The sequence below is a fragment of the Delphinus delphis genome, chromosome 4 (assembly GCF_949987515.2).
Source record: "Delphinus delphis chromosome 4, mDelDel1.2, whole genome shotgun sequence".
Classification (NCBI taxonomy): domain Eukaryota; kingdom Metazoa; phylum Chordata; class Mammalia; order Artiodactyla; family Delphinidae; genus Delphinus; species Delphinus delphis.
In genome coordinates this window covers 115,901,856-115,973,944 of record NC_082686.1, presented here as the reverse complement: position 1 = coordinate 115,973,944, position 72,089 = coordinate 115,901,856, and the positions used below count along the sequence as shown (strand labels likewise).

At 42.7% G+C, this 72,089-nt stretch overlaps 1 protein-coding gene and 1 pseudogene across 1 annotated transcript; both read left to right on the top strand.

The window, feature by feature from the left end:
- Positions 1–34,433: 34,433 nt before the first annotated feature.
- LOC132424450 (proline-rich protein 23C-like) lies at positions 34,434–35,192 on the top strand. The gene has a single exon (XM_060010166.1). The coding sequence runs from the start codon at positions 34,434–34,436 to the stop codon at positions 35,190–35,192; it is 759 nt and encodes a 252-aa protein (XP_059866149.1).
- Positions 35,193–43,595: 8,403 nt separating this feature from the next.
- Positions 43,596–44,216, top strand: LOC132424449 (proline-rich protein 13 pseudogene; annotated as a pseudogene).
- Positions 44,217–72,089: the final 27,873 nt, after the last annotated feature.

Here is a 72,089-nt window from a genome sequence, read left to right as displayed (position 1 = left end):
GATGCACATTAACAGAATGAAAGATAAAAACCACATGACCATCTCAATAGATGCAGAAAAGCAATTGAAAAAGATTCAACGTCCATTCATGATAAAATCTCTCAACTATATGTGTGTGTGTGTGTGTATATAACACTTTCTGATTTCAAAGTATATTATAAATCTACAGCTTGTAAACAATGTAGTACCAGCATAAAAACAGGCTAATGCAATAGAGTAGAGAGCCCAGAATAAATCCACACGTTTTCAGTCAACTGATGTTCAACAAGGGTGGCAAGAACATAAAATAGGCAAATGATAGTCTCTTCAACAAATGGTGTTGGAAAACTGCATATCCACAAGTAGAACAATGAAGTTGGACTCTTATCTGACACCATATACAAAAATCAACTCAAATGGATTGATTTAAACATAAGAACTGAAACATTAAAACTACTACAGGGAAGCATAGAGAAAAAGCTTCTTGACATTGGTCTGGGCATTGATTTGCTGGATATGACATCAAAAGCACAGGCATTAAAGCAAAAATTGTCAAGTGAGTTTCCATCAAACTAAAAAGCTTTTGCACAGAAAATGAAACAACAGAAAGAAAAGGTAGCACACGGAATTAGAGAAGATATTTGCAAACCATACGTCTGACATGCGATTAATATTCAAAATATATAAGGGACTCAAACGATAGTAAAAAAAAAAAATTTAAGCCCATTTAAAAATGAGCAAAAGTTCTGAGTAGGCATTTTTTTTTACAATGGTGTGTTAGTTTCTGCTTTATAACAAAGCGAATCAGTTATACATATACATATGTTCCCATATCTCTTCCCTCTTGCGTCTCCCTCCCTCCCACCCTCCCTATCCCACCCCTCCAGGCGGTCACAAAGCACCGAGCTGATCTCCCTGTGCTATGCGGCTGCTTCCCACTAGCTATCTACCTTACATTTGGTAGTGTATATATGTCCATGCCTCTCTCTCGCTTTGTCACAGCTTACCCTTCCCGCTCCCCATATCCTCAAGTCCATTCTCTAGTAGGTCTGTGTCTTTATTCCTGTCTTACCCCTGTGGAGAAAAGGCATTTTTTAAAAGAAGACATACAAAAGGCCAACAGATACATGAAAAACTACTCAACAACATTAATATCAAGGAAATGCAAATCAAAACCACAATGAGGGACTTCCTTGGTGGTCCAGTGGGTAAGACTCCACGCTCCCAGTGCAGGGGGCCTGGGTTTGATCCCCTGATTGGGGAACTAGATCGCGCACGCATGCAGTAACTAAGAGTTCACACGCCGCAACTAAGAAGTCTGCATGCCACAACTAAAAAGATCCCACATGCCGCAACTAAGACCCGGCGCAGTCTAAATATTTAAATATTTTTAAAAAGAAAATACATATTTAACCCAGGCTAATGTAAAGCCTTTGTTCTGACCTTGTGCTGTGAACAATTCCTTTTTTCTTAGCTTACCATGTGACCCCACTGGATATTACTCCTGTGTGACCAGGATGCCTGATCCTGTTTGTCTCAAGTTAATCATCACATGCTTTAGGAACACATTCCGACACTTGTCTGTACACTGAGCCCCCAATTCTATAAACCACTATGGCTGGAAATTGTGACTCAGATGTAAGCTCCAAAATGAGGCCACTCTTGATTATGAGACATTCAACTTGGAAGAATTACTGACTCATAGTTTATGCAAACAATTCGAGCAGTGTTCTCACCGGTGAGAAACAGACAAATAGAAAATCTTACGAGAAACTTATCACTAATGCTGGCAAAATTATTAATGATATCTCCTCTATTGTAGATGGAATACAGATCAATTTCAACTTATTGGCACAGCTAGTGATGAAAATTCATTACTGTAGATTTCTTATTAGTTGGTCATTAAGGCATTTGTACCATTGCTAATATTTTTGCTGGACTTGGATCAATGCAAGAGACAAGTCGGAACAGACTATACGTCACCCCAAAGAAAAAGCTAGTTGGCTCTATAAGGCTGATCCTTATGGCCTATGGGGTTTGTTTTCTTGGATTGAGTAGGGCAATTGGGGTCCCTGGTTCTAAAACAACTAAAAAAAGGACTGTTAGTTGTTCTAGTTTTTTTCACAGTGGTCATAACGCTGGTCTGTTGAGTTCTATCCAGTCTTCAATGCTTCTGCACAGCCATTCCCTCATCAGATGATAGCCAGGATGGTATAAAAAGATCAAGAAGATCTTGCAATACTATTGACCATGGAGATGAAGGAACAATCCCTAAGCAGTAAAGATCAAGATCTCTACCCTTTAAGCTGGGACAAAGTGAGAGAGTGACACGGACATATTATACACTACCAAACGTAAAACAGATAGCTAGTGGGAAGCAGCCGCATAGCACAGGGAGATCAGCTCCGTGCTTTGTGACCACCTAGAGGGGTGGGATAGGGAGGGTGGGAGGGAGGGAGACACAAGAGGGAAGAGATATAGGGACATATGTATATGTATAGCTGATTCACTTTGTTATAAATCAGAAACTAACACACCATTGTAAAGCAATTATACTCAAATAAAGATGTTAAAAACAAAACAACAACAACAAAAAGATCTCTACCCTTCCCTGAAGTGATCCACCTCTTGCAAACATGAGAATGATCAAAAGGAGGGGGGAGGCTGAGAAACTGAATACGCAAACAAACAATGACCAGATCATATATGACAATACAACACTGACCCACAGCTTCTGTAGCAACCTGGCCTGGAAGCCAAACCACAACCTCTACAGCAGCCAGCTCCAAAGGGTCGGTACTTGGTCAATGACGGACAGTCAGAGGGGCAGTATTTCAGCCCTCTCAAAGGAGCTGAAATCCCAGCTGCCACCACATGTTTTGAGATTCAGTTCCTCCAGTGAACTCCAGTGTCACCTGTGCACCTGCACTTCCACTGCATTTGGACCTTGTAAAGTTTTTTAGTTATTTTGAGAGCTGACATCTATGTTTAATATTATTCCTGTCAATATTAACCGTCTTCAGAAGAGAGAATACTCCCTCCCCATAATGATTAACAGCTTGACCAGAATTCACACTCAAACACACACACACACATACACACACACACTCTCACTATACCATGTTCCCTCCCATATGGCTCAGAATAAAGAATCAGCAATTGATTAGTCTCAAGTCCCAGCCTACGATAATGATTCTATTTCTGCAAACAGTGACTTTCATTTCTCCAGAGCATCACACTCTATGCCTAAATAAATAATTGAAGACTTGCATTTTGGACTAGAATTTCCAAAGAAAAGCCTCATGAACAAAACATGTAGACACATTTTTAAAATATTCTTTAAAATCACCAAATTTCTGGCAAATAAAGCAATACTGAGAGACCAAAATGACTAGAAGCCCACAGTGGCCTAGAACTTTGGTTTTATGAACCAAACACGGGGATCAGGAAGCAAACCTAAGTATATACACAGGATGGGAACACTCTTGCATTGGAGAACTTCTGAATAGATTTCAGACCCCCCAAATATGACTCTACCAGTAGGTGAAGTAAAAGAACTCAATCTTCAAAGGGAAATTCTAGGAAGTTTTGCCTATCCCAACCTCATCTCTGAAGGAAGGGGGAAATTAAGGTTCCTCTGAGAATTTCACAGTGAGGGCAGGGAAGTATACGTTTGGTACCCAAATAATCCATTGTTTACCAGGGCTCATTCCCCTCAAGAATGAGGGTCTTGGTCACTTGACCAGGTAAGCCACTTAGACCAACAGAGGTGCAAACCAAGGTTGGCCCTCATAGGACATTGGTCTAGAACTCAGTCTGTCTGTATGAAAAAAGAAACAAGGAAGTAAGAGAGGAAGGAGAAAGGGAAGAAGGAAAAGTGACAGGAAGGAAAGGAAGGCAATAGTTGGGAGGGACAAAAGAGAGAGACAGACTAAGAACTGAGTGCAAAGGCTTCCCTCCTTGATGCTTCTGGGAACTTCCCAAAGCAGCCCAAGTCCTCTCTGAGAGAATATACCTTATCCCTAGGCCTCAAAGTTCTCTCAAAAAAATAAAGTTCCAGTGAGCATAACCTCACGATCCAAAGCAGGGACTTAGGTAACAAGTCACCGTAAATGAGAGACAGCTTAAAGAAGAAATAGTAAAGTCAGCTCCTCACACAATGAAGATATTCGCCAGATCCATACTATTTTAAAGGTATATATAATTTTTTTCAGCAAAATAAAAGGACAAAATGAGGCTAAGAAACAAGAAACTATCAAAAATTACATAACTGGTTTTTTAATTTGTTAAAATGAACTTCCAGAGCTATGCTATACAAACATTTAAATAGGAATAAAATTTATGCATTTAAACACTTAGAAACAGTGGAAGAGTTATGGAAACTACCTATAATTTATCATAAAAGGGCACAGACACAAAAATAACAAAAAGAGAATAAGTGTTATCAGACGAAAGTAAGTTCTAACATATGACTGGTGAAGTTTCAGAGTAGAAATACAGAAAATGAAATAAAGGGCAATATTTGAAGAGATTCATGATGAATGAGAATGGTCGTAACTGATAAAAGAAAAAAAAAGCATTCATTTATTCAATATATGTTTTTGTGTGTCCAGCATATAGCTGAGAGTGTTCCAAAACTGGAAATACAGCAAAGAGAAAAACAGTTAAAAATCACTGCGATCGTGAGCTTATACTTGTTGAAGAGAATACACAGGATAAACAAGACATAATGAAAATGCACAGCATGTTAAACACTCGAAAGTGCTAAAAATTAAGAGGAGGTAGAGGGTCAGAGACTATCAGGGAAAGCCTTAGATGGGGCTTTTTGAGTAACAGCCTGAAAGGAGTGAGGAACCATGCAGATAGATGGATATAAGAGGAACAATTGCAAAATCTGTGAGTATGTCTGTCAATTTCTAGGAAAAGCACAGAGGCCAGGCAGCTGTAACAGAAGGAGCAAGGGGGGAGAGTGATAGGAGGTGCAGTCTGACGTAATGAAGGTGGGATGTCCAGATCATATAGAGCCCTGTAGGCCTATATAAAAACATGGGTTTGGGGCTTCCCTGGTGGCGCAGTGGTTAAAAACCTGCCTGCCAACACAGGGGACATGGGTTTGAGCCCTGATCCAGAAAGATCCCACGTGCTGCGGAGCAACTAAGCCCATGTGCCACAACTACTGAGCCTGCGCTCTACAGCCTGCAAGCCACAACTACTGAAGCCCACGTGCCTAGAGTTGTGCTCCACAACAAGAGAAGCCACTGCAAGAGAAGTCCATGTACTGCAACGAAGAGTAGCCCCCGCTCGCTGCAACTAGAGAAAGCCTGCACGCAGCAATGAAGACCCAATGCAGCCAAAAATAAATAAATTTATTTTAAAAATAAATAAATAAATAAAATACAAACATGGGCTTTGACCCTGAGTGAAACTGGATATGTTTGAGCAGAGGACTGACATGGTCTGACTTATGGTTTAACAGAACCACTAGCTATTGAGTGGAGACTAGCCTGAAAAGAGACAAAGAAGAGAGGGGAGGAGACCACTTCGGAGGTTTCTATGGTAATTCACTAAAGGGATGAAAATGGCAGCAGGGTGGAAGCAGGAGGGATGGTAAGAAGTGCTATGGTCCAGGATATCTAGATGGAATGTATGTGAAAGAAAGACTTTCAAGGACAATTCCAAGTTCCTGGCTTGAGCAAAAGGAAGAAAGTACCATTACTGTGATGGGAAACACTTTGAAAATATCAGGTTTGGGGAAATATGAGTTCAAATTTGGACCTGAAGTTTGGGTTGCCTATTATTAGATTTTTAAATTAATTGTATTGGAGCAAAATGATTCATCTATACATATACATATACCCCTCTTTTTTGGATCTCCTTCCCATTTAGGTCACCACAGGGTATTAAGTAGAGTTCCCTATGCTATACAGTATATTCTCATTAGTTATCTATTTTCTACATAGTGTCAATACTGTATATGTGCCAATCCCAGTCTCCCAATTCCTCCCACCCCCCTTTCCCCCTCGGTATCTATACATTTGTTCCCTATAGCTGTGTCTCTATTTCTGCTTTGCAAATAAAATCATCTATACCATTTTTCTAGATACCACATATATGCGTTAATATACAATATCTATTTTTCTATTTCTGACTTACTTCACCCTGTATGACAGTACATCCACATCCATCCACGTCTCTGCAAATGATACAATTTTGTTCCTTTTTATGGTTAAGTAATATTCCATTGTATATATGTACCACATCTTCTTTATCCACTCCTCTGTTGATGGACACTTAGGTTGCTTCCACGTGCTGGCTATTGTAAATATTGCTGCAGTGAACACTGGGGTGCATGTGTCTTTTTGAATTATTGTTTTCTCTGGGTATATGCCCAGTAGTGGGATTGCTAGGTCATATGGTAGTTCTATTTGTAGTTTTTTAAGGAACCTCCATACTGTTCTCCATAGTGGCTGTATCAATTTACATTCCCACCAACAGTGCAAGAGGGTTCCCTTTTCTCCACACCCACTCCAGCATTTGTTTGTAGATTTTTTGATGATGGCCATTCGGACTGGTGTGAGGTAATACCTAATTGAAGTTTTCATTTGCATTTCTCTAATAATTAGAGATGATGAGCATCTTTTCATGTGCTTTTTGGCCATATTTATTTCTTCTTTGGAGAAATGACTACTTAGGTCTTCTGCGCATTTTTTGATTGGGTTGTTTGTTTTTTTGATATTGAGCTGCATGAGCTGCTTGTATATTTTGGAGATTAATCCTTTGTCAGTTGCTTCATTTGCAAGTATTTTGTCCCATGTCTTTTTGTCTTATTTATGGTTTCCTTTGCTGTGCAAAAGCTTTTAAGTTTAACTGGGCCCCATTTGTTTATTTTTGGTTTTGTTTTCATTACACTAAGAGGTGGGCCAAAAAAGATCTTGCTGCGATTTATGTCAAAGAATGTTCTGCCTATGTTTTCTTCTAACATTTTTACAGTGTCTGGCCTTCCATTTAGGTATTTGATCCAATTTGAGTTTATTTTTGTGTACGGTGTTAGGGGGTGTTCTAATTTCATTCTTTTACATGTAGCTGTCCAGTTTTCACAGCACCACTTATTGAAGAGTCTGTTTTTCTCCATTGTATACTTTTGTCTCCTTTTTCATAGATTAGGTGACCAGAGCTGTGTGGGTTTATTTCTGTGCTTTCTATCCTGTTCCATAGATCTCTATTTCTGTTTTTGTACCAGTACCATACTGTCTTGATTACTGTAGCTTTGTAGTATAGTATGAAGCCAGGGAGACTGATTTCTCCAGCTCCGTTTTTCTTTCTCAAGATTGCTTTGGCTATTTGTGGTCTTTTGTGTTTCCATACAAACTGTAAAATTTTGTTCTATTTCTGTGAAAAAAGCCATTGGTAATTTGATAGGGATTGCACTGAATCTGTAGATTGCTTTGGGTAGTACAGTCATTTTCACAATATTGATTCTTCCAATCCAAGAACATGGTATATATCTCTCTGTGTTTGTGTCATCTTTGATTTCTTTAATCAGTGTCTTATAGTTTTCTGAGCACAGGTCTTTTGCCTCCTTAGGTAGGTTTATTCCTAGGTATTTTGTTGTTGTTGCTGCAATGGTAAATGGGATTGTTTCCTTAATTTCTCTTTCTGATCTTTCATTGTTAGTGTATAGGAATGCAAGAGATTTCTGTGTATTAAATTTGTATCCTGTGACTTTATTAAATTGATTTATTAGCTCTGGTAGTTTTCTGGTGGCATCTTTAGGATTTTCTATGAATAGTATCATGTCATCTGCAAACAGTGACAGTTTTACTTTTTCTTTTCCAATTTGGATTCCTTTTATTTCTTTTTCTTCTCTGATTGCCATGGCTAGGACTTCCAAAACTATGTTGAATAAAAGTGGTGAGAGTGGACACCCTTGTCTTGTTCCTGAACTTAGTGGAAATGCTTTCAGTTTTTCACCACTGAGAATAATGTTTGTTGTGGGTTTCTCATATATGGGCTGTATTATATTGAGGTAAGTTCCCTCTATGCCCACTTTCTGGAGAGTTTTTTTTATCATAAATGGGGCTGAATTTTGTCAAAAGCGTTTTCTGCATCTATGGATATGATCATATGGCTTTTATTCTTCAGTTTGTTAATATGGCGTATCACATTGATTGATTTGCATATATTGAAGAATCCTTGTATCCCTGGGATAAGTCCCACTTGATCATGGTGTATGATCCTTTTAATGCATTGTTGGATTTGGTTTGCTAGTATCTTGTTGAGGGTTTTTGCATCTATGTTCATCAGTGATATTGGCCTGTACTTTTCTTTTTTTGTGATACCTTTGTGTGATTTTGGTATCAGGGTGATGGTGGCCTCGTAGAATGTGTTTGGGAATGTTCCTCCCTCTGAAATTTTTGGAATAGTTTGAAAAGTATAGGTGTTAGCTCCTCTCTAAATGTTTGATAGAATACGCCTGTGAAGCCATTTGGTCCTGGATTTTTCTTTGTTGGAAGATTTTAAATCACAGTTTCAATTTCAGTGCTTGTGATTGGTCTGTTCATATCTTCTATTTCTTCCTAGTTCAGTCTTGGAAGGTTGTACTTTTCTAAGAATTTGTCCGTTTCTTCCAGGTTGTCCATTCTATTGGCATAAAGTTGCTTGAGTGGTCTTTTATGATCCTTTGTATTTTTTCAGCATCAGTTGTAATTGCTCCTTTTTCATTTCTAATTTTATTGATTTGTGTCCTCTCCCTTTTTTTCTTGATAAGTCTGGCTAACGGCTTAACAATTTGTTTATCTTCTCAAGGTACCAGCTTTTAGTTTTATTGTTCTTTACTATTGTTTTCTTTGTTTCTATTTCATTTATTTCTGATCTGATCTTTATGATTTCTTTCCTTTTACTAACTTTGGGTTTTGTTTGTTCTTCTTTCTCTACTTGCTTAGGTGTAAGGTTAAGTTGTTTGAGATTTTTCTTGTTTCTTGAGGTAGGATTGTATTGCTATAAACTTCCCTCTTAGAACTGCTTTTGTTGCATCCCATAGGTTTTGGATCGTCGTGTTTTCATTGTCATTTGTCTCTAGGTATTTTTTGATGTCCTCTTTGATTTCTTCAGTGATCTCTTGGTTATCTAGTAGTGTATTGTTTAGCCTATATGCGTTTGTATTTTTTACATTTTTTTCCTATAATTGATTTCTAATCTCACAGTGTTGTGGTCAGAAAACATGCTTGATAAAATTTCAATTTTCTAAAATTTACCAAGGCTTGATCTGTGACCCAAGATGTAATCTATCCTGTAGAATGTTCCATGTGCACTTGGGAAGAAAGTGTATTCTCCTGCTTTCGGATGGAATGTCCTATAAATATCAATTAAGTCAATTTGGTCTATTTTGTCATTTAAAGCTTGTTTCCTTATTTATTTTCTGTCTGGATGATCTGTCCATTGGGGTAAATGGGGTGTTAACGTCCTCCACTATTATTGTGTTACTGTCAATTTCCCCTTTCATGGCTGTTAGCATTTGGCTTATGTATTGAGGTGTTCCTATGTTGGGTGCATAAATATTTACAATTATTATATCTTCTTCCTGGATTGACCCCTTGATCATTATATAGTGTCCTTCCTTGTCTCTTGTAATAGTCTTTATTTTAAAATCTATCTTGTCTGATATGAGTACTGCTACTCCAGCTTTCTTTTGATTCACATTTGCATGGAATGCCTTTTTCCATACCCTTTCAGTCTGTATGTGTCCCTAGGTCTGTAGTGGGTCTCTTTAGACAGCATGTATACAGGTCTTGTTTTTTATCCATTCAGCTAGTCTGTGTCTTTTTGTTGGAGCATTTAATCTATTTACATTTAAGGTAATTATCGATATGTACGTTCTTATTACCATTTTCTTAACTGTTTTGGGTTTGTTCTTGTAGGTCTCTTTCTTCTCTTGTGCTTCCCGCCTAGAGAAGTTCCTCTAGCATTTGTTGTAAAGCTTGTTTGGTGGTGCTGAATTCGCTTAGCTCTTGCTTGTCTTTAAAGCTTTTGATTTCTCTGTCGAATCTGAATGAGATTCGTGCTGGGTAGAGTAATCTTGGTTGTAGGTTTTTCCCTTTTATCACTTTAAATATGTCCTGCCACTCCCTTCTGGCCTGCAGTTTCTTCTGAACAATCAGTTCATAACCTCATAGGTAATCCCTTGTAGGTTATTTGTTGATTTTCCCTTGCTGCTTTTAATATTTTTTCTTATATTTAATTTTTGTTAGTTTGATTAGTATGTTTCTCAGAACATTTCTCCTTGGGTTTATCCTGTATGGGACCCTCTGTGCTTCCTGGACTTGACTGACTATTTCCTTTCCCATATTAGGGAAGTTTTCAACTATAATCTCTTCAAATATTTTCTCTGGCCCTTTCCCTTTTCTTCTTCTGGGACCCCTATAATTCGAATGCTGGTGTGTTTAATGTTGACCCAGATGTCTCTGAGCCTGTCCTCATTTTTTTTCATTCTTTTGTCTTTATTCTGCTCTGTGGCAGTTATTTCCACCATTCTATCTTCTGGCTCACTTATCTGATTTTCTGCCTCAATTGTTCTGCTATTGATTCCTTCCAGTGTATTTTTCATGTAAGTTATTGTGTTGTTCATCACTGATTGTTTGTTCTTTAGTTCTTCTAGGTCCTTGTTAAACATTTCTTGTATTTTCTGGATCCATGCCTGCATTCTATTTCCGAGATCTTGGATCATCTATACTATCATTACTCTGAATTAGTTTTCATGTAGATTTCCTATTTCCTCTTCATTTATTTGGTCTTGTCGGATTTTACCTCGGTCCTTCATCTGCAACGTATTTCTCTGGCGTCTCATTTTGTCTAACCTACTGTGTTTATGGCCTCCTTTCCACAGGCTGCTGTTGTTGTTCCTCTTGCTTCTGTTGTCTGCCTCCTCGTGAGTGAGGTTGGTCCAGGGGTTTGTGTAGGCTCACTGGCGGGAGGGACTTGTGCCTGCACTCTGGAGGGTGGAGTTGAGCCTCTTCCCTCTGAAGGGAAGGGCTGCATTAGGTGGTGTGTTTTGGGGTGTCTGTGAGCTTAGTATGACTTTAGGCAGCCTGTCTGCTGATGCGTGGGGCCATGTTCCTGTCTTGCTGGGTTTTTGGCATGAGGTGTCCAGCACTGGAGTTCATGTCCTAGGATATGGTTGGGTCAATGCATCCAGGCTGGGTGGGGGTGATGCTGAGGAAAGGGAGGCCCCAGGATCTGGATCTAAGAAATTGGATGAGGTTTTCCCAAGATTGCAAGGGCTATGAGTCAGGAATCTTCATGGAGAGAAGCCAAGGACATCATTAGGGATCTTGTTAAAAGGCAGGTCATGATTCAGGAGGTTTGGAATGGGACCTGAGATTCTGCATTCCTGACAAGCCCCCAAATGCTGCTGATGCTGCTTAATTTGCTCTTCAGTTTCTAAAAATCCATGTTTTTTTCCTCCAATTTACTGAACATTTAAATATTTACATCTGAAGCAAGGTCCTGGGGTGACATCCTACCTACCATGTGCAGCCCACAGCAGGCAGGACATGGTGACCTATTAGATTGACTTATATAAAATCGATAATATTCAACCATTCTGACCTACAAAAATGAAAACTGTATATGGTTCAACTTAACAGATATCCAGGAGAAAATACTGACAATGTAGTTGGATGTTCTTGGGAAAGCTACAGGAGGGAGTAGCTTTCATATCTGGGAGTCACCAACATACAGATGGCACTTAAAAGAAGACAGAAGGTTGATGGGAAAAAATAAGGTCAACAACAAGGTCCTGGGATAGTCCAACCTTCAGAAAAAAGAGCAAACAGATAAAGAAACTAAGAAAGAGAAGCCACAGACAGATGGGGAGAGTGTGAGATCTTGGATGCCGTGGGGGAAAATGTTTAAAGAGAGAGAGAGAGATTGGCTGTGTCATATGATGTCCATGAGGACTGAGAATTAACCCCCGGATTTCATAATGTGGGGGTCACTGGTGACCTTAATGAGAGTGCTTATAGATGACTGGCATGGACACAAGATTGGAGTGGGTGCACTAGAGTGTGGGAGGAGGGAAATTAGAGAATGCAGGTATAGTTGACTAATACAACAGTTCTGGTGTATAAGGAAGGAGAAAACTGATGTAGAAACTGGAGGAGAAATTCATGTCAAGAGAGTTTTTACTTTAAGATGAAAGAGTTTGGGCTTCCCTGGTGGCGCAGTGGTTGAGAGTCTGCCTGCCGATGCAGGGGACGCGGGTTTGTGCCCCGGTCCAGGAAGATCCCACATGCCGCAGAGTGGCTGGGCCATGAGCCATGGCCACTGAGCCTGCGTGTCCAGAGCCTGTGCTCCGCAATGGGAGAGGCCACAACCGTGAGAGGCCCGCATACCACAAAAAAAAAAAAAGATGAAAGAGTTTACCTCTCAATTATGTACTGAAGTTTTTTTGGCCGTGTTGCACGGCATGTGGGATCTTGGTTCCCGAACCAGGGATCGAACCTCTATCCCCTGCTGTGGAAGCGTGGGGTCTTAACCACTGGACGACCAGGGAAGTCCCTGTATTGAAGATATTGATTCAGTAGAGGTAGCTAAAATGTGATGATGATGGACAAAGATGGGAAAATTGCTAGAGTGATGTTCTTGAAGAGGCAAAATGAGATGAGATCACTTGCACCAATGCAGAGAGTATGGCCTTTGCTAGGAGCAAGATATTTCATCTACAGGAACAGGAGAAAAAGCACAATATATAGTCTCAGTGGAGCCTGGTGAGATGTGACTTAGGGAATTTTGGAAAATATTTTCTGATTGCTTCATTCATAAAGTGAAAAAGAAGCAAGGAGACCACCTAGGAGATAAAATAAGGGATGAGGTACTGGAGGTTTGCAGAGAGAAGAGAAAGCATGCAATGTTCATCTAAAAGAGTGAGCGAATGGGGTACAGCAACATAGCAAGTTCAATGGGCAGCAGTAGGAGCCCATCTGATGTATGTGACCATGAATATAAATTGAGACCAGTCAATGGGGTTGAGTGTTCTTCTCCAACCCCCTTCAGCTTGGAAAGTGCAGGCACAGGGTAGCAGATATATCGACCAGCAAAGCAGGAGACAGGAAAAAGAAGTGAAGATATAAAATGGCTAAGACTGATGTCAAAGAGAGTACTGCCTATATTTTCTCTAGGAGTTCTATGGTTTAAAGTCTTACACTGAAGTCTTTTTTTTTTTTTTTTTGCGGTATGCGGGCCTCTCACTGTTGTGGCCTCTGCCGTTGCAGAGCACAGGCTCAGCGGCCGTGGCTCACAAGCCCAGCCACTCCGTGGCATGTGGGATCTTCCTGGACCAGGCACAAACCCATGTCCCCTGCATCGGCAGGCAGACTCTCAACCACTGCGTCACCAGGGAAGCCCTACACTGAAGTCTTTAATGCATTTTGAGATGACTTTTGTGTGTGGTGTGAGATAGTGGTCTAGTTTCTTTTTTTTTTTTTAGCATGTGGCTGTCCAGTTTTCCCAACACCATTTTTTAATATAAATTTATTTATTTATTTATTTTTGGCCGTGTTGGGTCTTCATTGCAGTGCATGGGCTTCTTGTTGCAGTGGCTTCTCTTGTTGCGGAGCACAGGCTCTAGGCACACGGGCTTCGGTAGTTGTGGCACAGGGGCTCAGTAGTTGTGGCTCGCAAGCTCTAGAGCACAGGCTCAGTAGTTGTGGCGCACGGGCTTAGTTGCTCCGTGGCATGTGGGATCTTGCCAGACCAGGAATCAAACCCGTGTCCCCCTGCATTGGCAGGTGGATTTTTTTTTTAACATCTTTATTGGGGTGTAATTGCTTTACAATGGTGTGTTAGTTTCTGCTTTATAACAAAGTGAATCAGTCATACATAAACATATGTTCCCATATGTCTTCCCTCTTGCGTCTCCCTCCCTCCCACCCTCCCTATCCCACCCGCAGGTGGGTTTTTAACCACTGCACCACCAGGGAAGTTCCCCCATCACCATTCATTGAAGAGACTGTCCTTTTCCATTGTACGCTCTTTGCTCCCTTGCCATGAATTAATTATCCATATATGTATGGGTTTACTCCCAGGTTCTCAATTATGTTCCATTGACCTATGTATCTGCTTTTCTGCAAATATAATGCTGTTTTGATTATTGTAGCTTTATAATATAGTTTTAAATCAGAGAGTGTGATACCTCCAACTTTGTTCTTTTTATCAGGATTGCTTTGGCTGTTCAGGTTCTCTTATGGTTTCATGTAAATCTAAGAATTTTTTATTCTGTTTTTGCAAAAAATATCCTTGGGACTTTGATAGAGATTGTATTGAATCTGAAGATTGCTTTAGGTAACATAGACATTTGAACAATGTTATTTCTTCCAATCCATGAGCACAGAATACTTTTCCACTTATTTGTCTCCTCAGGCAAGGGAAACACAAGCAAAAGTAAACAAATAGGACTACATCAAACTAAGAAGTTTCTGCACAGTAAAGGAAACCAGCAACAAAATGAAAAGGGAACCTACCTAATGGAAGAAGATACTTGCAAATCATATATCCGATAAGGGGTTAACATCCAAAATATAGAAAAAACTCACAACAACAAAAAGAAGAAAACAACCCCAAAATGGGTATAGGACATTTTCCAAAGAAGACATAGATGGCCAACAGACACATGAAAAGATGTTCAACGTCATAAATTATTAGAGAAATGCAAATCAAAACCACAAAAGTCTATTTCTCTTAAAGTCTATGTCTATATAAGTATTGCTCCCCAGCTTTCTTTTTATTTCCATTTGCATGGAGTATCTTTTTCCATCCCCTCACTTTCAGTCTATGTGTGTCTTTAGATCTGAAGTGAGTCTCTCATAGGCAGCATATATATGGGTCTTGTTTTTGTATCCGTTCAGCCACTCTTTTTTTTTTTCGAAACAAACAACTTTTTATTGAAGTATAGTTGATTTACAATGTTGTATTAGTTTCAGGTGTACAGCAAAGCGATCTATATATGTATATATTCTTTTTCAGATTCTTTTCCATTATAAGTTATTATATACAAGATATTGAATATAGTTCCCTGTGCCATACAGTACGTCCTTATTTATCTATCACCCTACGTCTTTTGATTGGAGCATTTAGTCCATCTACTTTTAATAATTATTGATGTGTATGTTCTTATTGCCATTTTATTAATTGTTTTGGGATTGTTTTGTAGTGCTTTTTTCTTCCTTTCTTCTTCTTTCATTCTTTTGTCTTGTGATTTGTTGACTATCTTTAATGTCATGTTCAAATTCTTTCCTCTTTTTCTGTGTGCATCTATTATAGATTTTTTTGTTTTGTCTATCATGAAGTTTATATACAGCAATATATTGTTATATGTGATTGTTTTAAGTTGCTGATCTCAAATTTCAAATGCATTTTAACAACCCTACAGTTGTACTCTCCTCCCCTTATGATTACTGTTTTTGACATCATATTTTACATCTAATTATTTTGTGTATTCCCAAACTGCTTATTGTAGATATAGATGATATTACTACTTTTGGCTTTTAACCTTCCTATTAGCTTTGTACATGGTTGATTTTCTATCTTTACTGTATATTTTTTTAATCTGTCTCCTAAAGCAAAGGAAACAAAAGCCAAAATAAACAAATGGGACCTAATTAAACCTAAAAGTTTTTACACAGCAAAGGAAACCAACAACAAAATGAAAAGACAACCTACTGAATGGGGGAAAATATTTGGGAATGAGATGACCAATAAGGAGTTAATATCCAAAATATATAAACAGCTCATACAACTCAATATCAAAAAGAAAACAACTTGATTAAAAAATGGGCAGAAGAGGTGAACAGACATTTTTCCAAAGAAGACATAACAGTTGGCCCACAGGCACATGAAAAGATGCTCAACATCACTAACCGTCAGAGAAATACAAATCAAACCACCATGAGATACCACCTCACACCTGTAAGAACACCTAACATGAAAACGACCACAAATAACAAATGTTGGCTAGGTTGTGAAATAAAGGGAACACCCATATGTACACTGTTGGTGGGAATGTGAATTGGTGCAGCCACTGTGGAAAACAGTGTGGAGGTTCCTCAAAAAACTAAATAGAATTACCATATGATACAGCAATTCCACTCCTGGGTATATATCTAAAGAAAACAAAACCACTATTTTGAAAAGATACATGCAGCTGAATGTTCATGGCAGCATTATTTATGACAGCCAAAATATGGAAACAACTAAGTGTCCATCAACAGATGAACAGCTAAAGAAGATGTGATGTGATATATATATGCATGTGTGTGTGTGTGTATGTATATACTCAGCCATAAAAAAAGAGTGAAATTTTGTCATTTACAACAACATGGATAGACTTGTAGGGTATTATGCATAGTGAAATAAGTCAGACAGAGAAAGACAAATACTGTTATGTTATCACTTAAACATGCAATCCAGAAAATAAAACAAACTAGTGAATATAACAAAACAGAAACAGATTCACAGATATAGAGAACAAACTAGTGGTTACAAGTGGGGAGAGGCAAGATAGGGGTAAGAGATTAAGAGGTACAAACTACTATGTATAAAGTAATTAAGCTACAAGGATATATTGTACAACACAGGGAATACAGCCAATATTGGCTGAGCCCATGAGCCACAAGTACTGAGCCATACCCCACAGCACACGGGGATCTTAGTTCCCTGAATGGGGACTGAACCCAGGCCCCCTGCACTGGAAGCATGGAGTCTTAATCACTGGACTGCCAGACAAGGGACCATAGCCAATATTTTATAATAACTATAAATGGAGTATAATCTTTAGGAATTGTTCATCATTATCTTGTACACCTGAAACATAATACTGTAACTCCATTATACCTCAATTTTTTAAAAAACTAAAAAAAAAAACCGACAATGAAATATCACTTCATACCTGTTAGAATGGCTTTTATCAAAAGGCAAGAAATTAAAAGTGTTGGCGAGTATGTGGAGAAAAGTGAGCCCTCATGCGGTGTCGGTGGGAATGTAAACTGGCACAGCCACTATGGAGAACAGTATGAAGATTCCTTAGAAATTCAGGAATAGAACTACTATATGATCCAGCTGTCCCACTTCTGAGTATTTATCCAAAGTATATGAAAACACTAACTTGAAAACACTTATGCACCCCCATGTTCATTGCAGCATTATTTACAATAGTCAAGATATAGCAACAACTGAAGTGCCCATCAACCAATAAATGAATAAAGAAGATGTGAAACACAATATATACAATATAGATACAGCCATAGAAAAAAATAAAATCTTGCCATTTGCGACAGCATGGATGGACACTGAGAGTATTATGCTAAGTGAAATAAGTCAGCTAGAGAAAGCCAAATACCATATGATTTCACATAGATATGGAATATTAAAAAAAACATACAAAGTAAATGAAAAAACCACACCAAACAAAAACAAACATGTAGATACAGAGAACAGAGTAGTGGCTACCAGAGGGGAAAGGATGAAATGGATAAAGAGGATCAACTCCGTGGTGACTATACGAACTAAATCTTTGTTGGTGAGCACGCTGTAGTGTGTACAGAAGTAGAGATATAATATTTTCCATATGAAACTTATATAATGTTATAAACACGTTACCTCAATAAAAAATAATTTTCAAAAAAGATATAAATACAGCAATGATTAAAGTGACTATCTCTGGAATTTAGGTTCCAGTTACGAAGGGAAGTGAAGAACTGATAGTTTAAGTTTCACTGAAAAGATAAATTTTTCCAGAAGGGCATAAGGATGGATGGAGTTTGGATATTTAAAGGGCTAAGCTATAAAGTTAGGAGGTAGCCAGTACTCTGAGAATAAATGTTTTAAGTTGTGCTTATAGAGGGGTCACAATTTGGAGTAATTGTTACTGAGCCACGTTCATTTGCCTAACACACAGAAAGCCAAACTCTGAGATAGAGAGGTTTGCAGCAGAGAAAGGGTTTACTCACAAGGCAGTCAAGCAAAGAGAAAGGAGAACAAATCTCAAATCTATCTCCCCAAAGGCCAGGGGATAGGGATATATACTGGATAAAGAATTAGGGTGGCCTGAGGTGCAGGGAGAGTGGTGAAAGGTGGCTGAAAATTAGAAAAAGATGAGGTCGGGACTTCCCTGGTGGCACAGTGGTTAAGGATCCGCCTACCAATGCAGGGGACATGGGTTGGAGACCTGGTCAGGGAAGATCCCACATGCCTCGGAGCAACTAAGCCCATGAGCCACAAGTACTGAGCCTGCACTCTAGAGCCTGCGTGCCACAACTACTGAGCCCGTGTGCCACAACTGCTGAAGCCCACACGCCTAGTGTCCGTGTTCCACAACAAGAGAAGCCACCGCAATGAGAGGCCTGCACACTGCAACGAAGAGAAGCCCCCAATCACTGCAAATAGAGAAAGCCCGCATGCAGCAACGAAGACCCAACACAGCCAAAAATAAATAAATTTAATTAATTAATTAATTTTTTAAAAAAAGATGAGGTACCGTTATTCTCGGCAGGTGCAACTAAGCTACATGCTTCTTCAGAGGATGCATGTTCAGAAAATGGCAGCATTAGCATATTTTTAGGGTGGAGGTTTTGGCTCTCTGACATCAAACGGCCACCGATCAGACACTCTTGCATGCCCGAGGGGAGAGTCGGTTGTCCCAACCAGTCTTAACCAGCTGACGTTCAAACTGGACAACTGACTCCAAGTTCCAAGAAAACGACTCGGGCCAACATCTTAAGACTCTTACATCAGAGGTACTTATCTATAGGGGTCGTGAAGAGGTCTTGTAGCTTATCGTTTAGGCTTCATGATGCTTGGAGGATATGCAAGTTTTTGTACAAACAGTTAAAGTGAGCTTGACCAGTGAAGGCAGTTTACAGTTTACTATTTACTAATTAAGTTATAGTCTAATGGATGTAACTGATGACTATCATATAAGTTTCATAATGACAAGGTAAAGAGTATGAGTCGAGGTAGGAGGGAAGACAAAATTACTGAAGAGGAAGAGAACTAAGAAGCCAAGATGTGGGGAGAGGAGGGATCCATGACAATATTAAACTCACCACAAATTATAGCAGATGTGGAATGAGTGAGAATTACAGTGAATCAAGTGCTAAAGTCTTCAAAGACTGTGACAGAGACATTTGCTACACATACATTTGATAAGTGACTGGTACTAGTATGACTGAACCCCAATTTCTTTAAACAATATTTTGTTTATTTACAGAATGTGGTAATACTATGAAGGCCACAGAGAGAGGGATGAGATAGAGAATAAATGAAGAAACCATTCCAAACAAAATGGTCAGAAATGCCCTTTTCAAGAAAGTGCTCTCGGAGTTGGTCTTTGAAGAAGGAACCAACACTGCAAAAAGTTGGAGGAAAAGTTGAAACCTAATTTTTTTAAGTAAAAAAAGAAAGAAGATCGGAATATTTCAAAGAATTAAATATAATATTGGCTAATAAGCATATGAAAAAAATGATCCACCTTGACTGGCAATCAGAAGTGCAAAATGAGAACACAATGATATAGCATTTTACTACACCAGGCTGGAAAACAGTTAAGTCTATCAATAAGAAATGTTTACAAGGATGTAATGAAATGGAAACATACTCCGCTCACAGGAGTTTAAACTGTGAAAAATATTTTGGAAAAAAAAAAGAGGAACGCATTACCTATTAACATTTTTTTATATAATTTTTAAATTTATTTATTTTTGGCTGTGTCTGGTCTTCGGTGCTGCATGCTGGCTTTTCTCTAGTTGAGGCCAGGAGAGGCTACTCTTGGTTGCAGTGCGCGGGCTTCTCATCGCCGTGGCTTCTCTTGTTGCGGAGCACAGGCTCTACGCACACGGGCTTCAGTAGTTGTGGCGCACGGGTTTTGCTGCTCTGCAGCATGTGGGATCTTCCCAGATCAGGGATCAAACCCGTGTCCCCTGCATTGGCAGGCAGATTCTTAACCACTGCGTCACCAGGGAAGTCCCTACCTATTAACTTCAAAAGACACACATAGGACCAATTAGTAATTCACTCTCAGGTGTATGCAATAAATGTATGAGTTAAGAGTTCATGATTTAAAACCAGATAAGTCTGCATTGGATGCCTATATCTAACACAAACTTGGTACATATTTAAGTTTTGAAACCTCACTTGACCACTCTGAGCTTAGGTGTAGTGAAAAGTAAAAAAGATCATTTTTTTTTCAAAGATGGCAGGAAGAAACTTTTGCAGGTCATAGATACTTTTATGGTTTTGATTGTGGTGGTAGTTTCACGAGTGTACGCTTATCTACAAACTCAAGTTGTTTATATTAAATGTGTACAGCTTCTTGTATGTCATTCATACCTCAACAAAGTGTTGGGCTATCTTTTAAGAAAAAGATCATTTTCTGGACTTCCCTGGTGGCGCAGTAGTTAAGAATCTGCCTGCCAATGCAGGGGACACGGGTTCGAGCCCTGGTGCGGGAAGATCCCACATGCCGTGGAGCAACTAAATCCGTGTGCCGCAACTACTGAGCCTGCACTCTAGAGCCCAAGACCCACGACTACTGAGCCTGCGTGCCACAACTACAGAAGCCCGTGTGCCTAGAGCCTGTGCTCCGCAACAAAGAGAAGCCACCGCAACGAGAAGCCTGTGCACCGCAGCGAACAGTAGCCCCCGCTCGCCGCAACTAGAGAAAGCCCGCACGCAGCAACAAGGACCCAACGCAGCCAAAAATAAATAAAAATTAAAAATTTTTTTAAAAAGATCATTTTTTAAACCTCAGTAGAATGGCTGACATAATAAATACTGAATAAAACAATTTAATTATACTAAGATTGTTTTAATTTTATAACAGCTTTTATCTTCAGGAAGGAACTGCCACAAATATTTTACTATTAAGACAGAACTTTACCTAAACATATATGAGTATTTTCCATTTACTCCTGAAATAAAAGACCAAGCATTAAAGGAATTTCATGGGACATTTAGATAGGTCCGTTTTATGTTGCCAACGGGGTGGTCTATTTGAGTGGTTTTTTTCTCTAGAATGCCTGAAATCAAAGGAAAATATTAACCTTAAAGGTGACTAATATTTAAAGTTCCATTTCCGGTGTATCTTTTTTTCCTCTAAAAATGAAGTACACGAGTATTCTGCCCCCTGTAGGACTGCAACAGTAGCTTCCTACCAACCACAGCCCCCGCTATTGGGCAGCACAGACACCGCGAGTTCTACGGGGCGGAGCCTTGGAAGGGGCGGAGCTTAGCGTGACATTTTGCGACTAGGATTCCACTGGCTTCACCTGCAACATCTTTCGCTGTCTGTTGCGTAGACGAATCGGCGAGAGGAGCTGAAGATTCGAAGGCGCCAGGCCCAGCCTAGCGACAGACGCCGATCCCCTAGAAACCTGAACTGCAGGATCCCGGGGAGGCGGCCCCGGAGCTCCGAGGACTCGTCCCGTATCGCGCAGTCCTGCCGTCCCCGCATCGCGCCGCCCCGCCCCGGCTTGCCTCAGCCGTCGTCGGAACCCGTCACAGCGTGCAGGATCGAGCGCTCCGCCCCCTCGCCCTCTGCCAGGCCCCGGGAGCGCTGTCCGTCGGTCGAGGTCATGGGCAGCCGGCCCCGCAGCCCCAGTGCCTACCCTGCGGACTGGTGGGGACCGCAGGCCGAAGGACCCGGCCCCGCCAAGCGCCGCCGCACGGAGGAGCCCGAGGGCCCCGAGTCCGAGTCCGAGGCGACGCCCAGCCTGGACAACCTGACGGAACCTCCGACCGCGGACGCGCTCACTTCCGTAGTGGTCCTGCCCGCCGGCTGTGGCCTGCACCTGTCCCTAGACGACGTCGACGTGCTCCTTGAGCCCGAGCCCACGTCCGTGCTGCAAGTGTCTCTCGGAGATCACATCCTCATGCTGGTCCCCGAGGCCCTCCTGGGCTCGGGTGTGGAAGGCCCGTGGGGACAGGGCCTGGGACGGGGCGCTTTCCTGAGCCCTCCCGGGGAGTACATGGCCCTGGCGCCGGGATTCTTCTGCGCAGCTGTCCCAGAGATCGCCTGCCAAGAAGAGGCCAACAAGGAGGAAGCAGACGCCGAGTTCCTGCCGCCTGGGATGGATGCTGAAGCCGGCTCCGTCGCTGGGCTCCGCAGCCCCACCGCAAGGGTGTCGGGCCCCAGCGCGCAGGGCTTTGTCCCAGAGCCCTGGCCTCGGGCGCCCACCCCTAGTCCAGAGAAAGGCTCTCCTCACCACGACGACAACCTGGGCTTCCACCTTCTGGAGCCCTTCCCCGACTCACCACTCCAACCTCTACCTCCCTCTCCGAGTCCTCCGGGTCCTCACGAGCGCCCCCAACACCCCCATGGTCCTAAGCGCAAGGCCCAGAGATGTCTGTTCCCGGAATGAACTGCACCCCGGTACACACACACACAAATTCTGGCTACCATCCTGAAGGCCCAATGGATTTCCCAGCGTCTTTTACACTGAATGTCCTACAACCTGGAAATTAAGCATTTCGTGTGCCAACAACTCCTTTTCCCCTCCAGACTGGCTATAGTAGCAGGAGAAGACGTCAGGAAAAGAAAGCAGACTCTAGACCTCATCTTTGTAATGGAAAATCTGCCCAGGGATACCGGACAATGTGTTTTCAGACATCTGGACTTCTTTACAAGATCATTCTCAGGCCTATCCATTCCCGCTCATTTGCATCAGTTATTTTCTCTCAAATTCCACTCTCTCCAGCACCATACCGTTGCTACCCTATTTCTCCCCAAACCAAAAAATAAATGGATTTCTCATGTTATGTGTTTTCCCGTGAATTTATAAAGATTTTTAGCCATGGCTTTTCTCTTTCTTGGTGTTTTGAGCTTCTCTCCTGGAAGATTGCAAAATAGTATGATGGTTACTATACATAATTGTATGATGTTTGTTCATAGCTTCCTCTTAACCTGAGGAAGTTCTCTTCCAGTCAAGTTCACTTTTCATTATGAATAAATGTTGGATTTTATCAGATGTTTTCAGCACGTATTAGGATACGCATTTCGTTTTTAAATCTGTTCCTCTGGTTATTTTCACTCACAGACTGATGTGAAATGTCTGCATTCCTGCTATTCCACATTATTCATACCTTTTAAATTCTACCCTGAGTTTTTTCTTTTGTAAATCAAACCTCTAACTTTTAAAACATTAATTTAGGGGCCTCCCTGGTGGTGCAGTGGTTAAGAATCTGCCTGCTAATGCAGGGGACACGGGTTTGAGCCCTGGTCCGGGAAGATCCCACATGCCTCGGAGCAACTAAGCCCATTAGGCACGACTGAAGCCCGTGCACCTAGAGCCCATGCTTCGCAACCAGAGAGAAGCCCGTGCATCTCAACAAAGAGTAGCCCCCGCTCACTGCAACTAGAGAAAGCCGGTGTGCAGCAACGAAGACCCAATGCAGCCAAAAATAAATAAATAAAATTTTTAAAAAATAAAACATTAATTACCATATTTGTTTCACATATTTATAGAAGAAATAAAATCTACAGGTAAAGCTGAAAACAAGATGGTTTCAGTTTTCTTAAACATCAATAGTATTTATATTCACCAACATGCTTTACCATTTCCTCTCTACCTCTTTATTCTTATATTCCACTCTCAAAGTCTAGCCTCAATTTTCTTCTTGCTGAAGAATATACGTTAATAGTTCTTTCCACTGTACCCTATGTGTAGTAAATTATCTTTGTTTTGTAAATCTCAGCATGTTTTGCGTAGTACACTCTCTTAGTCTTGTATATCTGAAAATGTTTTATTATATATTCATTCCTAATTCTAAAGTTTTATTTAAGTACTTTAAAGACATTACTCCATTGTTCTGCCATTTTTTATTGTTGTTGCAGGCAAGAGGTCTCCGCCAATCAAGTTGTTATTCCTATTATATTTGATTCAGCTGTTCATTAGCACATTTTTTAATTTAGTTTTATTTTTTATTGAAGTATAGTTGATTTACATTGTTGTGTTAGTTTCTGGTGTACAGCAAAGTTATATATTTTTTTCCATATTCTTTTACATGGTTATGGTTTATTACAGGATATTGCATATAATTCCCTGTGCTATACAGTAGGACCTTGTTTATCTGTTTTACATTGAATACATAATAGTTTTGTATCTGCTAATCCCAAACTCCTAATTTATCTCTCCCCCACCCTCTTTCCCCTTTGGTAAGCATAAGATTGTTTTCTATGTCTGTGAGTCTATTTCTGTTTTGTAAATAAGTTCATTTGTATTATATTTTAGATTCCACATATAAGTGATAACTTATGATATCTGTCTTTCTTTGACTTACTTCACTTAGTACGATAATCTCTAGGTCCATCCATGTTGCTGCAAATGGCATCATTTCATTCTCTTTTATGGCTGAGTAGTATTCCAGTGTATAGGTATGCCACATCTTTTTATCCATTCATCTGTAGATAAGCATTTAGGTTGCTTCCATGTATGGCTATTTTTTTTCATTTATTTATTTATTTATTTAATTTTTGGCTGTGTTGGGTTTTGTTGCTGCATGTGGGCTTTCTCTAGTTGCAGCGAGTGGGGGCTACTCTTCGTGGCAGTGCGCAGGCTTCTCATTGCGGTGGCTTCTCTTGTTGCAGAGCACGGGGTCTAGGCACGCAGGCTTCAGTAATGGCATGTGGGCTCAGTAGCTGTGGCTTGTGGGCTCTAGCCTAGTGGGCTTCAGTAGTTGTGGCACACGGGCTTAGTTGCTTGGTGGCATGTGGGGTCTTCCCAGCCCAGGGCTCAAACCCGTGTCCCCTGCACTGGCAGGCAGATTCTTAACCACTGCGCCACCAAGGAAGTAGCCAGTTGGCTATTTTAAACAGTGATACTATGAACACTGGGGTGCATGTATCTTTTCAAATTAGAGTTTTCTCTGGATATTTGCCCAGGAGTGGGACTGCTGGACCATATAGCAACTGTTTTTAGTTTTTTAAGGAATCTCCATACTGTTCTCCATAATGGCTGCACCAATTTACATTCCCTTCAACACTGTAGGAGAGTTCCCTTTTCTCCACACCCTCTCCAGCATTTATTATAGGTGGACTTTTTAATGATGGTCATGCTGACCAGTGTGAGGTGATAACCTCATTGTAGTTTTGATTTGCATTTGTCTAGTAATTAGAGATGTTGAGCATCTTTTCATGTGCTTTTTGGCCTTCTGTATGTCTTCTTTGGAGAAATGTCTATTTAGGTCTTCTGCCCTTTTTTTTTTTTTTTTTTTTTTGCAGTACGCAGGCCTCTCACTGTTGCGGCCTCTCCCGTTGTGGAGCACAAGCTCCGGATGCGCAGGCTCAGCGGACATGGCTCAGGGGCCCAGCCGCTCCATGGCATGTGGGATCTTCCCGGACCAGGCACGAACCCGTGTCCCCTGAATCGGCAGGCGGACTCTCAACCACTGCGCCACCAGGGAAGCCCTGCCCATTTTTTGATTGGATTCTTTGGGTTTTTTGTTATAGAGTTATATAACCTGTTTGTATATTTTGGAAATTAAGCCCTTGTCAGTGATATCAGTTGCAAATTTTTTCCCCCATCCATAGGCTGTCTTTTCATTTTGTTTATGGTTTCTTTTGCTGTGTAAAAGCTTGTAAGTTTGATTAGGTCCCATTTGTTTATTTTTGCTTTTATTTCTATTGCCTTGGGAGACTGACCTATGGAAACACTGCTACGATTTTTGTCAGAGAATATTTTGTCTATGTTCTCTTCTAGGAGTTTTATGGTGTCATGTCTTATATTTAAACCTTTAAGCCATTTTGGGTTTATTTTTGTGTATGGTGTGAGGGACTGTTTTTTTAACATCGTTATTGGAGTATAATTGCTTTACAGTGGTGTGTTAGTTTCTGCTTTATAACAAAGTGAATCAGTTATACACATACATATGTCCCCATATCTCTTCCCTCCTGCGTCTCCCTCCCTCCCACCCTCCCTATCCCACCGCTCTAGGTGATCACAAACCACCAAGCTGATCTCCCTGTGCTATGCGGCTGCTTCGCACTAGCTATCTATTTTACGTTTGGTAGTGTATGAGAGAATGGCGAGGGACTGTTCTAATATCACTGATTTACATGCAGCAGTCCAGCTTTCCCAACATCACTTGCTGCAGAGACTGTCTTTCTATGTTGTATATGCTTGCCTCCTTTGTCAAAGACTGACTGTAGGTGTGTGGGTTTACTTCTGGGCTCTCTATTCTGTTCCATTGATCCATATGTCTGTTTTTGTGCCAATACCACACTATTATGATTACTGTAGCTTTGTAGTATTGTCTGAAGAAGGAGGTTATGCCTCCAACTTTGTTCTTTTTCCTCAGGATTGCTTTGGCAACTCTGGGTTTTTTATGGTTCCATATAAATTTTAGGATTATTTGTTCTAGTTCTGTGAAAAATGTCATGGGTAATTTGATAGGGCTCGCATTAAATCTGTACATTGCCTTGGGGAGTATGGCCATTTTACAATATTGATTCTTCCAATCCAAGAGCATGGGATATCTTTCCATTTCTTTGAATCATCTTCAATGTCCTTTATCAGTGTTCTATAGTTCTCAGCATATAAGTCTTTAACCCCCTTGGTCAGGCTTATTCCTAAGTATTTTTTGACATTTTAGCATATTTTAAAATTTTTCTTTTCCTTTGGCATCCTACAGTTTTACTGTAACATCTCTAGGGGTAGATTCTATTTTTATTTGGCTCGATGGATTTGGTTAACTATCAATATGGGAAATTATCTCTTGCCTGAAATCCCACAAAATCTTAGGCTCTATCTCTTGTAATAACACACATCCTCGGGCTTCCCTGGTGGCGCAGTGGTTGAGAATCTGCCTGCCAATGCAGGGGACACGGGTTCGAGCCCTGGTCTGGGAAGATCCCACATGCCGCGGAGCACCTGGGCCCGTGAGCCACAACTACTGAGCCTGCGCGTCTGGAGCCTGTTCCGCAACAAGAGAGCCACGATAGTGAGAGGCCCGCGCATCGCGATTAAGAGTGGCCCCCACTCGCCGCAACTAGAGAAAGCCCTCGCACAGAAACGAAGACCCAACACAGCCAAAAATAATAAATTAATTTTAAAAAAAACACATCCTCATGTCTGGAAATCCAATCAGATAAACAGTGGCACTGCTCAATCTCCCATGACTCTTAACATCTTAATATCATGTGCTGTATGCTTTATCAACTCCAGCTTTCTATTTTTTAATCCAATTAATACTTTAATCAAGTTTCTTCTGTTTATACTTCTACAAGAATGTATTTATTTCAAAGAATTTTTTTCAAGATTTTACTTCCTTATTCTTGTTTCAAAACTTCCCCACTTAGTATTATAAACTCCTATTTTTGTTTCATGGATGGTATTCCATCCTTTATGTTTTGAAATTATTTAAACATTAATTAATGGCTCCCTTAATTCAATTTCCTCACAAGTAAAATCTCCTATTCTTTGTTCTTTCATCACTTTGGATTGCCGCATGTGCTTGGTCATTTCATTGGTGGGTGCCTTTTGAGTGAGAATTCATCTTCTTCATCTCACAGTTATAATTTTTTATAATTTCCACTTCCTAGTGGAAAACAACTCAGAGCCATGGCTTTTGGAACTCTAGAACGTCACAGGTCTAATCCCCAAGCAATTACATGTCACAAATCACAACTGGTCATTTGCAGTTTCCACCTGTCTTTCCTGATCAACCACAGGTACAACCTTGAAATAGTGGTCACTGCCTCTTCAACCTCTGATGATTGGCAATGGGCTGATTTTGAGCCCCCTCAAAAGAACAGAAATCCCAGCTGCCATTATATATTTTAGTCTCAGTGCCCCAAATACATCAAAATATCAGCTGTCCATTCAGAGATTGGATTTTCTACTCTGTCTCTGGTCCCTGCAAGCTTGTGTCTTTCTTTTCAAAGTAGATGTCTATATTTAATATGCTTTAATATTTCCTATCATTGCTCTCTGCCTCCAGTAGAAGGAATCCCCTGTACTACCATCTCATCCACAATTCCCACCACAATTCCACAATCTCTCCTCCTTACCCCCAAAACATAGCAATCAACCAGACACAAGTCCCAGCCTAATTATCTGATTATTATGAAGAGGGAAGATGGCCCTGTTTGCAAAATTATACCTTCTATTGCAAGAGCCTCATAATCTACATTAGAAATAACTGAGGGTACCCATTTTTAGCAACATGTGAACCAAACAGTACAAAATATCCTCAAGAGGAACACTCATGAAACTGATGGATAAAAATTATTTTAATATTTTAAAGGCATATCACAGCTAGTAAAAACGTAAGAGAAATCTTCCAAGGTCAAAAATGATGACATATCACAAACCCAGACAGGAAAGTGTATGCTAAAACAAGAAGGTACATGGGGATACCTAACATTCTATGATGACCTAGAGCTTTGGTTTTAATGGCCCATTTATGGGGGAGCGAATAAAAGTCCGGGTCACACAGCCCTGAAAAAAATCCCAGGCTTCCAGAAAATACCTCCAATAGCTAATCTAACAAGAAAAAGAAAAAAAAACACCTCATAAAACAAAAGGAGATGGGACATAAATGTATCTGTCTCAGCCTTGGCTCCAGGTAGAATCGAACAGAATAGGGGGTAGGTGACAGTTTAGTTCAAGATATTCTCTGGTAGACGGTTAACCTGGCAAAAGTAAAACAAATTTTCTCTGAGAATACAGCTTATACTCAGGGCTAAGTACCTTCTCAGAGATGACCTTCTTGTGATTCTAAACTTATAATCCAAAATCAGAGAACACATAAGGGAAGAAACCACCATAAGTAAGAAAAAATGAGAAATATTCAAAACAAGGAAAAGGTAAATCAGTCCCTCAAATGATTGAAATTGATGAATTATCATATATAAACTATCTTAAAATAAAATTAATATGATTTGAGGACACAAAAGAGGGCAACATAAGTGTAGCCAAGAAAAAATATCAAAAGATATGGCAACTTTAAAAGGGAACTAAAGAAAATTTCTGGGGATTAAATTTGTAAACATGGAAGTGAGAAATACAATGAATGGGTTAAACAACAGTTTAGACAGAATTAAAAATGGATGGGAACACTGAACTAGAGAAGTCACCCATAAAGCTTTTGCACAGTAAAGGAAATCATAAATAAAATGAAAAGACAACCCACAAATGTGAGAAAATATCTGCAAACGATGCGACTGACAAGGGACTAATCTGCAAAACATACAAACAGCTCATGCAGCTCAATAAAACAAACAACCCAATCAAAAATTGGGCAGAAGACCTAAATAAACATTTCTCCAAAGAAGAAATAAATATGGCCAAAAAGCACATGAGGGACTTCCCTGGTGGAGCAGTGGTTAAGAATCACCTGCCAATGCAGGGGACACGGGTTCGATCCCTGGTCCGGGAAGATCCCACATGCTGCGGAGCAACTAAGCCCGTTCACCACAACTACTGAGCCTGCACTCTAGAGCACGTGAGCCACAACTACTGAGCCCACATGCCACAACTACTGAAGCCTGCGTGCCTAGAGCCCATGCTCCGCCAGCAAGAGAAGCCACTGCAATGAGAAGCCCACGCACTGCAGTGAAGAGTAGTCCCCACACGCCTCAACTAGAGAAAGCCCGTGAGCAACAAGGAAGACCCAACACAGCCATAAATAAATAAATAAATCTATATTTAAAAAAAAACACATGAAAAGATGCTCAACATCACTAAATATTAGAGAAATGCAAATCAAAACTTCAGTGAGGTATCACCTCACACTGGTCAGAATGGCCATCATTTAAAAGTCTACAAATAATAATTGCTGGAGAGGGTGTGGTGAAAAGGGAACCCTCCTACACTGCTGGTGGGAATGTAAGTTGGTGCAGCCACTATGGAAAACAGTAGGAAGGGTCTTTAAAAAACTAAAAATAGAACTACCACATGATCGAGCAATCCCACTCCTGGGCATATATCTGGATAAAACTCTAATTCAAAAAGATACATGCACCCCAGTGTTCACTGCAGCACTAGTTACAATAGCAAGACACAGAAGCAACCTAAATATCCATCGACAGAGGGGTGGATAAAGAAGATGTGATACATATATAAAATGGAATACTACTCAGCCATAAAAAAGAAATAATGTCATTTGCAACAACGTGGATGGTCCCAGAGAATATCATACTAAGTGAAGTAAGTCAGACAGAGAAAGACAAATATCGTATGATATCACTTAAAAGTGGAATCTAAAAAGATGATATTTATTTACAAAACAGAAACAGACTCACAGACTTCGAAAACAAACTTATGGTTACCAAAGGGAAAGGTGGGGGGAGGGATAAATTAGGAGTTTGGGATTAACATATACACATTACTATATATAAAATAGATGATCAACAAGGACCTACTGTATAGCACAGGGAAGTCTACTCAATATTCTACAATAACCTATATGGGAAAAGAATCTGAAAAAGAATGGATATATGTATATGTATAACTGAACCACATTGCTGTTACACTGGAAACTAACACAACATTGTAAATCAACTATATCCCAATATAAAATAAAAATTAAAAAAAGAAAATGGAAACACTGAGCTAGAGAAATCATCCATAAAGCTAAGGAGGGTAAAAACATAAAATATGAAAGGGAGACTAAGAGACATTATCAGAGAGGGAGTAGTTCTACTACATGACTGTTGTAGATAGAGAGGGGGAACACTGAAAGCACAGGAAGTAGCTTTATTCACAGAAATAATGAATGAGAAATTCTCCAGATGTGATGACAGAAAAAAATCAGTCACTCATTCATTCAACAAACATGCATTAAGTGCCTACTATGTACCAGGCACCTTTCCAAACTCCAGGAGTACAGCCAAGAACAAAATAGTTAAAAATTACTGCCTTCATGGAGTACAATAATTCACACAAGAAGTAACGGTGCCTTACATTAAAGTAATAGGAAGAGGAGTGATATGAAGTGGCATGTAGTTGGATACATTCTGAAGACAGAGAAAACAGAATTTCCTCATGCAAGAGGTGAGAGAGATGCTAGGATAACTTTAGGGTTTGGGACAAGGGCAAAAAAAATGCAATTGTTATTTTCTGAAATTGGAAAGACCTAAGGGTAGTACATATAGAAAAAAATGTTCAATTTTGGACATATGTCATGTGAAGTGCCTGTTACATATTCAGTGGAGATGTTTAGTAGAAAGTGAGAGATGGGAGTCTAGAATGCAGGGGAGTGGTATAAGATAGAGATACACCAGTGTTCTGTAAAAACTACCTAATGTGCATTTTGAAATCACCAAGAATTATGACAGCATCAAGAGAGAGTGACAGAGGGACTTCCCTGGTGGTGCGGTGGTTAAGACTCCATGCTCCCAATGCAGCAGGCCTGGGTTCGATCCCTGGTCAGGGAACCAGATCCCACATGCATGCCACAACTAAGAGTTTGCATGCCACAACTAAGGAGCCCACAAGCAGCAACTAAGACCTGGTACAACCAAATAACAATAGAAAGTGACAGAAAGCCAAGAGTAAAAAACATTTAAGGAGTGAGGGAGAGGCGTCCTACAGTTGGAAAGAGGGTAGAGGATTGCACCAAGACAGATTAGACAGTGGTTATACTCTGATGATGTGAAATTCAGGAATAATGGAGATATGAATGGGAAACATCAATGAGGAGCAAGAATAACATACACTGTACCTCCAGCCATGGGTACTAGGGGTATGTGAGAGAAAATAGCCTCCACTTGAGAAGCCTCCAGGGAAAAAAGGGAACTCAGAAGAAGCAGGTTTCAGTTATAAAAAGAAAGTTAAAGGGAATATCACAGAAGTTGAAGAGTTTTTAGTTCTGTGATTGACTATGAGTTCCAGAAGGCAGAATGAAAAGGAGAAGGATATGAGGTAGTGAGAAAAGGCCAGGTACTGAGTATTTGAAGATTTTTAATCTGAGATATTAGGGATGAACGGTTTCCTACAATGAACAGGAGTAAAAGGCATGATGAAATTAGTCTTCATGATCCTATGGCAGGTAGAGGTGGCAAGACTTTCAGCATGGAAGAAAGGGAAAAGAAGCCTATTTGCAAGAATATACATAGTTCTGGGACATAGTATAGTGTCCTCATTCAGGAAGCACAACAACTTTCAAGATTGATAAATTTTAAAAAATACACATTTAGACAGACTACTATAAGCCCACAAAACACCAAATCCAAAGAGAATATTTTTTATAAGCAGAAAGAAAAGACAACTACAATAAAAAGGCAATTCAGTCAGACAACTGACTTCTCAGAAACAGCAATGGAAGACAGTAAACAGTGGAATAATAGCAGTACTGCTAGAAAACAAGTGTTTTGACCAGGAATTCTTTGCTTAATAAATCCATTTTTCAAAAATGGTCATAAACAAAGATTTCGTCGACTAAAAAACTTATTATGAAAGTATACTAATTTAATTAGTATTGCATTAATTATTATATGTTAAATATTTTGCAAACAATGTATTAAACGTATTAATTGTGTGAAATTGCTTCTGGTTAGACAATTAAATCAGTGCATCATAATAGATGAAAAACATATCCACACGTAAACCAAAAAGTATGTAACCCAGGAAATGATGCAGTTCAAAGAGAAAAGATTTTTTTTTTTTTGGCCATGCTGCGCAGCTTGTGGGATCTTAGTTCCCCGACCAGGGATCAAACCCATGTCCCCTGCGGTGGAAGCACAGAGTCTTAACCAACAGACTGTCAGGCAAGTCCCAGGAAAGCACTTTTCAATAAAAGAATTGGGTCAACATGCACAATGAGGAAAAAATTGAAATTGAATCACTGTCTCATCCATAGAAAACAATCATTTTTAAATCTGGATTTGGATAAAGAGTTTAAATTTTGAAAAGCGAAGATTTAAATATTCGGAAGATATAAAAATTATCTTGGAATAGGGAGTATTTCTTAAACAATACACAAAAATTACAAAGCATAGAGAACAACACTAATACATCTGAAACTATATTAAAGTTAAGAAATTCTGTTTATCAAAAGGCACTATAAAGAATGTGAATACAAACAAGCCACAAAATGGGAAAAGATAATTTCAACACACATAAATATAAAAGAAGTTCCAAAATTCAGTAACAGCCAAAAATGGGCAAAAGACATAAACACATACTACACAGATGTTACACAAGTGGCCAATACATATGAAAACATGATCAACCTTATAAGTAATCAGAGAAATACAGTATAAATAAATGATGAAATACCATCAGATTGGAAAATGCTTAGAAATCTAACCATACTAAGTGTTGGCAAGGATGTGGTGGAAAGGGAACACTTACCCACTGCTCACAGAAATATAAATTAGGACAACTATTTAAGAAAGCAGTCTGGCTTTATCTCTCCTATTGTTCTGGTGCCACACACTACTACCCAGCAATTCCACATCTAGGTTTTTTGCCATAAGCGTATAGGTAAAATGTCAAAGATCTCTGTTTTAAAGTTAAACATGTGTGTATTTAATTCCCAAGTCCAACACAACCCTGGTGTTTAATTTTGTAAAATTTCCTTCTCTCCTCTGACCTTCACTAATGAGAAGTGAATAAACTAACTTTTTAAACTCATTATAATACGTCAGACAGCAAGTTTAAAGACAAAGGCTAACTTCATGATAAAATTTCCGTACTGTTATTAATAATTACCACATACTGGTCTCCAGAAACAACAAAAACTGCAATCAGTCCATTTCACTTGAATATTTTCAAGTTTTTTTACCGAAGAAAAATTGCATTTCTAATTTGTCTCCTGGGTGAAAAGAATTTCAAGAACCATGTGGGTAGGGTTGGGAAGGAGTGACTGGTGGTGGGATAAAGGCTTTTCATAGCCTCATGGAAAATCTTAGAAGACATTAGACATAAGCTACTTCTAAAAGTAAGCAAGCAGTTGATGAGATTGTATTTTGGATATTTTCCCAAGAATAAAAGTAATAAAGACCACTGGGCCGCATACGGGCACCCAAGGAGTATTATGCTACACTTTCGTTTAAAAAAAAACAAAACTCTCCCGCTCCTGCATTGCACTAACGCTGATCCAATCCTATCTCTGGCAGAAGGCGGGGCTTACACTGAGACTTCCCGGCAGCCGCAGGTCACATGACATCCCATGTTGTTAATCATCCAGCGCGCATAGGGGTCAGCGTGAAGAGCTGAAGATTCCAACGCCCGAGGCCCAACCCAGCTGCAGACGCAGCTCCGCTAGAAACCTGGACTGCGGTACTCTTGGGAGGTGACCCCAGAGCTCCGAGGACTCGACCCGCATCGCGCTGTCCTGCGCCCCATTCGGCCCGTCCCGGCTTGCCTCACCTGTCATCGAGACCCGTCACAGCGTGCAGGACCGAGCGCCTCCTCGCCCTCTGCCAGGCTCTGGGACCGCCGCCCGCAGGTCCGTCGGTCAAGGTGATGGGCAGCCGGCCCCGCAGCCCCATCGCCTACCTTGCGGACTGGTGGGGGCCGCAGCCCGGAGGACCTGGCCCTGGTAAGCGCCATCGAATGGAGGAACCCGAAGCTGAGGCGGTGCCCAGCATGGACAACGTGCCTGAGCCCCTGGCCAAGGGCGCGCTAACCTCCATGGTGGTCCTGCCCGCCGGCTGTGGCCTGCACCTGCCCCTGGACGACGTCGACCTGCTGCTGGAGCCCGAGCCCACGTCCGTGCTGCAAGTGTCTCTCGGAGATCACATCCTCATGCTGGTCCCCGAGGCCCTCCTGGGCTCGGGTGTGGAAGGCCCGTGGGGACAGGGCCTGGGACGGGGCGCTTTCCTGAGCGCTCCAGGGGAGTACATGGCCCTGGAGCCAGGATTCTTGTGCGCAGCTGTCCCAGAGATCGCCTGCCAAGAAGAGGCCAACAAGGAGGACGCGGACGCCGAGTTCCTGCCGCCTGGGATGGATGCTGAAGCCGGCTACGTCACAGGGCTCCGCAGCCCCGCGGCAAGGGTGTCAGGCCCCAGCGCGCAGGGCTTTGTCCCAGAGCCCTGGCCTCGGGCGCCCAACCCCAGTCCAGAGAGAGGCTCTCCTCACCATGACGACAACCTGTACTTGCACCTTCCGGAGCCCTTCCCCGACCCACCACTCCAACCTCTACCTCCCTCTCCTTGTCCGGGTCCTCACGAGCGCCCCCAACGCCCTCTCATGGTCCTCTGCTCAAGGGCGGAAAATGCCTGATCCCGGAATGAACTGCCTCCTACAATTCCTTGCACCCAGCTTCCGGCACTTAGTGATCTACCTACACTCACTTTGAGCCCATGCCACCGCTCAGAGATGCAGCATCTTCATTCATGGACAGAGGGCAGCTGCGTTTTTTATTTTGGTTTTGTTAGTTCTCGGGTTTTGGGTTTTTTTTTAAGCAAAATGCCTTGATCGACAGCAGCAAAAAGATTTTTTTACAAAAGTAGATTCTGGTAAGGACTTTTCACAAGGGTAGACCACATATAGCCAACCATGGATGTTTAGATCCCTTGCCACTGCTGCATGAGCTGTTTATTCCACCTCTGTCACCTTCGGCCAACTCCATTTTTCTTGTTTCACCGCTACTCTTGCCTCAAACTCACCTCAATTTTTTTCCAGTTTATCCCCTTTTTCATCACCTTCCCATGCATCTCTTCTTTCTCTCCATTCCAGGTTTTTTCCTTCCTTTTGTAATTGTAGTTTTACCTGTATGACCTCCGCAGTGTCCTCTGAAATGCTTCTGATCATTTTTTTTTAGCATGCACAATATTATTAAGAAGATCCTTGTGAAAGAGAAGCAAAGTAAACAGTAGTGGTCAGAGAGAGAAGACGAGGTATAGGAGGTCCAGCGACAGCCTCAGCCAACCTCACTGGGAGCTCTGGAGTTAGAATGGCTGGTCAGAGCTGTCCCAGGTTAGGTTGAAATAGCCCAATTCCCTCATCCATCAGTCTTTCGGTGTGAGAAACCAGGGAAGGGCCATGGCTCTGGGCAAGGCAGCTTTCCTCACTGGAGACAGTTTATAAAGGGGATAATAGCTGAAGCCAGTTATGGAAACAACTCTCACTGAAGAAGATTCTGGTTGGTGCATCACACTGTCCACCACAGATATGGTTCTTTTTATCTTGATGTTCATCTCCATTTATTCTGGTCTTTAACTAGCAGTAAAGAAATTATAATTTTCTTCATATAGGTCTTGAATATTTAAATGAAGTCTGATTACCGACTTTCATTTTTCCTTTCTTCTTGCTTTCCTAACACTTTTCCCCGGAGCTGGTCAGTCAAGATAAATGCACATTGAATAAATAAATGAATAAATGGCACAAATGTAATACACTGGACTTTTTGGAAATATTTCTAAAAATACAACGAAAAAATGAGTGAAAGCAATATTTAATGGAAGGAGGAAAGGGGAAGCTATGATTTTTTTCCTTAAAGAAACAGTTTGTACAATGCCACATTCCCCTGTACTTTAACAATCAAATGGCTAATTTTTAATTTCATGGCAGTCTAGGCTTTGCCTTGATTTCCCCATGGGGGTGATAAGAAGAACTGCTACACGCGAGGACACACTCAGCTTCACATCATGGACATTCCAGCTTGTGGGATCTTACTTGCCCAACCAGGGATCAAACCCAGGCCCTCAGCAGTGCAGAGTCCTAATCACTGGACCACCAGGGAATTCCCTGGTCTAATTTATTACTGAGCACTTTTTCATGCTCATGAGCCCATCACCCAGACTTGGCAGCTGTTACTTCTTAGTACTATTTCTTTAAAGTCTTTTTTACTGTAAAGAAATTATTAAAGATAATGTAGTCATACCCTTTGATCCCCATTTCCTGCTGCCCATTCCCAGAGGATTCTCATAACATCATGAATTTCGGGGGTATCATTCTAGTCAATACATGAATGCTACATGTATGGAGATATAAATAATCAATGTTTATGTTGCTTTGTGAACAATTAAATTTTTATAACTGGCATTATATTCTTCAGTTCACATTTTTCCTCAGTTATTTTTGAAATCATCACTTATAGATATATATATGGTCCATTTCTCCTAAAGGTTTTTGTTTCCATCATATGAATATACTATATTTTATTTGTTAATTTATTAATGGATATTTGCATAGTTTTTAGTATTACAAATGAAACTGCAGTGAATATCCTCACACTTGTCATCTTATGCAACTGAGGAAGAGTTCCTCTAGGAAGTATACTTAGAAGTTGTATTGACGGGTGGCATAATATATACATTTACAGTTTTCTTCATAGTGCCAATTGTTCTCTTGGGTGGTTGCAACAGTTTAAACAGCCTCTAGCAGTCTTTCACCAAACTTTAAACTGTTTGCCAGTGGTATCTCATTTTTCAAATTTGCAATTTCCTAGCTACTGGTAAGATAGTGCAATTTTTCACATGTAATGAGAATAATATTTTTTAAAGCAATTTCATTTATATTTTCTCTTTTTTAACTGAAGTATAGTTGATTTACAATGCTGTGTTAATTTTTGCTGTACAGCAAAGTGATTCAATTATACATATATAGAGACTTTCCTGCTGGTGCAGTGGTTAAGACTCCACACTCCCAATGCAGGGGGCCCGGGTTCGATCCCTGGTCAGGGAACCAGACCCCACATGCATGCCACAACTAAGGAACCCATGTGCTGCAACTAAGGAGCCCACCTGCGGCAACTAAGACCCGGCACAACCAAATAAATATTTTTTTTAACTATACATATGTATACCTTCTTTTTTTAATATTCTTTTCCATTATGGTTTATCATAGGATCTTGAATATAGTTCTCTGTGCTTTACAGTAGGACCTGTTGTTTATCCATTCTATATATAAAAGCTTACATCTGCTAAACCCCAACCTCCCACTCCATCCCTCCCCCAACCCCTTCCCCCTTGGCAACCACCAGTCTGTTCTGTATGTCTGTGATTCTGTTTCTGTTTCACACTTAGGTTCATTTGTGTCATGTTTTAGATTCCTCATATAAGTGATATATGATATTTGTCTTTCTCTTTCTGACTTCACTTAGTATGATAATCTCTAGTTGCATCCATGTTGCTGCAAATGGCATTATTTCATTCCTTTTTATGGCTGAGTAGTATTCCATTATATATATGTACCACATCTTCTTTATCCATTCATCAGATATATTTTCATACATTGTAAGTCTTACTGTCTTTCAACTTATCACCCATCAAGTCTAATGGCTTTAATCTTTTCGGTGGGGAGGACAGATACAACCCAGATTAAAGAGGTTAGCTTTCAGCCTGGAGTTATTAGGCAAGTGTCATGAGAATCAATCTTTCTCCAGACAGAAAAGTTACATTTAATTTCTTAAGCAACCTTTAAATATCAACAGCAATGTTTGGAAGACTGAACATAGAATTTTAATAGAAATCATCATGCAGAGAGGACTGAAGAGTCCTAACTGGATGAGAATGGAAAGAGGAAAAGGCCACTCTTACCCAAGAGTAGGATGTGGAAAATAAAAGAGGGACAGAATAGAGAATGTAAGCATTCATCACTCACATGTATCATGACTTTCAGCTTCTATGAGTAAAAATCCTTAGCATTAGCTGAAGCAAAGGCCAAGAAAAGGAGGTTTTTTCCTTGCTTCCCATTTAAGAATCTGGGGAAAATAAGATGGAGGATGGTACTCAGATTGGCTAATCGCCACCTACCATGTTCCCAGCCACCATCCTAAGGAGAAGCAAGGAAAGGAGGAGAGAATCCAAACGGGAAACATTTACAAAAAGGTGCTGTGTTATCTGAAGATGAATGAGAACCAAAAATGTCTGAGATTCACTTATCTGGAAAGTTTACAGTGTACCTATTCCCCAACCCCCAACTCCAAATCCCCCATACCAATGAGGTGGAGGCTCAGGAGGAAGATGAAGTCAATTATGTAAATGAAGAAGTTATACTTCCTTTATACAACTGAGTAGAAATCTGTTCATTGATATATTCATGTCTGCTTATTGTCAGTTTATATCCTTAAGTCTTTTTTTCTATTAGACCTATGAGACTATTCTTTATTCATTTGAAAATTTTTATATATTCAAGCTACTAATCCTTTATGTTTTATAGCTTATAAATATTTTCTTCCAGTGTGCTGCTTGTTTTTTAACTTGTCTAATTGTGCATGCCCTTATAATTCTCATACGGTGAAATTTCACAGTCTCTTATGGTCTCTACTTTTTGGGTCAGTTTTAAAAATGTTTCCCAAGAAAGCTCAAAAAGATATTTCCTACACTCTCTGCTAATGGTTTAAATTTTTTTCCAATTTAGATACCTAATTTCTTAGGATTTCATTTTTGTATATATTTTGAAGTAGGGATGAAATTTTTTCATATCGGAAGACATTGCTGGGACTTCCCTGGTAGTCCAGTGGTAAAGAATCTGCCTTCCAGTACAGCAGACGCAGGTTCGATCCCTGGTCAGGGAACTAAGATCCCACATGCCACGGGGCAACTAAGCCCGTGTCCTGCAACTAGAAAGAAGCCCCTACACCACAACTAGTGAGAAGCCCACGTGCCCCATCGAAAAGATCCCACATGCCACAACGAAGATCCAGCACGCCGCAACTAAGACCCGATACAGCCAGAAATAAAATAAATAAATACTAAAAATTTTAAAAGATAATAAAAGCTGCTGTAATTGAAAGTTATTCTTTAAAAATAAAATAAAGATTCAATGCAATCCCTATAAAAATTCCAATGTCAACTTTCACAGAACTAGAACAAATAATTCTAAAATTTGTATGGAAATACAAAAGAAACTGGAAAGCTAAAACAATCTGGAAAAAGAAGAACACAGCTAGAAGTATGCTCCCTGATTTCAAACTATACTGCAAAGCAAACAGAAATCAAGACACTGTGGTACTAGCAAAAAACAGACGTGTAGATCAACAGAACAGAATAGAGAGCCCAGAAATGAATCCACACTTATATGGTCAGTTAATATACAATGAGGAAAAGACAGCCTCTTCAATAAATAGTGTTGAAGAAACAGGACAGCTACAGATTCAAACTGGACTACTTTCTCACACCATATACAATAATAAACTCAAAACTGATTAAAGACTTAAGTGTAAGACCTGCCTGAAATCATAAAACTCCTGGAAGAAAACATAGGCAGTTTGCTCTTTGACATCATTCTTAGCAATATTTTTTGAATCGGTCTCCTCAGGCAAGGAAAACAAAAGCAAAAATAAGCAAATGTGGGCTTCCCTGGTGGCGCAGTGGTTGAGAGTCCGCTTGCCGATGCAGGGGACGCGGGTTCTTGCCCGGTCCGGGAAGATCCCACATGGCGCGGAGCGGCTAGGCCCGTGAGCCACGGCCGCTGAGCCTGCGCGTCCGGAGCCTGTGTTCCGCAATGGGAGAGGTCACAACAGTGAGAGGCCCGCGTACCGCAAAAAGAAAAAAAAAAAAATAAGCAAATGTGACCTAATCAAACTAAAAAGCTTGTGCACAGCAAAGGAAACCATATACAAAATGATAACACAACCTACAGAGTGGGAGAAAATATTTGCAAGTCATGTATCTGATAAGGGGCTAATATCCAAAATATATAAAGATCTCATACAACTCAATAGCAAAAGATTGTTTTCAATTAAAAAATGAGCAGAGGGGCTTCCCTGGTGGCACAGTGGTTGAGAGTCCGCCTGCCGATGCAGGGGACACAGGTTCGTGCCCCGGTCCGGGAGGATCCCACATGCCATGGAGCGGCTGGGTCCGTGAGCCATGGCCACTGGGCCTGCGCGTCTGGAGCCTGTGCTCTCCAACGGGAGAGGCCACAACAGTGAGAGGCCTGCGTACCGCAGGAAAAAAAAAAAAAAATGAGCAGAGGATCTGAAAAGACATTTCTGCAAAGAAGGCACACAGATGGCCAACAGGTGTGTGAAAAGGTGTTCAACATCAACTAGACATCAGGAAAATGCAAATCAAAACCACACACATCTGTCAGAATGGCTATAATCAGAAAGACAACAAATAACAATTGTTGGTGAAGATGTGGAGTAAAGAGAACCTTCACGCATGGTGGGAATGTAAATTGATGCGGCCGCTGTGGAAAACAGTATGGGGTTCCTCAAAAACTTAAAAACAGAACTATCATATGATCCAGCAATTCCACTTCTCGGTATTTATCCAAAGGAAATAAAAACATTAACTCAAAAAGATATATGCACCCCATGTTCATTGCAACGTTATTTAGAATAGGCAAAATATTAAAACAACCTTAATGTCTGTCAATAATGAATGGATAGTGCAAGAGGGTTCCCTTTTCTCCACACTCTCTCCAGCATTTATTGTTTCTAGATTTTTTGATGATGGCCATTCTGACCGGTGTGAGATGATATCTCATTGTAGTTTTGATTTTCATTTCTCTAATGATTAATGATGTTGAGCATTCTTTCATGGGTTTGTTGGCAATCTGTATATCTTCTTTGGAGAAATGTCTATTTAGGTCTTCTGCCCATTTTTGGATTGGGTTGTTTGTTTTTTGTTATTGAGCTGCATAAGCTGCTTGTAAATTTTGGAGATTAATCCTTTGTCAGTTGCTTCATTTGCAAATATTTTCTCCCATTCTGAGGGTTGTCTTTTTGTCTTCTTTATGGTTTCCTTTGCTGTGCAAAAGCTTTTAAGTTTCATTAGGTCCCATTTGTTTATCTTTATTTCCATTTCTCTGGGAGGTGGGTCAAAAAGGATCCTGCTGTGATTTATGTCATACAGTGTTCTGCCTATGTTTTCCTCTAAGAGTTTGACAGTGTTTGGCCTTACATTTAGGTCTTTAATCCATTTTGAGTTTATTTTTGTGTATGGTGTTAGGGAGTGTTCTAATTTCATACTTCTACATGTTATCTGTCCAGTTTTCCCAGCACCACTTATTGAAGAGGCTGTCTTTTCTCCACTGTATATTCTTGCCTCCTTTATCAAAGATAAGGTGACCATATGTACATGGATTTATCTCTGGGCTTTGATGGGAATGTAAATTGATACAGCCACTATGGAAAACAGTATGGAGGTTCCTTAAAAAACTGAAAATAAAACTACCATATGACCCAGCAATCCCACTACTGGACATATACCCTGAGAAAACCATAATTCAGAAAGAGTCATGTACCAAAATGTTCATTGCAGCTCTACTTACAATACCCAGGACATGGAAGCAACCTAGGTGTCCATCATTGGATGAATGGATAAAGATGTGGCACATATACACAATGGAATATTACTCAGCCATAAAAAGAAACGAAATTGAGATATTTGTAGTGAGGTGGATGGACCTGGAGTCTGTCATACAGAGTGAAGTAAGTCAGAAAGAGAAAAACAAATACCATATGCTAACACATATATATGGAATCTAAGAAAAAAAAATGTTATGAAGAACCTAGGAGTAAGACGAGAATAAAGACACAGACCTACTAGAGAATGGACTTGAGGATATGGGGAGGGGGAAGGGTAAGCTGTGACAAAGTGAGAGAGTGACATGGACATATATACACTACCAAACGTAAAATAGATAGCTAATGGGAAGCAGCCACATAGCACAGGGAGATCAGCTCAATGGTTTGTGACCACCTAGAGGGGTGGGATAGGGAGGGTGGGAGGGAGGGAGATGCAAGAGGGAAGAGATATGGGAACATATGTATATGTATAACTGATTCACTTTGTTACAAAGCAGAAACTAACACACCATTGTAAAGCAATTATACTCCAATAAAGATGTTTAAAAAAAGGTAAAAATTCAAAAAAAATAAGGAATGGATAAATAAAATGTGATATAATGACACAAACAGATGGAAAGATATACCATGTTTTGGATTAGAAGAATCAATGTTGTCAAGATGACTATACCACAGAAGACAATCTACAGTCAATGCAATCTCTATCATATTACCAATGGCATTTTTCACAGAACTAGAACAAAAAAAAGTTTTAATTTGTATGGAAACACAGAAGACCCCAAATAGCCAAGGCAATCTTGAGAAAGAAAAATGAAGCTGGAGGAATCACACTACCTAACTTCAGACTACAATACAAAGCTACAGTAATCCAAACAGTATGGTACTGGCACAAAAACAGAAATACAAATCAATGGAGCAGGATAGAAAGCCCAGAAATAAACCTATTCATCTATGGTCAACTAGTCTATGACAAAGGAGGCAAGAAAATACAATGGAGAAAAGAGCCTCTTCAATAAGTGGTGCTGGGAAAACTGAACAGTACATGCAAAAGAATGAAATTAGAACACTGTCTAACACCATGCACAAAAACTCAAAATGGATTAAAGACCTAAATGTAAAACTAGATACTATAAAATTCCTAGAGGAAAACATAGGCAGAACACTCTTTGACATAAATCATAGTAATATCTTTTTTGATCCGTCTCCTAGAGTAATGGAAATAAGAACAAAAATAAACAAATGGGACCTAATTAAACTTAAAAGCTTTTGCACAGCAAAGGAAACCATAAACAAAATGAAAAGAGAACCTACAGAATGGGAGAAAATATTTGCAAATGAAGCGACCAACAAGGGGTTAATCTCCAAAATATACAAACAGCTCATACAGCTCAACATCAAAAAACAAACAGCCCAATCAAAAAATGGGCAGCAGGAGTCCGCCCAAGCAGTGGTGTAGAGGTGACGGGACGCCTGGATTCCTCAGTTTCCTTCCTTTTCCATTCCTCGGCTGGAGGAAATACCTGAACATATGGAATCCCAATGCCGGGCAGTCAGGGCCATATCCACACACCCCCAACGTCGGGTACCCTGGAGGTTGCAATCCTGCCCATCCACCACCTGCCACCCCTATCTTTCCTCCAGGCCCCTTTCCCACTCCCCCAGGAGCACCCCAGGGGAATCCAGCCTTTCCCCCTGGTGGGCCCTGTCATCCTGTGCCACAACCAGGGTATCCAGGATGCCAACCCTCAGGTCCCTACCCCTCTCCATACCCACCACCTGCCCCTGGTATGTGTCCTGTGAATACATTGGCTCCTGGCATGGTTGGACCAGGAATGGTGATTGACAAGAAGATGCAAAAGAAAATGAAAAAAGCTCATAAAAAGAAGCAGAAACACCACAAACATGGCAAGCATTCCTCCTCCTCCTCCTGCTCTTCCAGCAGTGACTCTGACTGGATACAAGGCCTGGACCCTTCCCTCAAGTCTCTCCAGTTCTGCTCTCCCATCAAGCTTCAGAGGCCATCTTGTACTGGGGGAAATTAGCCCTTGTGTCCCTCCCCCCGCCACCCCTGCAATCTAAGCCTCACTCTGCTGTGAAAAGAATTGCTATGGGCTGGCAAAGGCCATCCTCCAACTGCTTGGATAGAACTTTTAGCTGGTGAATTTTGCAGGAGAACTATTTTTTGAAGATGGTGAGATTTGAGCTAAATGCTGAAGACAAGTCTAAGATCTGTAAAATGTGATTTTTTAACTTTCTTTTGTAATACTCATGATTGGGGAGATGCTGTGGAAATTTAATTATGGAAAGGAAAAGACAACCTGTACCTTTCTTGTAATTGTGGCATGCTTGGGTGATTTAGTGGCAAATAAACATTTCCCAGCAGGCCTTTTATTGATTGCACTCACTGCAAGGCTGCTGGGAAGTGGAGTCCATTTGTCTGATGAGCTCTGACTGCCATTTTGGAAACTGATCTCTACCCCTTAGCTCAGTATGCTATCTCAGGTCCTCCTCTCACTCTCCAACTCTCAGTCCAAATAAACCTGTTTCTCCTGGTCTCTGTTCAGAAAAAAAAAGGGCAGCAGATCTAAATACACACTTCTCAGGGCTTCCTGGTGGCGCAGTGGTTGCGAGTCCACCTGCCGATGCAGGGGATGCGGGTTCGTGCCCCAGTCCAGGAAGATCCCACATGCCGCGGAGCGGCTAGGCCCATGAGCCATGGCCGCTGAGCCTGCGCGTCCGGAGCCTGTGCTCCGCAACGGGAGAGGCCACAACAGTGAGAGGCTTGCGTACCGCAAAAAAAAAAAAAAAAAAGGTAAATACACACTTCTCCAAAGAAGACATACAGATGGCCAAAGGCACATGAAGAGATGCTCAACATCACTAATTATTAGAGAAATGCAAATGAAAACTACGAGGTGTCACCTCACACCAGTCAGAATGGCCATCATCAAAAAGTTTACAAATAATAAATGCTGGAGAGAGCATGGAGAAAAAGGAACCCTTCTACACTGTTGGTGGGAATGTAAAATGGTACAGCCACCATGGAGAAAAGTATAGCAGTTCCTTTAAAAACTAAAAATAGAGCTACCATATGCTCCTGCAATCCCACTCCTGGGCATATATCCAGAGAAAACCATAATTCGAAAAAATACATGCACCCCAATGTTCATAGCAGCGCTATTTACAAAAGCGAAGACGTGGATGCAACCTAAATGTCCATCAACAGATGAACGGATAAGGAAGATGTGGTACCTGTATACGATGGAATATTACTCAGCCATCAAAAAGAATGAAATAATGCCATTTGTAGCAACACAGATTATCATACTAAGTGAAGTAAACCAGACAAATATCATATGATATCGCTTATATGTGGAATCTAAAAAAAATGATACATTGGGAATTCCCTGGCAGTCCAGTGGTCAGAACTTGACACTTTCACTGCCAGGGCCCAGGTTCAATCCCTGGTCAGGGAACTAAGATCCTGCAAGCCACGCAGCACAGCCAAAAAAATAAAAGTAAATTTAATTTAATTAATTTTAAAATGATACAAATGATGGGGATTCCCTGGTCATCCAGTGGTTAGCACTCTGTGCTTCCACTGCAGGGGGCAGGGGTTTAATCCCTGGTCAGGGAACTAAGATCCCACGAGCCATGAAGCATGGCCAAAAAAAAATACTAATGAACTTATTTACAAAATAGAAAGAGACGCAGAGATGCACAGATGTTGAAAACAAATTTATGGTTACCAAAGGGGAAAGGGGATGGGAGGAGGGATAAATTGGGAGTCTGGAATTAACAGATACAAACTACTATATATAAAATAGATAACCAACAAAGACCTACTGTATAGCACAGGGAACTATACTCAGTATTTTGTAATAACCTATAAGGGAAAAGAATCTGAAAAGGAATACACACACACACACACACACACACACACACACACACAACTAAATCACTGTGCTGTATACCCGAAACTAACACTATATTGTAAATCAACTATACTTCAGTTTAAAAAAAAAAGAAAGGGCTTCCCTGGTGGCACAGTGGTTGAGTCCGCCTGCCGATGCAGGGGACACGGGTTCGCGCCCCGGTCCGGGAGGATCCCACATGCCGCGGAGTGGCTAGGCCCGTGAGTCGTGGCCGCTGAGCCTGCGCGTCCAGAGCCTGTGCTCCGCAATGGGAGAGGCCACAACAGTGAAAGGCCCGCGTACCGCAAAAAAAAAAAAAAAAAAGAAAAAGAAAATGTGATATACACACACATATATATGGAATATTATTCAGCCATTTAAAAAAGGAAGAAATTCTTCCATTTGTGACACGGACGGACTTTGAGGGCATTATGCTAATTGAAATAAGTCAGAGAAAGACAAATACTGTATGATCTTACTTATATGCGGAATCTAAGAAAAAGTAAAGAAACTCATAGATACACATAACAGGTTGGTGGTTGCCAGAGGCAGGCAAGGGGGAGGGTTTTTGGTAAAGGACATCAAAAGGTACAAATTTCTAGTTATATAATAAATAAGTCCTGGGGATGTGGTGTACAGCATGGTGACTATTAACAATACTGTATTATATATTTGAAAGTTGCTAAGAAGTAGATCTTAAAAGTTCTCAGCACAAGAAAAAATATGTGTAACTCTGTGTGGTGATGGATGTTAACTAGACTTACTGTGGTGATCATTTTGCAGTATAGATAGATAGATATAATTATGTTGCACACATACACAGAAAAGGATAGGAAATGAACAATGGAAAGTATTTGTTTTATTTATATTTTTTCTTCCAGTTTTATTGAGATATAATGACATACAGCAACTGTATAAATCTAAGGTATACAGCATGATCTGACTTACATACATCATAAAATGATTAGCACAGTAGGTTTAGTGAACATCCATCATCTCATGAACAAAATTAGAGAAAAAGAAAAAACATTTTCTGTTGTGATAAGAACTCAAAATTTCCTCTCTTAACAACGTTCACATACAACACACAGCAGTGTTCGTTATATTCATCATGTTGCACATTACATTTCTAGTACTGATTTGTCTTACAACTGAAAGTTTGTACCTTTTGACCACCTTCATCCAAATCCCCCTCCTTACACCCCTTACCTCTGGTAACCACAAATCTGATCTTTTTCTATGAGTTTGTTTGTTTGTTTTTGAAGTATTATTGATCTACAACACTATGTTAGTTCCTGGCGCACAAAACAGTGATTGGATATTTCCATACTTTTCAAAATGATCACCATGTTAAGTCTAGTTACCATCTGTCACCATACAAAGATATTCCATTATTATTGACTGTATTCTGCACACTGTACATTTCATCCCCGTGACTCATTTATTTTTTAACTGGAAGTTTGTACCTCTTAATTTCCCTCACCCATTTCACTCATCTCCCACCATCCTCGCCTCTAACAACCACTTCTTTGTTCTCTGTATCTATGACTCTGCTTTGTTATTCTTATTTGATTTTTGATTCTACACATAAGTGAGATCATACAATATTTGTCTTTGTCTTATTTCACTTAGCAAAATACCCACTAGGTCTATCCATGTTGTAGCAAATGACAAGATTTAATTCTTTTTATGGCTGAGTAATACATATATCACCTCTTTTTCAATTCATCTATTGATGGACACTTAGGTTGTTTCCATACCTTGGCTATTGTGAATAATGCTGCAATGCATATATGGGTGCATATATCTTTTCAAATTAGTGTTTATATTTACTTCGGAAAAAAACCAGAAGTGAAATTGCTGGAGCATATGACAGTTCCATTTTTAATTTTTTGAGGAACTGCCATACTGTTTTCCATGGTAGATGCACCAAGTTTCATTCCCACCAACAGTGCATGAAGATTCCCTTTACTCCATATCCTCACCATTGATCTTCATGTCTGTTTTTATGCCAGTACCACACTGTTTTGATTACTGTTGCTTTGTGGTATAGTTTGAAATCAGGGCATGTGATACCTCCAGCTTTGTTCTTCTTTTTCAAGATTGTTTTGGCTTTTCAGGGTCTTTTGTGTTACCATACAAATTTTAGAATTATTTGTTCTAGTTCTGTTAAAATTGCCATGGGTATGATGATAAGGATTGCATTAAATCTGTAGATTGCCTTGGCTAGTACAGACATTTTAACAACATTAATTCTTCTAATCCATGACATATTATATCTTTCCATTTGTTTGTGTCATCTTCAATTTCTTTCATCAGTGTCTCAGTTTTCTGAGTACGACTCTTTCACCTCCTTGATTAGATTTATTCTTAGGTATTTTTTGATGTAATTGTAAATGGGATACTTTTAATTTCTCTTTCTGATAGTTCATTGTTAGTGTACAGAAATGCAACCGATTTCTTTTTTTTTTATTTTTTTTTCGATTTCTTTTTTTAATTTATTTTATTGAAGTATGGTTGACTTACAATGTTTTGTTAACTTCTGCTGTACAGCACAGTGATTCAGTTATACACATATACATTCTTTTTCATATTCTTTTCCACTACAGTTTATCACAGGATAAATATAGTTCTCTGTGCTATACAGTAGAACCTTTTTGTTTATCCATTCTATATATAAAATTTGAAATGCAACAGATTTCTGTATATTAATTTTGTATCCTACAATTTTAATGAATTCATTTATCAGTTTTAATAGTTTTTTGCTGGCACCTTTAGAATTCTCTATATGCTGTGTCATGTCATCTGCAAACAGTGACAGTTTTACTTCTTCCTTTCCTACTTGGATTCCTTTTATTTCTTTTTCTTGTCTGATTGCTGTGGCTAGGACTTCCCACACTATGCTGAATAAAAGTGGCAAGAGTGGGCATCCTTGTCTTATACCTGATCTTAGAGGAAATCCTTTCAGATTTTCACAGTTGAGTATGATTTTGGCTGTTGGTTTGCCATATGGCCTTTATTGTGTTGAGGTGTGTTGCCTCCATACCCACATTGTTAAGAATTTTTATCATAAATGAATGTTGGATTTTGTCAAAGGCTTTTTATACATCTATTAAGATGATCATATGATTTTTATCCTTCAGTTTCTTAATGGGGTGTATCACATTGATGATTTGCGGATGTTGAACCATCCTTGTTTCCCTTGGATAATTCCCACTTGATCATGGTATACAATTCTTTTAAAGTATGGTTGAATTCGGTTTGCTAATACTTTGCTAAGGATTTCTGCATCTATGTTCATCAAGGATATTGGCCTACAATTTTCCTTTTTTTTTTTCTTTGTAGTGTCTTTGTCTGGTTTTGGTATCAGGGTAATACTGGTCTCATAGAATGAGTTGAGACGTGTTCCTTTCCTTTTCAATTTTTTGGAATAGTTTGAGAAGGATGAGCATTTAATTCTTCTTCAAATGTTTGGCAGAATTCACCAGTGAAGCCATCTAATCCTGGACTTTTGTTTGTTGGGAGGTTTTTTTTCTTTTATTACTAATTCAATTTCATTACTGATAATTGGTCCACTCATATTTTCCATTTCTTCCTGATTCAGTCTTGGGAGATTGTACATTTCTAGGAATTTATCTGTTTCTTCTTGGTTGTCCATTTTATTGGCATATAATTATTCATAGTAATCTCTTATGATACTTTGTATTTCTATGGTGTCAATTATATCTTCTCCGTTTTCATTTCTGATTTTATTTGGGCCCTCTCTCCTTTTTTTTTTTTTTTTTTGGCGGTATGCGGGCCTCTCACTGTTGTGGCCTCTCCCGTTGTGCAGCACAGGCTCTGGACGTGCAGGCTCAGTGGCCATGGCTCACGGACCCAGCTGCTCCATGGCATGTGGGATCTTCCCGGACCGGGGCACAAACCCGTGTCCCCTGCATCAACAGGCGGACCCTCAACCACTGCGCCACCAGGGAAGCCCTCTCTTCTTTTCTTGATGCGTCCAGCTATAGGTTTATCAATTTTGTTTATCTCTCCTACTGTATTATTTCTTTTCTTCTACTACCTTTGGATTTTGTTTGTTCTTCTTTTCCTAGTTCCTCTAGGTGTGAGGTTGGGTTATTATTTGAGAGTTTTCCTGTTCCCTGAGGTAGGCTTGTATCACTATAAACTTCCCTATTAGAACTGCTTTTGCTGTGTCCCACAGATTTTGCTGGGGTTTTTTTAAATATTTATTTATTTGGCTGCACCAGGTCTTAGTTGCAGCACGCAGGATCTTCATTGTGGCATGTGGGATCTTTAGTTGCGGCATGCGGGACCTAGTTCCCTGACCAGGGATCGAACCTGGGCCCCCTGCATTCGGAGCACAGTCTTAACCACTGGACAACCAGGGAAGTCCCTGTGTCCCATACCTTTTGGATCCTTGTGTTTCCATTTTCATCTTTTCATTTGTCTCCAGATAGTTTTTTATTTCCTCTTTGATGTTTTACTTTTTAATCCAACAATTTTAACCCTTTGGGGGGGGGGGAATTTGTTTCTCTCCATGTTAAATCACAATCTAAAAATAGTTCTTTTGTAGGGGGGGAAGGGGGTGGGATGAATTGGGAGATTGGGACTGACATATACATGCCACTGGGTACGACATAGATTAACTAGTGAGGATCTGCTGTATAGCATGGGGAACTCTACTCAGTGCTCTGTGGTGACCTGGATGGGAGGAAAATCCAAAAGGAGGGGATACGCATATACACATGGCTGATTCACTTTGCTGCGCAGCAGGAGCTAGCACAACATTGTAAAGCAAGTGTACCCCGTTAAAAAAGTAAATTTTTAAAAAATAGTTCTTTTGAAACACCAGATTATGATTTAGTTTCTTCACTCTATTGGTGAATATATAATGTAGTTTGAAGGTACTGCATCCATCTGTACTAGCTGTTGAGAAAGAAAAACAGAATTTTCAAATTTGTTCTTTTAAAAAAGGATTATTTTCTGACTTGTTTTCCCTTGGTCAGAGTGACAGAGCAGCAAGGATGATGGGATTGGGCAGAGGCAGGAAATGGAGATCTTGTAGGACAGGATAACCACGCTATGGAGAAGCTGACAATCAGGACCACAGTAGCACACTGGTCAATGTTAACAGTGAAGAAAGAAAATTGTGCTGGATGGACAATCCTGTTGGGACTTGTAGTTCTGACGTCAGTCCTAAATATCTTCTCTTCAAAACTCTATGTACCAAGAACTTACAGTACTTTGTTTCCACAAAGAATGCTTTCTAAGCATGACAATTACAAACACACATAGACACACACACACACACACACCACTATTAAAATACTATATTTTTATAAGGACTCAATAATCTATTTTATGGCTTTCTTCAAATTAGTTTAGTTTTTAAAATCTCATTTTAAAATGTGTGACAATAGAGCATACAACAAAGTTAAAAGGAATATAACTCTTTTAAATAGCTGTTCCCTTTACCTTACTTACTTTTGTTTTTCTTTAAGGATAATTTGCTTCAGGGAGGACGAAGTATAGGTTCTTCTGATGAAATGCAAGAAGATGGGAATAGGAATGCAAAGCAAGGTTTCTTTTTTTTAATCTTTATTGGAGTATAGTTGCTTTACAATACTGTGTTAGTTTCTACTGTACAGCAAAGTCAATCAGCTATATGTATACATATATCCCCTATTTTTGGATTTCCTTCCCATTTAGGTCACCACACAGCACTGAGTAGAGTTCCCTGCAAGGTTGCTGTAAGTTTTCTGTCTTAAAATCTTTTAACTATCTTCTTACCAAGCAAATAGTCTTAGAGGAATGTGGTAAGCTTCACAAGAAGTTCACTGTTTCAGGAAGCAAACTCCATTTTGTAGGAAAGATGTAAAAAAAAAAAGGCAGCTTTAGAGAATTATAATTCAGTCAAGGAAAAAAATAAAGGGTATTTTATGTTATGTGAACTATATTTCAGTAAAGCTATTTTTTAATGTAAATTGTATCATCTCATTCTCCAGCTTACAAATAATAGTTTCTCAGTGTTTAGAATAAAAATCAAATTCCTTACCAAAAAAAAAAAAAAAAAAGGAGGAGGGGAGAAAAGATGAATCCACAAACTCAGATTCTAGTCCCAAGCTGCTCAACTAACAGATTGAGTGTCACTCAAGGTCTCTGTGCCTCAGTTTCCCCTGCTCTAAGGGACATTTTATGGGTATGTGCTTCCCTGGATGGGTTCATCAGCTAGTGGGTGTGTGCATTCAGAGAATACAGCCAGGGAGTCATTTGTCACTCTGTTCCCCCGACACCTGGCTCTAACATGAACTCTGTTCTGAGCTGGGTTCCTTTTAAATCCACTCATCAAGCTGAGGCTGTCATGGGCTCAAAGCCCTGCAAGCTAAGCCTGCATGGAGACCACTGAAAACACAGCCAGGACCCAATGACTGAACCATCAGTCCTTGTCATGCTCATCAGAAAGGGCCTTTGGGCATTTCCTGGAGTTTTCTTCCTTTTCCCATCAAACTGGCAAAGACTCCAGGAGATTACTGCTTATTAACCTGTGGTCCACTAATTCCACTCCCATCCTTCCACCAACTTATCCATCAAAATCAGGTAGGAGGAAGAAGACTCACTTTCCCAGAGGCCTTGTCAAAGGCCTGGTCCACCTGCCTCTCCTTTCCCTCCCTACAGACCTCTGGACACAGCATTCCAGAAGCTACCATGCCTTCCCTGACCACTGACCATGACTATCTGGGTCAGGATTGAACAGAGAACTGCAATAGCAGCCACTGACGATAGGCACTTGCTATATAACAGGGACTTCTCAAACATGATCTCATTCAAGCTATTAGCCCTATCGTTATCCTCATTTTGCAGATGAGAAAACTGGGGTTCACAGATTGTTAAAATCAGGTGACCAAAGTCTTACAGCTCTTAACAGTGAACTTCACTGTCTCAGGCGAAGTCTAGAAGGACAGCAGCCCAGAGGGACCCTCCTTGGAGACAGCCCCATGAGGATCCCAGGATACATCCTTGCCAGGATCCTCTGCCCAAAGCAGGAAGGCACTGAGACTCCTGCAAATCCCTCCCTGGAGAGCATCAGGCAGTGATGAGGGGCAGTGAAGGGCAGCACTCAGAGGAGAGAACTGGTGTACACTTTGCAGAAAGCTTTTATGGCTGGGAAGGAGTAAGTCATAGGCACACAGACTCTGGAACAATACAAGAAACTAGCCATCATATTTCCTTGAGCTGCATGACTCTGTGCAAATCCATCCCCCTCTATGGACCTCACTATCCCCATCTGTCAAATGGGCAGGTGTCAGACTAGATCTCCAAGGGCCTTCCCAGCTCTATCCCTTGAGGCTGAAGCTGGGAAACATCTATGACACGCCAGAGTAGAGGGTGAAGAATGCATGGGAAAGAGCAAAAGGGGTAGGAGAAGTGGAAAGAAAAGCAATGCCCCCTGACAAACTCCTTCTCAACCTGACTCTCCCAGGAAGCCTTCCCCGAACCCCACCCCCGTGGCCTTCGTCCAGACTCCCCTTTAGCCCTCAGCCTGGACCTAAAGCAAGGTCAGGCCCTGGCTGAGGGCAGGTTGGCGAACTGAAGAAGCAAACTCCTGAGAGAGAGAATATGTGAACAAGGTGAGCCGTCTCCCCTGTGGGGCCAGCAGGTGCAGGAAAGCCCCGCAGAACTGAGCTGACATGGGATGTGAACCAAAGACGTGTGAGTACATCAGAGAGTGAGTTGGTGAAAGAAGGACCAAGCCTGGGCAGCTGCCTCCCCAGAAGGGGGCTTGGGAAGGGACAGACCAGCTGGCTGGTTCTGAGCATGATACCAGGGACTGAGGCCCAGAGGCAGTTTGCAGAAATGGAGTTTTAAACACATGCTAAACGCCCCTGGGGCCTGAGTCAGGAGCTCAGTTTTGGAGTGAGGCATGAAGAAGGTGAACAGCCAAAGCGAGGGGAGGAATTCGTGAAGACACTCCTTGATTCCCCAGCTCTGCACCTTGCTAATAACTCCGCTCAGCCTCCAGCGGCCAGCTTCCTAGCCTCTGACTGCCAGCCTCCAGCGGTCAGCTTCCTAGCCTCTGCCTGCCAGCACAAACCGCATCCTCCCATTAAACACTCCCAACCCGCAACGTGGCCCCTCGCCTTCCTTCCGTCACAGCTTTACCTAAAGGACTATTCAGCATCTGACTGGTCTCTCCGCAGGGTCTATTAGCTCTGTAAGGGCACGGATAGTGCCCTGTGCACCACTAAATGGCCAGCCCCAGCCCCGAGGTACTCGTGAGAGGTACTCAGGAAGTATGTGTCAAATGCAAGGATGAGTGAAAGAGAGCAGGGGCTCAGGGGGAGGAGGGGGGTCTGGAAGGCCTCGAGAGACTTGACAGTCCTCTCGGGGCCCAGGTGGTAGCCAGCCTGCTCGGGACGGATGGGTGAGGAGGGGCACGCAGGCTGGCACTCACTGCCACACTGGCCGTGTAGTTTGGCCTCACATCCACTGGGAGAGGATGAAACCAGGCTGACAGACAGCTGTCTGGAACCATTCAGTGTGTCACTGATTCCTTACCCTGGCTTGAGGGCCGCGTTAAAGGAAGCTCAGGAAATTGTTTCAACCAGCTTGCCTCGCTGGGGCCTGACATCATGCGGCCTGACATCATGCGGCCCTCTACTGTGGTTTGGTGATCAGGGAGCTTGCCTGTCGCCCATTCTGCAACACACAAGCCCAAATCAGGCATGTCTTCCTCTAGTTCACGCATGGAACCAAAACATCCTGGCCCTGGTTTTACTTTCCCTCGTAAGCCCTTGTGCTTCCCTGACTGAGGGTCCTTCTGAAATCCTAGAGGTTTGTTCCCAAGTGGTGTATTCCATACATAGCCTGAAGTGGGATTACAGTAGAGATAAATAAAAGATTAGTTTCCGAGTTTCGGGACTAAATAAAGGATCAGATTCTTAGTGATTGGGAGATAAAAGGAATTTCGGGGTTTGTTCATGGATGAACCGATTCAGAAGCAGTTTGGGGCAGTGGGTGGGACCTGGAGCTCAGTTTTCCCTGGGTTTTTTTTGTGGATCTCCCTCACTACCCATCCTAGCCATCTGGTTTCACTTCTGAGACAGGCTGAGGCAGCTAGGGCAGCAGGAAGCCCAAGCGAGGGGGCTGATCAGAGCCTCTGCCCGGGCTGGGTGTCGAATTAGGAATGGCTGAGCATAACTGGCCCTTATGCTGGATTTGGAGTCTTCCTGGTCCCACTGGAGTATAATGTCCAGGTAACACTTGGCTTCTCTGGAAGATATTCTGCATGACAACCATAACTCTCTAGAACATCACTAACAACTTAAGATTAAGCAAAAGCGGCATTGGATATCCTTACTCTTTTCTGTCTTGCTTGTTTCTCTTCAGGGCCTGACAGATTTGGTGCAGCGAGTTAGAAGGGAGAGTAGAGAAGATTCCTGGAAGCAGAGACAGATGAATATCTGAATGGGGAGGGTGCACCACAAAAAAAAGGAAGAGAAAAAGAGAGCAACTCAAGAAGCACTTGCCCTGTACCATGCTGTGGCCTGACAATCACCAGCTGGTGTTCTGAATTCTGAGCCCAGGAGACCAGAGGAAAACCAGGCTGTGTCCATCGAGCTTTATTTATAAAAGCAAGGGAGTCCAGCATGGCCTCCATGTCCCAGTGACTAAAGGTACAAAGATCTCCTCTTTTAAAGTATAAGAGTTCAGTTAGCTGAGAATTTAATGACTGTAGGACAGAGAATTCCCCACTGGCTTGAAATAATTAAGGGGTTGCTCCTGAAGGATTTATGTTAACAGGATATATCTATAGTAGTAGTAGTAGTAGTAAAGAAAAATGGGCATCATTTTATGAGAATTTATGGCACAGTTGTAAGCCCATTTCATGTGTTAACTTGTTTAAGCCTTATAAGAAGCACATGAAGTTAACAGAACTTGTTAGCTGTGGGAAGAAGACCCTGCGAGGAAAAGCAAAGGATCATTATTTTTTTTTAACTGGATTTATTTTGAATTTTTAACAAGGGCTCAAAAATCCAACTATCTCTTTATAATTCATGAGTTTGGCCTGAATGATGATGATGACGGGGATGAATGTGACTGTGAAGTAAAGTAGTATCATCCAAAGATACGCTGTAACCAGTCACTTACTTGCAAGCGAACTTATCACACCCGGAAGCATCAGGATGAAACATTTCAATTTCCATCTAATACATGGGTGTTTGCAAAGATCTCTATGTTTACTAACATGGAGGAAAAAATCCCAAATATCTGATAGTTTTTCACTTTCCACTCAGTTGTTTTGGGAACCATGTAGTGTCTCTCTCTCTCTCTCTCTCTCTCTCTCTCTCTCTCTCTCTCTCTCTCTCTCTCTCTTTCCCCACACCCCCCCCACTTCCCTCTCTCTCCCTCTCTCACTCACACACAAACACACACACACACACACACACCACCACCACCACCACCACCACCACGACAACCGGGGCACCCTGGCTTGAGCCCCAGCCAACCTGCCTCCTGGCTGCCCTTCCTCAAGGATCCTGGCCTGAGGCTTGTGGACAGAGCTGGGTAAAGCAACACATGATCTGAACGGGATACCTGGTGATGAGCAGCCTTGGCAACCTAGACCCCCAACACTCCCACTGTACTTGAGATAAAAGGAGAAGTGCCCCTGACCTGGCTGCTTTCTACGTGGGCCTCGCAGGTCAGAGCGTAGAAACCTAAAAGCATCATCCAGCTGGGGACTGGGCCTCGCACGGAGGCAGTCAATGAGGAGAGGAGGGAGCCATCCTTCCAGGTGACCCCCTCACAGATGCAGTGCCTCTGGGAACTCCAAAGTGGGAACTCAAATCCCAGAGAACAACTGGCAACAAACTGAGCCCTCTTTATTTACAAATTCTACTCTGAGCCTCTCAGTTCTGGAGGTACATTTCCCACAGTGAACGCTGGACCACCTGCAGCAGAATTCCCAGGAAAGCTTGTTGAACCCGTGGATTCCTAGGTCCCACCCCAGGCATCCTGGATCAGCTCCCGGCACTAGGATTCAGGAATCTGCATGTTGAAAGGGCTCCCTAATCAGCCTTATGCTCCTTAAAGACTGGGAACCACTTCTTTAGAGATGTATTTCACCATTTCTACAGGTTTCATATTTTACTCTGCTTCAATTCAACAAAAATTCACGGAGAGCCTGCTAACCAGACCCTGTTCCAGGTACAGAGGGTGCAGCACTGACAGGGACCCAGACCCTGCCTTCAGGGAGGCTGCAGTGATTTCGGTCTCACGGCATACCAACAGCCACAGCACATTAGGACTCTTTTTTCACAAATGAGAAAGCAGGACTCAGAGAGTGTAAACAACTTACCCAAGGTCACACAACTGCTAGGTGATATTTCTAGAGCTAGAATCCACTCCCCTCGTTTCAGACCCACATTCTTTGCACTGCCCCTCAGAACGTTAAAGGCTCCGTTGGTAGAGTGAAAGCTGGAAGGACCCTTAGCAGATAACTAACTGTTCCAGGAATATCCAAGAGGTTTTGTCATTTCAACTCTAACCAGTTGACAGTGATTGCCTCTACTTGTAAGGGAGCGCTCTGAGGCTACATCCAGGATCAGTGACAAAGATGCTGCAATTGACTAATCACGTCTATCACGTCTACAGTGGGTAAAGAACCAGGGAGTGGCTGCACACGGACTACATATGCACATTGGTCCTGTATATGGACAAATCCTCCATTTTATTGATGGGGAAATTGAGGTCCAGAGAGACAAAAGTCATCCAAGTCTCAGACCTGGTACTAGACTAGAACCAAGGTCTCTAAAATTCTAGTCAAGGGCTCTTTACCTTATCTAGTGCTGCCTTTCCCATGCAGCCAAGATGACTAAACTGAGAAATGGACCAAAGTGTCAGGAATCAAAGACTTTCTGGTGTTGGTACAAAGGGTCCTGTGGAGCCCAGGGGAAGGAAAGGAGGCTGAAACGGTAGGAGGACTGACTAGGGAGACGGCCCCTCCCATTTCTCCCCTCCCAATGGTGTAAGGAAGAAACCCACATTACTGAGCCCTCATCTGTGCCAGCCACTGTGCTAATTACATCAATTACCCCATTTAATCCTTTCAATCACCCCATGAGGAAGCTTCACGCAGAGGAGGAAACAGGGTGGGAGAGGTTAAGTGACTGGGCCAAGCTCACATAACCCAAGTGGCTGAGCCAGGACAGGCTCCCAGGTCGTTGTGGCTCTACAGCCCACCCATGATCACACAGAGGGGCTTAAGAGCACATGCTTTGGGTCAGAAAGACCTTATTTTGAGTCCCAAATTTACCACACGCTGGCTCTGTAACCTTGGGCAAGTGCCTTAACCTCTCCATGCCTTAGTTTTTTCATCTGTAAAATGGAGATAGCAGGGCTTAGCTCAGAGAGTTGTTGTTATAGTATTAAAAGAAATAATATATGGGAAGCACTAAGCCATAGTATATAGTAAATGCTCAATAAATGGCAGCTCTTACTGTTGCCCTCTCCGCTGCCCTGGGCATATCACCTGGACACCTGCCACCCAGTGCTGGCCTGGACATCCCTCTTGGACAAGGTTCCATCCTGAGATCATCATGTTCATTTTTCCTACAGCTGGAGTTAGGACTCCAGAGCCCCATTTGCAAGTATATGCAAGTACTATATAAATCACAGGGAAGCAGATCTTTGGAGAAGTTAGGAAGCCTGTTACCCACAGACAGACTCACCTCAGAACAACTGCCACAAGATGGCAGCCTAAGAAGTAGCCACAAATCAGCAGAGCTCTTCTAAGCCAGGCCACAGCCTGTCAGATGGGGTCTCCCCAGCTGTGTTCACAGTGACCAGAGGGCCTGGCTGTGCGCAAGAACCTCCTTAGGGCACTTCCTGAGGTGGTCACTGCTTTCCTGACCTCATTAGGGACTGTTAGCACACCAAAGAAGGGTGGTTGGAGTTTTAACCTAAGAAAGTGAGGCGTGCTTTTATTTACTCTTAGGTGCCCAAGAACAAGTGACGAGTTTCTTTTAAGCTTTTTTTTTTTTTGACTGTGTTGGGTCTTCATTGCTACACACAGGCTTTCTCTAGCTGCGGCGTGTGTGGGCTACTCTTCGTTGTGGTGCACGGACTTCTCATTGCGGTGGCTTCTCTTGTTTCGGAGCATGGGCTCTGGCGCGCGGGCTTCAGTAGTTGTGGCGCGCAGCCTCAGTAGTTGTGGCGCGCAGCCTCAGTAGTTGTGGTACATGGGCTTAGTTGCTCCGTGGAACATGGGATCTTCCCGGAGCAGGGCTCGAACCCATGTCCCCTGCGTTGGCAGGCAGATTTTTAACCACTGCGCCACCAGGGAAGCCCCGAGTTTCTTTCAAATGCCTTTTTTTGACAAACTTATGGTCACCAGGGAGGAAAGCGGGAGGGGTGGGACTAAATTGGGAGATTGGGATTGACATATACGCACTGCTATATATAAAATAGATTACTAATAAGGACCTACTGTACAGCACAGGGAACTCTTCTCAATACTCTGTAATGACCTATATGGGAAAAGAATCTGAAAAAGAGTGGATATATGTATAACTGATTCACTTTGCTGTACACCTGAAACTAACACAGCCTTGTAAATCAACTATTGTATACTCCAATTAAAACTTTTTTTAAGATATAAAGAAAGAAAGAAAGAAATATGGGCTTCCTTGGTGGTTAAGAAGCTGCCTTCCAATAGAGGGGACATGGGTTCCTGGTCCGGGAAGATCCCACATGCCACGGAGCAACTAAGCCCGTGTGCTACAACTACTGAGCCTGCGTGCCACAACTACTGAAGCCCGCGCACCTAGAGCCCATGCTCTGCAACAAGAGAAGCACTACAATGAGAAGCCCGCACACCACCACGAAGAGAAGCCCCCGCTCGCCACAACTACAGAAAGCCCGCACACAGCAATGAAGACCCAACACAGCCAAAAATAAATATAAATAAAATAAATTTTAAAATATATGTTTAAAAAAAGAAAGAAAGAAATGCCTTTTTTAAATTAAGGGCTCCAAACAATATATCTAAATAAATATGTTACTAAAAGGCATTGGTTTCTATTTTCTATGTTTGGAGGTCAGATCCAAAGGAGTGGTGGACTTAGAGGGCCTGGAGCCCCTGCAATGGGTCCCAGTATGTGCCAGCATCTCCTCTGACTCCCTCATCCAAGGAGGAGGAGCACCCCCAGCTTCATTCATTCCACACACTGGCATTTGTTGTGCTTTATATGCATTATCTGATTGAGTCCTCCTCACAAAACCTTACGTAAGTAAGATAACTACTATTATGGTCCCCATGTTATAGGTGAGAAAACTGAGGCTCAGTGATGTTAAGTGACATGCCCTAAGTTCTCAGCCAGAAAGTGGTAGGTCCAGGAGGCAGACTTAGTCTCTCCTACTCCAGTACTTAATTTCTAACACCTCCAAGGCCAGACCTCTCCTGCTGCTCAAAGAATTCGTAAGCACCCATAAAGGCCCAGACAATGAAGGTGGGGAGTGGAAAAACTATGGTCTCTGCTCTTAAGGGCCTTCCATCTATTTGGGGCAGGAACAACAGAGTTGTCACCATGTGGCTGGGATAGTTTTCTTGGAGAAGAACCTTAGAAGAGGAGGTTCTGAAACCAAAGCCTGCACCAAAAGCCCAGGTCCTGGGGCTTCTTCCCACGGCCCACTTCCACCAGTATCCCCCAAACTCACCAATTTGACTAGTATTTCACTGGAACAGGCAATGGGGGAGGGCTGGGCCATGCTCTGATGACAGAGCCGGCATGGTGTAACCTTGACTTGACCTTGCTGTCTACCCACGGATGTCCTGGTCCAGAGGTAACACAATCTGTCACCTTAGGCAGGAGCCAATATCAAGAATGGGGTTGAAATCATCGTGTTTCCCCCTGTGAACTGCTGTGACCAAGAGAAGCACTTTCAAAGGGCAGCTGATAAAATTGCTGGTTTGACCCTCCTTTTAGCTGAAAACCAGACACCATCAAAATAGCTTTTCTTTTTATTAGCTACATTATTGGAGAAATAGTGAGGGATTGATTACATAATTGATTCTCCAAATAAAGATAATGTCTGTGGAGTAACAGGCAAGAGCTGACCAAGGATGGATACAGTGTGTGTGTGTGTGCGTGTGTGCGTGTGTGTGTGTGTGTGTGTGTGTGTGTGTGTGTGTGTGTGTGTGTATTCGCCAGTCCTATTGTGTGGCTGTGTCTCATCTCAGAGCATGTGATCCCCTCAGACCCTCTGTTTAGTCTCCATAGACAAGACCTCTTTGCCCCCAGACCTCATAGAATGCAAAGTCATCCAAGCACATCATCCCTGATTTCAGCCTGAAAAGTAGCAAGCTCTAATGGAGCAGCCATTATATCAACAGCCTCCAGAATGAATTAAAAGTTTAAAATAAAAGTTATTCACTTACTTAAGTATTCAACAAATATTCACTGAGGCCAAGGTGCTGGGCACACAAAAGTCATCAAAAAAGCTAGTCCCCCAGCCGCATAGCACAGGGAGATCAGCTCAGTGCTTTGCGACCACCTAGAGGGGTGGGATAGGGAGGGTGGGAGGGAGGGAGACCCAAGAGGGAAGAGATATGGGAACACACGTATATGTATAACTGATTCACTTTGTTATAAAGCAGAAACTAACACACCATTGTAAAACAATTATACTCCAATAAAGATGTTAAAAAAAAAAGCTAGTCCCCACCTCTGTATAAGCTAGTGAAGGAGGCAGACATAAAACAAATAATTGCGTAAGCAAAAATAAATTACCAATAAGTTAAAAATTAAAAGAATAAATTACCATAGATGATGGGAGCTTGCCTAAAGGGGTGGCAATGGAGATGGAAAGGAGAGGACAGGATGGACGGGTACTAAGAAGGTTCGACCAAGAATGTTGCTACTGCACAGGGCCAGTGGGGGAGGGAGGAGTCCAGCATGACTGCCGCTGCCATTCACTGGGCTTGGGCCCCTGCAGAAGGACCAGGCTGCGGGTAGAGGTGGTTGTGAGTTTAGTCTTGGGCATGTGAAACCCTGAGTGCCATGGAGTCATCCAAGGCAGATGTCAGATGACTCACTGCAGTATAGGTTTGAGGCTCCAAGAAACAGTCTGGTCTGAAAATAGAAATTCGCAAGTCAGGTGATGATGGAAGCCCTGGGCGTGGATAAGGCTGACTGGGTAGAAAGGATGGATTGAGAAGAGAATCGGATGCAGAATTAGGTCTTGAGGAGCTCTACCACTGAGCTACCCTTGGGGCCTCCGCAGTAACAAGAGATTCCAACCACATTGCCACCACTTCAGTGGCATGACTTCCAGCTCTGCCAGGTACCTCTTGTGCACCCTGAATCCAGTTACTTAACCTGTCTGAGCCTCCGTGTCCCACACCCCACACATTCTGTGTCAGTCTTTAATCACTCCCCTTTTACTGCTTCCCCACCTATGCCCCATCCCTGCCTCAAAACCTCCTCCACTCCCAGCCCTCGGCCCCAGCCCCTCAGTGGAAGGGAACGAGAGCTACAAGACTAGCTGTTTCCCTTTGGAGAGGTTCTCAGGCCTGGATGTTCTTTGGAGTCACTGGGGAACTTCACAGGGTACCAATGCCCAGTCCAACCCAGAGACGCTGATGTCATTGATCTGGGTGGTCTGCGCAGTGTGGACTTTTCAAAGCTCCCCAGGTGGTATTAATGTGCAGCCAGGGTTGAGAATCACTAGTTTAGAACCAAGAAAGCCGGACTGCCAGCACTTGCAAAATCATCCCCTTGCCTTGTACACAACACATGACAGCAAGGGTTTCTCAAGCATCGCAATTGGCAGCTCTGGTTGGGCTCCTGTGTTTCAAGACGACGACCATCTTTGACTTAGGAGGCGGGCACTCCTCACCTCAGCATCAGTGATCTGTGACCCTTAGGGACTAAGAGCCCAGACTTGGGCATCAGACAGCCTGAGCCCCAGCTCCTTCTCTTACAGGCTGTTTCAGTCCATTCAGGCTATAACATAGTACCATAGACTGGGTGGTTTATAAACAACAAACATTTCTTTCTCACAGTTCTGGAGGCTGGGAAGATCAAGGTGCCGGCAGATCTGGTGTCGATGAGAGCCCACTTCCTGGTATACAGCCTGTGCCCTCTCGCTGTGTCTTCACATGGTGGGATGGGCAAGGGAGCTTTCTCGGGGCACTTTTACAAGAGCACTAATTCCACTCATGAAAGCTCTGCCCTCATGACCTAACCACCTCCCAAAGGCCCCTCCTAATATCGTCACGTTGGGCATTATGTTTTCAACATATGAATTTTGAGGGGACACGAAGATTCAACGTATAGCACAGACCTTGGGACTGGGCAATCAGCAAAGCTTTCTGAGCTTCAGTTTCCTCCCCTGTAAGACAAGGAACATAGTTATGTGCAGTGTGGGGCTGTCACAGCAGGACTATAACCTCTACACACAGTACCCACTCACAGAAAGCTCTCAGTACATTGCTACAGATGGAACTTTTATCAGCAGCAAAGTTCCTCCTACCTTCCGTGGGCTCTCTCTCTTCCTTCTCCCCTCCTTTATTCTCTGGATACCTCCTTGTTTCCCCAAAATGTCAAACAGAGCCAGGGACATAGGACACATCCAATAAATAAGAATAGTTACCACTTATTAAATATCAACTCTGTGTTGACCTCTTTACTAGCTCCGACTTTAGCACAGATGCTCACGTCAACAGCACGAGGCAACTGCTCTACCCCCTCTCCATGAGGTTCTGGGAATTTAGGCAATGAAGCTGCCCACAGTGACAGGCAGGCGGTGGCAGTACAGGCCTGTCTGACTATAGAGACACAGTTCTCTCCTGTCCCTGTCCTAGAACTGCGACATACTGTGCTTCACAACTTCCTTATTGGTCCACTTGTATATTCAGATTATTTTAAAATCATAGAATCTTAATTTAAATACCTGCAACCTAGGGCTTCCCTGGGGGTGCAGTGGTTAGGAATCCGCCTGCCAATGCAGGGGACACGGGTTCAAGCCCTGGTCCGGGAAGATCCCACATGCCGCGGAGCAGCTAAGCCCATGTGCCACAACTACTGAGCCTGTGCTCTAGAGCCCGTGAGCCACAACTACTGAGCCTGTGTGCCACAACTACTGAGCCCACGCGCCGCATCTACTGAAGCCCCTGTGCTCTAGAGCCTGTGCTCCGCAACAAGAGAAGCCACCGCAATGAGAAGCCCGCGCACCGCAACAAAGAGTAGCCCCCGCTCACCGCAACTAGAGAAAGCCCGCGCTCAGCAATGAAGACCCAATGCAGCCAAAAATAATAAATAAATAAAAATAAATTCTAAAAAAAAAATAAATAAATACCTGCAATCTTTAAAATCATGGAATGTTAGTTTAAATGTTAAAGTGTGCTCCACAGGGCCTTAGAGTTCCATGGGGTATCGTGCCATGCTTTGGGAATCACGGGGACGAGCTCTGAGACCTCCAGTCCCCACTTTCACGTGTGTAACCCCTCTCCCATCTAAGAGGGAAATCACCAGTTTTACAGATGAGGAAACTCCCAGTTACTCAGGCCGAGGCCCCACTGCCCCCAGAAGGCACATGACTTCCCTAGTCCAGGGCTCACTCCCCCGGCCTACGCCACCATCTTTGCAACCGCAGGGCCCTTCCTCCGCCTGGTGGGCTGCCATTAGGACAGGGGAGGTGGGGCCCACCCCACAGGCCATGAGGCCTCACTGCCCTGCTTGTACTCGGTTCCCGGGTCATCCCTATCAACCCCGCTGGCTGTGTTGTCAGAAAGTGCAGGCCTGCACTGAGAGCCGGGTCACCCTGAGCTGCAGGGCCGCCCGCTGGAGCCCCCTGTTTATTTTCCTTCATGAACACATTGGTGACTCAGTGTTTGAAAAGCTCCAATGAGGCTGGAATGAGAGTCCACAGGAGAATGGACAGTCACCTCACAGAGGCCTGCTGGTGATTTGGAATGTCCTTCAGAAGGCTTTTTAATAAACTTTGTTTGTATCTGCCTTGATGAGGAACACATTTGCCTGGGACCGGGCAGGGATGTTTGGTTTCGAGGCTTCCCTTTCTTGGCCTTAGAAGTTCTTGGTGGCAGTGGCTGCCTGCAGGCCCTTGGGACTCCCCTGTGGAGGGGTGACCTGCCTCCGGCTTTGTCCCAGTAACTTTAGTCGTGCTACACTCCTGGCCCCTGGTGTCCCTGATAAACTCCAGAGCTCAAAGTGCAGGGTCAGAAAGGTTTGAAAGTTCAACAGGAAAAAAGGTCCCATCACCTTTTCTAAGGAGCTTCCAGACTCAGCACTGGAATTTGTTTTTTTAATCCATCAAGTAATGTCTCTCTGCCTCCTGCCTCTCTCAGTCCCCTGCTTTTCCAGCCTACATCAATTGTGAGAATTAGTTTCAGTAGCTTACACACACAGCAGTTCCTGGCCAAGAACCCTCACTAGAAAGAGGAAAACATTTAGGGGCCTGTTCCTCCCACTGGGTTTATCTCCTAGGCAGGAGTAGGCAGTGACCAGCTGCTTTCCCAGGCTCCCCACATGGGGTAAGTGCCCTGAAACGCTGTGCTGACCTGTTCTATTTGGCCAGAAAGGGATGAGCATTCAGCCCTAGGTGCTTGTGGTCTGAGGTACATGCACATTGGTCAACCGTCTGGAGAAAGCGTGGCAAGGCCACCCTTGCTGGTACTTCTTATTCCTGTTTGACTCTGGTGTGCACAAAGCAGAAAACGGTCCAGGTGAGACAATTAGGTTGGTGCAGTAATTCCAGGTCAGGGGACAGGAAGGAAGCAGCAGGGCCAAGCTCCTGCCCCATTTATTCAGGGTGACCTCCCACCATGTAACAAATACCCACCCTGACTAACCCAACTGGCAAAAATAATAACAGCATGGAGGAGGGGCAGCAAGAAAGAGACCAGGTAAGAAGCACACTACAGTTGACAAAGACCAAAGTCTGTGACCTGCTGGGGGTCAGGGCGGTGCCAAGGAAAAGGGTTTCCTGTCAGTCTCTGGAGTCACACACTACAAACAGTGGGTTTAAAACCCAGCTCTGCTCCTTCCCAGCTGTGTGCCCTGGGGCAAGTTGCTTAGCCTCTCTTGGCTTCAGTTTTCTTCTCTGTGAAATGGGGATCACAGTACTTTCCTTGAAGGGTTGTTTTTATGGTTAGAAAATAATATATGATGTATACGTATATAAACGCATAGAAAAGAATCTGGAAGGATAAAACTCAAAGTTGGGAGATGGGTTAGACAGTGGGAAGGGGATTGAAGGTGGGAGAGAGAGGGAGGGGCTTCCACTTTCACCAGGCAGATAAAGATAACTGTGAGGGAAGAGAGAGAGAGAGAAGAAAAACTATGTGTGTGATTTATTTTATAATATGCTTAGCACATTGCACACAGTAAATATTTAATAAATAGTAACTACTGTTACTCATTTTTTTCTCAAAAGTCTTAGATACTTATGGATACTTAAGGACCTGTGACCATCAAAAGTCCCTTGTCGAAGTCCCTTTTGATTCTGATCTAGGACAGAGGAAGGAGTGTCAGTCAAAGGGCCCCTAATCCTTTCTTTATTTTGGTTCAAAACGACCAACAGGAGAGGAAGCTAGATGTGTGGACACTCCGTGGGTCACTTTCTTGTTATGAAATCCAAGTGTGAGCAGTTCCCGCCTGGCTAGCAAGCCTATGGCCTCTCTTCCGGCCTCAGCTGGAGCCCCTCTTGGGCTGTGCTCTCGCCCGGCCCAGGCAGCCTCCCTCCCAATGCCATCCTGGAGGGGCAGCCCAGATATGCAGTACAAAAACACCCCAGCAGCGGCCTATTCCATAACATCACGTGTCCAAATAAATGGAGCTGTTGACTCAGGCTAATTAGATGAGGGGCCTTTCCTAAAGAGCAATCTGTGTGAGGCTAAGAAAAACAGGATTCTCGGCAGACTTAGGCTCCTAATCCCTGGCTTCCCCAGCAGAGCCATGGCCTGGAAGAGCTGGGGGGCCTCCCAGAGATGCCCTGTCAGGAGCCGGCCAGAAGGCTGCATTCTTGTTCTGCTGGCTGCCTCCAGCCTGGTTCATCCCCCTCGGGCAGGAGCACGGGGGCCTCAGGGTCTCAGTGGGGCCAGGGCCCAGGCTGAGGGCATCCCTGGGGCTGCACACCTGAGCTGTGGGCAGCTGGGGTTGCTGAAGGCGCCCCACAATCCCCTCATCGTCACCCCAGATGGGCTTACTGCGACCTCAAGAGGCGGGTACCATTCAAGCTGTGGCCACCCAGGCTCACTTTCCAAGTGGAAATTGATTAAAGGCAGAGATGGGTTTATGAGGAACCCCCCCCTCACACACACACGCACACGTTCACACGCACACACACCACCAGCACACAAAAGAAAAAGCAGAAAAATAAAAGGGGGTGTGTTATAAGGCATCTGCAAAGGGGCCAGCCACCCCGCCAGGCCCATACTATTTTGCATTCACATCTCTTTTGTGAGTGCCTGTGAGCAGGGACCTTGTTCAAGTCACCTCTCCAAGTCACCTTAGGGATAGTCAAAATCCAGGGCTCACCGTGAGGACTAAATCTGGAAATTTGTGCGAAGGGCTTGGCCCCTTGCCCAGCCTATAGCAAATGCTTTATCAGCGGTCTACCACTGTCCGTGAGGCTTGTGGGGCAAGGAGTGGGTTGGAGCTGGGGCTCCTGCCTGAACGTGGGGAGCTTAATGAGACAGACATTAGAAAGGGGCCCAAGACCCCTCAGCTAAAAGCCAGGAGAACTGAGTTCAGAGGATAGAGAGCAACTACAGCAAAGGTCAGAGAAGGCTTTCCCAGAGGAGCTGAAATTCCCAGCAGGCCATGAAGGGACAGGCAGGATTTGGGTAGGTGGAGAAGAGAGGGGATGACGTTCAGGTGGGGGAACAGCAAATGCCAATGTGGGAAACCAGAAAGGAGCCCAGCAGAAGCAGAATGTCTGCAGGGGGCCAGCGGGAGAGGAGGTTAGCTTGTCAGAGCAGACAGCTGGGCCTCGAGTGGTCAAACAAGGCCCTTGATGGAGGCATGGGGCCCGAGAAGGAAGTTCTGCAAGTTTCACCTCGCTGGCTGCCACACAGGGCCAGCCTGGTCCCTCCCTCTTGCCTCTACTCACGAAGTTCCACCACCTCTCATGCCTCCTAGGCTTACCCTCCCATCTGCCCTCATACATACCCAAAACTTGCCCTCCCCAAGAAGGCTTCTGTATGGGTTTGGGAGTCAGACTGGGCTGGAGCAAGGCACTTAACTTCAACAGACCTCCTCTTTATACTCACACCTGCTTATGTGTGAAATGGGAAAAGTATCTACCTCTGTGGCTATACTGAGATGAAATTCGATAAGGTATGTAGAGTGCCTAGTAGGTGTCTGACACACGGTGAGGAGGTTCTCAGTAAACATTTGTGGTATGAACGGATTCAAAGCCATGGAACCTGCAAACCTTCCTCCACTCTACAAAGAAAGGCCTTCTCTCCATGCTGTGAAACCCTAATCCCTTCTTTCCTCCCCACACTTGCTGGTGTAGGCTCCCCACTGGAACGCTTTCCCTTCTCTCAGCCTAACCCGATCCCACGTGGAGGCCCAGCTCAAGGCTCAGCTCAGCATCCTCAGGCCTGCCACCACATGGCCTCCTAATGGTATACTAGCATTATTCACTATTCTCTCAGAGGGCAGATCTGGCCACCCGCTCCTTGGGGGCAGAGGACAGTCCACCTTCTCACCACAGCACCCAGGACAAAGCTGGGGACAGGCTGCATGTTGCGCAGGGGCTGCCACTCAAATATCTTCAAGGACCAGGAAGGTGACATAAGTGAGAGACACAAGCATGGTGACGTACAGCAGGGCATGGCGGGGCGTGTGGCAAGCTGGAGAGCCTTGCTGGGTGCTGAGCGGTCGATCAAGCTGCACAGGGAAGAGGCTCTTTAGAGACAGTCCTAGATCCCTTGGTTGCCAGGTGACTGTAAGCCTAGTGGCTTCCCCCTCTCTGGACCACAGGGACATTGTCTGTCCAAAGAGGCCAATAAACTCTTTCAGGCAGTTCCTAAGCTGTGAAAAAGATCAAATGAGTTGGTGCTTCTGAGAACACTTTGAAAGCCTGAGGCCCTGTGGCGACCTGAGGGACCATGTTTAGAAGTCCTAACGTTTTCCCCAGACCAGGCCCCAAATCTCAGATGATCAGGAACAGGTGTATGGTTAGGGGAGCTTAAAAGGCCCCTGCTGCCCTGCTGGGAGCCGCCTCCTATCTCCCCAGGATCTCTGGCGGCCCTGGCTCCACAAGGGGGTGGTAATTGGGTCCCTCTGGAAAACAGCAGAGGCGGCTTAGGGCAGCTGGAGGCGGCAGAAACCCTATCCCCTCCAGAGCCCTGACATTCTCATCAGCTCCTTTCCCGCCCACCAGCCAGGGCTGCAGCTTCCTGGGGCCACCTGGCTTCCCGCCTGTCCCTGTCCCCATGGCTCCATGCTGCTCCCCTCCACTGCCCTGGCAGAGGCCAGCGACTGGAGATGCCCCATAGCAGTCTTCACTCCAAGGTCTTGGTGGCAGCTGCCAAACAGCACAGTGACCTCCTCAACCCCAGTTCCAGCGTCACTCACCTCCTGAGGCAGGGGGACTGAGCCCCAACCTGTGGCCCAGCCTGACCCCAGACACTGAGGCCAGCTGTCGCTGGTCACCAGGAGCACAAGCTGCTCGTGAACAAGTATGCTCCTGGCTTTGCATCGAAGATGCTACTATGATAGTTACCAGGGCTCAAGCATCAGCTATTTGCCCAGCACTTTCAAAGTCCTTCCAACAGCTCCAAGAGGCAGTGTTATTGTACCCATTTTTCAGATGGGAAAACTTCAGCTCATAGAGATTAGGTAACTTGCCAAGGTGCAGAAATAAAATTCACCCCAAGTTCTGACAACAAGCTACATGCTTGTGCTATCAAAATGCCACATGTGTTCACTTCACAACCTTTTATTGAGCACCTACTATGTGCCAATCTCAGAGCACAGAGAATATAAGGTTGCACAAAACAGACATGCTCCCTGCTTGCATGACACATAGAGTAAGAGGAGAAATAGACACTAAGGATCAAATTGGAGAAATATATAAGCATAAATAATGATAAATGCTGTAGGAGAACTGTGTGGGGATCAGTCCTGAATGATGAATCAGTGTTAACTAGGAGAAACCAGGGTGCTGAGTGGCAGGTGGGCGGAGGGAGTCTTCCAGATGCAGAGAACAGCATGATATGGGAAGGAGAAACACCAGGTGGCTGGAGTGCAGGTAGCCCAGGGAGAGCTCCTCAGAGGAGGCTGGGTGGCTGGCAGGGCCAGACCACTCTGGACTTTATAGGTGAAGGTAAGGATTTACTGCTGCCCCCAAGAATTCCCCCAACAAGTCATGGTGGGAGCAAGAGAATCTGGTTGGCATAATTCAAGACCCACCAGGGCTGCAGCGTGGGTATAGATTGTTCTCACACACACACACACACACACACACACACACACACACACGCCTCCTGCCCATCCAATCCAATCATCCTCCCTTCTAGAGTCAAGGCTCCTGCGGGCCAAGCTCATCATCAGACCCAATCCAGGACAGGGCCCTTGTCGCGTTCATCTCAGGTCAGGAGCCCAGCAAACTTCTCTGAGCAGCAGCGTCCTAAACGCCAAGCCCCACCTAGGTGGAGCCAAGACTATCACGTCCCAGCAAGGGAGTGCAGCAGGTCCCAAAGACACTGTGATTGAAAGCAGGCTCACTAGAGATTCACAAAGTGTGAAGCTGAAAACCCACAGTGTCAGCAAAGTAACAATCTCGGTTACTGGTTTACTTTTTTCCACAGACTGAAATAAATGTCTCTATCTTCTTCAAATCAATCAACTTTCATCACCATCCAACGTCTGTACTAAACGAGTGCTCATTATCCTATTCTTTTCACTTTTCTCTGTGTTTAAATCTTTCAGAAACTTTTTTTTAAGTTGGGGAGACTTGTATTACCTCTGTGGAGAGCAACCTGGCAATATCTGTCAAAATTACATGTGCATGAACCCTCTAATCTGGCAATTCCACTTCAAAGGCTATACTCACACACGCAAAATTAGATATATATTTTTTTGAAGGACCAGAGGAAGATGCCACTGCCTGCCGTATACACATCTGTTTCTAAATGCATAAAATAGCTCAAAAAGATATACAAGAAGCTGGTATTATTGGATGCCTGTGAAAAGGAACTGACTGGTTACGCAGTGGAGCGCGAAAGACTTGTGTACTTGTTAAATTTTGAACCGTGTGTCTATAATACCTGTTCAGTGAATTAGGATGTATATGCACAATGGAATACTACTCAGAAATAAACAGGAGTGAACTATGGATTCACTCAACAACATGGATGAATCTACCAAATATTATGCTGTGTATACAGAAGCCAGATACAAAAGACCACACACAGTATAATTCCACTTATATGAAACTCCAGAAGGACAAATCTAATCTCTAGTGACAGAAAGAAAATCAGTGGTTTGCTGGGGCTGGGAGTGGGGTGGGGGATCGACTAAACGGGGACACAAAGGAACTTTTTAAGGTGATGTAAGTGTTCTATACCTTGACTGAGGTGTTCATTACATGGGTGTTTAAATGTGTCAAAATTCCTCAAAATATACATTTAAAATGGGTGCATTTTATTGTATGAAAATTATACCTCAGCGGAGTTGATTTTTCAAAGAGGAAAATACATGCACGTGGGGACTTCCCTGGTGGTCCAGTGGGTTAAGAATTGGTCTTGCAGTGCAGGGGATACCGGTTCGATCCTTGGTCGGGAAACTAAGATCCCACATGCCGCGGGGCAACTTAGCCCGCGTGCCACAACTAGAGAGCCCACGCGCTCTGGAGCCCGCGAGCCACAACTGGAGAGAAGCCCACACACCGCCACAAAGAGCCTGCCTGCTGCAACTAAAACCCGACGCAGCCAAAGATAAATAAACAAATATTTTTTAAAAA

Coding starts and splice junctions, on each gene's coding strand:
- LOC132424450 (XM_060010166.1), top strand. CDS start 34,434: ATGGGCAGCCGGCCCCGCAGCCCCATCGCCTACCTTGCGGACTGGTGG.